This window comes from Oncorhynchus keta, chromosome 19 (genome assembly GCF_023373465.1).
Source record: "Oncorhynchus keta strain PuntledgeMale-10-30-2019 chromosome 19, Oket_V2, whole genome shotgun sequence".
NCBI classification, from domain to species: domain Eukaryota; kingdom Metazoa; phylum Chordata; class Actinopteri; order Salmoniformes; family Salmonidae; genus Oncorhynchus; species Oncorhynchus keta.
In genome coordinates this window covers 35,074,029-35,144,245 of record NC_068439.1, presented here as the reverse complement: position 1 = coordinate 35,144,245, position 70,217 = coordinate 35,074,029, and the positions used below count along the sequence as shown (strand labels likewise).

Genomic DNA, 70,217 nt, shown 5'->3' with positions numbered 1-70,217 from the left:
GCGCACACATTGATGTCAGACATGCATCTACCCAATGCTCTGTTGCTGATGCTGGGATGAATGCAGGAGCAGATATCAGGGATGAATGCAGGAGCAGATATCAGGAGCAGGACAAGACACTTTTTTTTGGACTGATGATTGACATAAGGGAATGTACGTGAGAGGCCCATCTGGCTTACAGTGGTGGTAAGAACTTTAAAGTATTTTTACTTAAGTATCACGTAAGTATCTGTTTTTGGGGGCGGGGGGGTCTGTAAATTACTAGTTCTACTTTCACTCCACTACATTCCTAAAGAAAATATGTACTTGTTTACTCCCATACATTTTACCTGACACCAAAAAGTAGTCATTACATTTTGAATGCTCAGGCAGGAGAGACTTATGATCCAATTCACACACACCTATCAATATAAGACATACCTACAGCCTCTGATCTGGCGGACTCACGAAACACAAATACTACATTCGTAAATGGGTGTTGAAATGTGCCTGTCTGTCCGTAAAGGGGGAAAAAAAAGGGAGGGATTGTGCCATTAGCGTAATATGAGGAATCTGATGTATAGCTTTTACTTTATACTTTTAGTCAAGTCACACAGGATGGTCATATTGCTTCAAGACAGTGTCATAAAGTGTATTATCTGCAAGTGATTTCAAATGGAGAAAAAAAAACACGACTAAAGAATTCATTACAACGAAAACAAAGGACTTAAGAAACAAACGAAATAAATTCTTGGCGGGGAAAGAAAAACATTTGAATAAATGTGGGTTGACACGTGTCATACCCAGCCATGCAATATGTCACAACAGGCGTAAATGTATGCGTCAGGACAGTGTTATGACCATATAACAGATAATATCAACTGTTATGATCGTGTCATGTCGCTGGGTGTGAAGTGTTACCCTATTTAATTACAACAAAAACACATATTAACTGTTGTCCGATTTTCCATTTATTCTTGCAGAATTCTCAACTCTTTGTGAGCTGCTGAGGCTGGAAAACACATGTTACAATTCCTAAAAATACATTATTTACAGTTGAAATGTAAAACCATGATAAAATCATGAAAATACTGGCAATCACTGAGCTCAGAGACCAATGTTACTAGGAGCATACTAGGGGAGTCGAAAAAAGTGAATCTCCATCAGTGGAAATGCAACTAAGTTTTTAAATGAATGAAAACAGAAAGAAATATGTGCAGTGTGTTGTTTGTGTGTATTGGATAATGCTATACTCGTGTGAAAAAGTTGTCAAATGTCAGTGTTTGTGTTTAGAACCATGCCTGGAATCTCCAAACACACAGGATTTCACCTTTCACAACCTAGTGATTATAGACTTTTGGCAGAACACCAATACTGAATCTTGGAAATATGAATCCCATGGAGGTGAAAAACAGCACTGCAGCATGAAACTCATACAACAGTACACAGTAACACTGCAACACTCATCCCCCTATAAGACAGATTCTAGATCCACTTGAGTCACAGACCTAGTTATTAGGCCATGTTTCCAAGTCAGACAGGGCATTTGACACTAGATGAGATTATTGGTTCTCTCAGAGAACAGAAACATGTGCCAGAAACATCTCTGGCATTTGTCAGACAATTCTGTATATTCACAGGTTTCAGTCCACTTCATAACCCCCCCCCCCACACCCACCCACCCAAAAAGATGTCAAAGAAATGTATGTGGCTTGAACTAATCCATCAGTTGTCTGCTACTTAGAATGCAGTCAGTTCCCGTTCATCACTTTGTCCAGATCAAAGTACTGCAAGTTGCCTGCTCAGAAGAGCCATTCCCTTTAGAGTTACTCATTCCATTGACAAAACGCCAGACACTGTTCACCATTTGTGCTTTGGCGGGTTAAAATTAGAGCTGGAGTTTCACTGTCAATCTTGTTTTTATAAGCTCGTTACTGTCAGGCCTAATTTCTTCAACCCCCCCCCAAAAAGGTGAAACCGTTTTCTAGTAAGTCTGGCCCATTGAACGTTACGTTAGCCAGACCCCCATGCTGTTGAAATGGAGCGGCTGTGGTAATTCTTAACTGTTTGAAATGTTGAGATGAGCCACCATGGTGAGTTCTACTAGTCTCTTCACTCTTCTCTTCACTCACTGGTGTACTGCGCTAGATAGACTCGATCTGTCTGCGGACTTTCTCGGAGGCAAGCCGGTCCAGCGAACGTTGCCTAGCGACCACTATGAGCGCAAACAGTATGGTGAGGCCCAACGTGGCTCCTTCAAACTTCCAGAAAAGGTATTCCTCCATCAGGGTAGAGCGGCAGCTACGAGCAGAAGGGAAACAAGCGTATACATGATGGAAAGCTTGACAGAATCGTTATTATCATGTGTAAAAGCAAATCGCAAAAATCTTTATTCAACCTTAAAAATCAGTCTGTGCAGCAGTCTAACATTTGAGTTTGTCTCCTGTAATCTGTTATGAAAAAGCACTTCATAGTGTTTTCTTAAGATAACTTATCTAAAGTCTGGTTAATGACATCCAATTCACACAAGATCTAGGTTCAACCTGTGAAATCAAGAGACAGCTCGGCATCACAAGATCACAACGAAATGGAAATAGAAGTTGTAGGGGTGGGGACTCACCTCTTGTACTCATCTTTATTAGACTTGGTGCAGTTGATCCTCTCCACGTATCCCGTCTGAATACATGCTGCCCACGACTTCTAGAGGGAGGACAGGATGGTTAAGGGCGTCTAGTCTACAAACGGTCGAAAATGATGTATCAGATACAGAAAACAATGTTTTCATGACAGTAACATGTTGGTGGAAGGTGCAAGGGAATTCAATGGGTCTACACTGGATATACAAGCCCAACAGAAAAGTTGGAGAGAGGGTTTGTGTTTAGCTTGGAAGTGTCCTAAACCAGGTTATAATAACAGACCTTTTTTCTCTTTCACTGGGCTAGCTTAAACCTGCCTACTTTAAAATCAGATAAGAGTATCCCAGTATTCTCTATAGCTTACAGTTAAAAGGGCTTGTTGCAGCTTGAAGTCCACTGTCATAAGCAACCATGGACTGTGAGGTAGCATAAAACACGACTACATTAATAGCATACATTGAATATACTGCATTCATGTTTAGAGAGATATTCACATCTCCCAATAATAAACTGTCTATTAACCAGATAACTATTGGCGGAAGAAAGGAAATGTAAGGAGAAGTGTGGGGAGGGAGATGACAAAGAGAGAGATCTCACCGACTGGAAAGTGTTGCACCGGGAGCATTCCACCGCAACCACAAACTCCTCCATCTGCCAACAGGGGGTGGTTACCGGCCTGGCCACTAAAAGACAGGCGAAACACAATGCCTCGAATCAGTGTCTGAAAAGGACTGGGAATAGTTTTGACAGAAATTATGGTGAATGACATGACCAGTGACACTTTTGTTTATACCATTGACACGAGTGAAGTAAACTGGAGCTTCTATCAGCCCCACACACAAACATGTGCTTCTCTGTGAACTGTGTTGCTAACTTGCTCTACAAACGATGTATGAGCAGTCACTGGCATTTATGTTTGCAGCACCACATCAATCCTGTACTCATGTTCTCCAACTCATTCTTATCAAATACTGATAAAAAAAGTATAGCACCTGTGGTCTTCTCCTCACTCAGCAGAGCTGCACCAAACACTCTGAAAGAGACAGTAATGAGGGTTAAGCTCTGAAGCAATGTCGAGCATAAAGGCTTATCAGCAAGAAGGATGACACCAGCACACTCACCTGAGAGACACCAAAACCCAGAAGAGTGCATGCAAGGCCAGGATTCTGGGCCTCAAGCACGACATGGGGATCCTGCAATCGCTCTCCATCCTCCCCATGCAGGTGCGTGTGGTGTGTGCCACAATTACAACCAAGGCCTGAAGCTTGTCATCTGGGAATTATTCTCTATGGTCCAAAATGGCTGAAACCTGTTACACAATCAAACCACTACCATAATAAGAGACTGAAACATTGGGCAACGGGGAATGCCCATGTTCAACAACCAATCATCCATTTAGCCCATTTATAATTAGCAACCACTAACACACTTTAACAAAGAAGCTTATCTAGATGCCACTGTTAATCGCATTAACGTTACATGTTCAATGGAAGCATGATGGTTCAAGTTCAAATGTGTTTTCCTCCCTAGCCTAGGGCTGGACCTCATACGCTGTCTTCCAGTCATTTAAACTACTCCCCCAAACAGATACGCCGTAGGTTGACTGTGGACACCTACCTATGTGGGCAGGGTCTGCTGAACAAAGCATTACGCTAACTAGCTAAACATCTGTAACTGACTTCATGATGAAAAAACGTATCCAGCCATCTCTCTGTTCACTCAGTAGTGAATGAGACAATGCAGCAAACCTTCCGCCAGTCGTCTGGACTTCAACCATTATCTCATCTTTCCATTAGTAATATTAGGTAATTGCTGCATAAACATATTAACAAAGCAGACAATGCGGGTCGCTTTCAGGTTAGTGTTGGTGCTAACGAGCTAGCGAACAGCTGGCAACAGTTCTAAAATCAAGTTATGGAACTTAACTAGCTAACGGTTACCTAGTTAAAAGTTAACTTAAAGAATAGGTTAGTTTGATGTCGTGCCGCTAATCATTTGATTATAGCTAGTAACGTAGTACGATTATAACTTGGTTTAGGCAATAACTAGCAAGCAAGACATACAAAGCAACATGATTAACAGCCAGTAGAGTCGCTAGTCTCGTTAGCCTGGCGGGGGTTTAGGTTTACTAGCTAACATAGCGAGAAGACGGCTAACGTTAGTAGCATAACTTAGTCACCGGAACCCCTTCTAATTAGCATGCTGAAATAATTGACCACACAAATTTAATATGAGATATTATTCGTTGAAAAGCAAACCTTAACAGATGTCTCACAAAGACTTCGTGTGATTTTGTTGTTTTCGTTCAGTCCCTGAATAGCCTTTTAGTGGAGAAGTGCACCGCCATTTTGAGTCATGTTGGAAACGCGAATGAATACGTAAGGGTACGTCATCAAATGCGTTGCATCCTGGTTGACCCGGTGTCATTAGCGACAGCTCCCTCTAGCGCTTGTCTAGAACGCAAACTGGCGAACTTGTAAACACTCCTATGTGTTAAACCTATCTGTTCAGGGGCCGGTCCGCCCAGGTCCACCATGCCCTATTTTGTCTATATTCTACCTGGCTCTGAGAATAGTGCATTGAACTGCTCACAATATACAGAGAACACTGCAGCACTCCACCCCCTCCAATGAAAATCCTTATAATTCAACAAAATCGTAGCTCACTGGCCCCAGGTCCTCCCTATTGCCACATTTGTTGTCTCATATCATGTTGACCTACTACTTTATTTCACTTTTGTTCAAATGTATATTTTGGGCTTATGTGTAATATGGTTCTATAGTATCTAACCTGATATTTGTTCATGTCAGATCAAATCTATGCCTACTTAATTTCCAGTTGACTGTAGCCAATGCATGTCCCCAATACCTGATATATAGGTGGGTACATGAGGGTATTCACTGGCTTCCAGTTGAAGCTCGCATCCGCTACAAGACCATGGTGCTTGCCTACGGAGCTGTGAGGGGAACGGCACCTCAGTACCTCCAGGCTCTGATCAGGCCCTACACCCAAACAAGGGCACTGCGTTCATCCACCTCTGGCCTGCTCGCCTCCCTACCACTGAGGAAGTACAGTTCCCGCTCAGCCCAGTCAAAACTGTTCGCTGCTCTGGCCCCCCCAATGGTGGAACAAACTCCCTCACGACGCCAGGACAGCGGAGTCAATCACCACCTTCCGGAGACACCTGAAACCCCACCTCTTTAAGGAATACCTAGGATAGGATAAAGTAATCCTTCTCACCCTCCCCCCCCTTAAAAGATTTAGATGCACTATTGTAAAGTGGCTGTTCCACTGGATGTCATAAGGTGAATGCACCAATTTGTAAGTCGCTCTGGATAAGAGCGTCTGCTAAATGACTTAAATGTAAATGTAATACAGGTACACTGTGTCCCCAATACTGTTATTACAGTATAGATACTGGTAGACCATGGCTGTGTCTATTCATAAACAATGGTAGATACACACTTCTATCGTACATTAAGATCAACACCATCATCCCGGCAACACTAGACCCACTCCAATTCGCATACCGCCCCAACAGATCCAAAGATGACGCAATCTCAATCGCACTCCACACTACCCTTTCCCAACTGGACAAAATGAACAACTACAGTGGCAAGAAAAAGTATGTGAACCCTTTGGAATGACCTGTATTTCTGCATAAATTGGTCATACAATTATATCTGATCTACATCTAGGTCACAACTATAGATAAACACAGTCTGCTTAAACTAATAACACACAAACAATTACACGTGTTCATGTCTTAATTGAACACACCGTGTAAACATTCACAGTGCAGGGTGGGAAAAGTATGTGAACCCTTGTATTTAATAACTGGTTGACCCTCCTTTGGCAGCAATAACCTCAACCAAACGTTTTCTGTAGTTGCGGATCAGACCTGCACAACAGTCAGGAGGAATTTTGGACCATTCCTCTTTACAAAACTGTTTCAGTTCAGCAATATTTTTGAGATGTCTGGTGTGAACTGCTCTCTTGAGGTCATGCCACAGCATCTCAATCGGGTTGAGGTCTGGACTCTGACTGGGCCACTCCAGAAGGCGTATTTTCTTCTGTTGAAGCCATTCCGTTGTTGATTTACTTCTGTGTTTTGGGTCCTTGTGTCCTGTTACATCACCCAACTTCTGTTGAGCTTCAATTTGCAGACAGATAGCCTAACATTGTCATGCAAAATGTCTTGATAAACTTGGGAATTCATTTTTCAGTCGATGATAGCAAGCTGACCAGGCAATGAGGCAGCCCCAAACCATGATGCTCCCTCCACCATACTTTACAGTAGGGATGAGGTTTTGATGTTGGTGTGCTGTGCCTTTTTTCTCCACACAGTGTTGTGTGTTCCTTCCAAACAATCCAACTGTAGTTTCATCTGTCGACAGAATATTTTGCCAGTAGCGCTGTGGAACATCCAGGTGCACTTTTGCAAACTTCAGGCGTGCAGCAATGTTTTTTTTGGACAGCAGTGGCTTCTTCCGTGGTGTCCTCCCATGAACACCATTATTGTTTAGTGTTTTGCGTATCGTAGACTTGTCAACAGAGATGTTAGCATGTTCCAGAGATTTCTGTAGGTTTTTATCTGACACTGTAGGATTCTTCTTAACCTCATTGAGCATTCTGCACTGTGCTCTTGCAGTCATCTTTGCAGGACAGCCACTCCTAGGGAGAGTAACAACACTGCTGAACTTTCTCCATTTATAGACCATTCGTCTTACCATGGACTAATGAACATCAAGGCTTTTATAGATACTTTTGTAACCCTTTCCAGCTTTATGCAAGTCAACAATTCTTCATCTTAATTCTTGTGAGATCTCTTTTGTTCAAAGCATGGTTCACATCAGGCAATGCTTCTTGTGAATAGCAAGCTCAAATTTTGTGAGTATTTCTTATAGGGCAAGGCAGTTTTAACCAACATCTCCAATCTTATCTCATAGATGGGACTCCAGGTTAGCTGACTCTCGACGAGTCTCCCCCTGATGGCTGACCTGCTGTACACCACAAAGCACACTCTGTTTGTCTATTGTTGACTCAGAAATCCAGGTAATTCCAAAGGGTTCACATACTTTTTCTTTCCACTGTATGTGAGAATGCTGTTCATTGACTACAGTTCAGCGTTCTACACCATAGCGCCCACAAGGCTCATCGCTAAGCTAAGGACCCTGGGACTAAACACCTCCCTCCGCAACTGGATCCTGGACTTCCTAATGGGCCGCCCCCAGGTGGTAAGGGTAGGCAACAACACATCTGCCACGCTGATCCTCAACCCTGAGGGGGCCCCTCAGGGCTGTGTGGTTAGTCCCCTCCTGTACTTCCTGTTCACCCACGACTGTGTGGCCAAGCATGACTCCAACACCATCATTAAGTTTGTTGACGACACAACGGTGGTAGGTCTGATCACCGACAATGATGAGACAGCCTATAGGGAGGAAGTCAGAGACCTCGCTGTGTGGCGCCAGGACAACAACCTCTCCCTCAATGTGAGCAAGACAAAGGAGCTGATTGTGGACTACAGGAAAAGGAGGGCCGAACATGGCCCCATTCACATCGACAGGGCTGTAGTGGAGGGGGTCAAGAGTTTCAAGTTCCTTGGTGACCGGTTGCGTCAAAGCCAGGTATGGCAACTGCTCGGCATCCAACCATAAGACGCTACAGAGGGTAATGCGTACAGCCCAGTACATCGCTGGGGCCTAGCTTCCTGCAATCCAGGACCAGTATACTAGGCAGTGTCAGAGGAAGGACCAAAAAATTGTCAAAGACTAAAGTCACCCAAGTCATGGACTGTTCCCTCTGCTACCGCACGGCAAGCGGTACCAGAGTGCCAAAAGTCTCCTTCACAGCTTCTACCCTCAAGCCATAAGATTGCTGAACAATTAATTAAATGGCCACAGGGACTACAGCTACTTTATTTACTATGCATAGTCACATTACCCCTACCTACATGTACAAATTACCTCGACTAACTTGAACCCCTGCACATTGACTCGGAACCGGTACCCCCTGTATATAGCGTCGTTATTGTTATTTTATTGTGTTACTTTTTTATTACATTGATTGGACTCCAGGTTAGCTGACTCCTGACTCCAATTAGCTTTTGAGAAGTCATTAGCCTAGGGGTACACATACTTTTTCCAACCTACTCTGTGAAAGTTTAAACGATTTATTCAATATAGACAATCATTTTTTTATAATTTGTGTTATTAGTTTAAGCTGTGGCAGACCAGGGGGTTAGGTCAAAATATTTACACAGATCAGACACAGACAGAGTAGGATTAGCTCAGTTTCAAAGGTGTTTATTAAAATAATAATCCAAAAGAAAATAATAGGTCTCCCCCAAGAGACCCTCTCCGGGATACTGTTTTCTGGGCGCTGGGTCTTGCTGTATCCTGTGTGGATCAAAAACTGAACTCTCTCTTGTTACCTCTGGTACTGTCTCCAACTATACAGGAGTCTTTCCTCCCCCAGTCCCTCCCCTTAGTTTATGTAGTAAATCATTTCTTGACTCTATTTTCTTAAAACTGAATTGTTGGTTAATAAGGGCTTGTAAGTGAGCATTTCACGGTAAGGTACCTGTTGTACTCGGCGCATGTGGCAAATACAATTAGATTTTATTTTATTTGTTCTATGGTGAGGTTTATACAGTACCAGTCAAAAGTTTGGACACGCCTACTCATTGGGTTCTCTTTATTTTTACTATTTTCTACATTTTTTAATAAAAGTGAAGACTACAAAACTATGAAATAACACATATGGAACCATATAGTAACCAAAAAAAGTGTTAAACATATCAAAATAGATTTTAGATTTTTCAAAGTAGCCACGCTTTGCCTTGATGACAGCTTTGCACACTCTTGGCATTCTCTCAATGAGCTTCACCTGGAATGCTTTTCCAACAGTCTTGAAGGAGTTCCCACATATGCTGAGCACTTGTTGGCTGCTTTTCCATCACTCTGCGGTCCAATTCATCACAAACCATCTCAATTGGGTTGAGGTCAGGTGATTGTGGAGGCCAGGTCATCTGATGCAGCACTCCATCACTCTCCTTCTTGGTCAAATAGCCCTTACACAGCCTGGAGGTGTGTTGGGTCATTTTATTATTGAAAAACAAATGAGAGTACCACTAACGCAAACCAGATGGGATGGCGTATTGCTGCAGAATGCTTTTGGTAGCCATCATAATTAATTGTGCCTTGAATTCTAAATAAATCACCAACAGCGTAACCAGCAAAGCACGGTGGGAACCACACATACAGAGATCATCCGTTCAACTACTTTGCGTCTCACAAAGACAAAGTGGTTGGAACCAAAAATCAGAAATTTGGACTCCAGACCAAAGGACAGATTTCAACCAGTCTAATGCCCATTGCTCGTGTTTCTTGACCCAATCTTGGCTCTTTGTATTTTTGGTGTCCTTCAGTATTGATTTCTTTACAGCAATTTGACCATCAAGGCCTGATTCACACAGTTTCCCCTGAACAGTTGATGTTGAGATGTGTCTGTTACTTGAACTCTGTGAAGCATTTATTTGATCTGCAATCTGAGGCTGGTAACTCTAATGAATTTATCCTCTGCAGCAGAGCTAACTGGGTATTAATTTTCTGTGGCGGTCTTCATGAGAGCCAGTTTCATCATAGCACTTGATGGTTTTTGCAACTAAACTCAAAGAAACTTTCAAGTTCTTGACATTTTCCAGATTGACTGACCTTCATATCTTAAAGTAATGGTGGACTGTCATTTCTTGTTGCTTATTTGAGCTGTTCTTGCCATAATATGGACTTGGTCTTTTACCAAATAAGGCTATCTTCTGTATACCACCCCTACCTTTTTACAACACAACTGATTGTCTCAAATGCATTAAAGAAGGAAAGAAATTCCAGAAATGAACTTTTAACAAGGCACACCTGGTAATTGAAATGCATTCCAGGTGATTTCCTCATGAAGCTGGTTGAGATAATGGCAAGAGTGTGCAAAGCTGTCATCAACGCAAAGGGTGGCTACTTTGAAGAATCTAAATCTAAAATATACACTGCTCAAAAAAATAAAGGGAACACTTAAACAACACAATGTAACTCCAAGTCAATCACACTTCTGTGAAATCAAACTGTCCACTTAGGAAGCAACACTGATTGACAATAAATTTTACATGCTGTTGTGCAAATGGAATAGACAACAGGGGGAAATTATAGGCAATTATCAAGACACCCCCAATAAAGGAGTGGTTCTGCAGGTGGTGACCACAGACCACTTCTCAGTTCCTATGCTTCCTGGTTGATGTTTTGGTCACTTTTGAATGCTGGCGGTGCTTTCACTCTAGTGGTAGCATGAGACAGAGTCTACAACCCACACAAGTGGCTCAGGTAGCTCATGCGAGCTGTGGCAAGAAGGTTTGCTGTGTCTGTCAGCGTAGTGTTCAGAGCATGGAGGCGCTACCAGGAGACAGGCCAGTACATCAGGAAACGTGGAGGAGGCCTGTAGGAGGGCAACAACCCAGCAGCAGGACCGCTACCTACGCCTTTGTGCAAGGAGGAGCAGGAGGAGCAATGCCAGAGCCCTGCAAAATGACCTCCAGCAGGCCACAAATGTGCATGTGTCTGTTCAAACGGTCAGAAACAGACTCCATGAGGGTGGTATGAGGGCCCGACATCCACAGGTTGGGGTTGTGCTTACAGCCCAACGCCGTGCAGGACTTTTGGCATTTGCCAGAGAACACCAAGATTGGAAAATTCGCCACTGGCGCCCTGTGCTCTTCACAGATGAAAGCAGGTTCACACTGAGCACATGTGACAGATGTGACAGAGTCTGGAGACGCCGTGGAGAACTTTCTGCTGCCTGCAACATCCTCCAGCATGACCGGTTTAGCGGTGGGTCAGTCATGGTGTGGGGTGGCATTTCTTTGGGGGGCTGCACAACCCTCCATGTGCTCGCCAGAGGTAGCCTGACTGCCATTAGGTACCGAGATGAGATCCTCAGACCCCTTGTGAGACCATATGCTGGTGCGGTTGGCCCTGGGTTCCTCCTAATGCAAGACAATGCTAGACCTCATGTGGCTGGAGTGTGTCAGCAGTTCCTGCAAGAGGAAGGCATTGATGCTATGGACTGGCCTGCCCGTTCCCCAGACCTGAATCCCATGGAGCACATCTGGGACATCATGTCTCGCTCCATCCACCAACGCCACGTTGCACCACAGACTGTCCAGGAGTTGGCGGATGCTTTAGTCCAGGTCTGGGAGGAGATCCCTCAGGAGACCATTCGCCACCTCATCAGGAGCATGCCCAGGCGTTGTAGGGAGGTCATACAGGCACGTGGAGGCCACACACACTACTGAGCCTCATTTTGACTTGTTTTAAGGACATTACTTCAAAGTTGGATCAGCCTGTAGTGTGGTTTTCCACTTTAATTTTGAGTGTGACTCCAAATCCAGACCTCCATGGGTTGATCAATATGATTTCCATTGATAATTTTTCCGTGATTTTGTTGTCAGCACATTCAACTATGTAAAGAAAAAAGTATTTAATAAGAATATTTCATTAATTCAGATCTAGGATGTGTTATTTTAGTGTTCCCTTTATTTTTTTGAGCAGTGTATTTTTGATATAATACTTTTTTGTTTACTACATGATTCCGTATGTGTTATTTCATAGTTTTGATGTATTTACTATTATTCTACAATGTAAAAAATAGTACAAATAAAGATAAACCCTTGAATGAGTAGGCGTGTCCAAACTTTTGACTGGTTTATAAACCTTTAATACATTAGCCATAGTTAATTTGTTTTAGAAATGTCAATCTGTGAGAAACTGCAAACATGCACTACAAAAATGGGCTCCCGAGTGGCACAGCAGTCAAAGGCAATGCATCTCAGTGCGAGAGGCATCGCTACAGACCCTGGTTCGATTCCAGGCTGAATCACAACCAGCCGTGATTGGGAGTTTCATAGGGTGGCGCACAATTGGCTGTCGTTCAGATTTGTAGGCCGTCATTGTAAAGAACAATTTGTTCTTAACTGACTTGCGTAGTTAAATAAAGGTTACTTAAAAAAATAATAAATAAATGTAATTACAAATTCGTCACAATGTAATGGGACCCAAAACTACACATCCCACATTCACCAAGTTGTTTTTGTCTGTGATGAAAAAAAATGAAGCATGGGCTTGTAGTTTAATTTTGTTATTTACACTTGTCCCTCTTCGATTAAAGAACATCATATCCCACAATGCCTATCGAAACGACGTGCATAAAGTGGTCCGTCACGGGTTGCAACTTGTTCTCTCCGGGGGCTTGTGTCTCGTTAACTGTACACTAGTTGTGGTCAGTTATGTTTCTTGCAGGCACAGGAAATGGGTGCTGCGGGGCTGGCCAGAGGTCAGGATCTAGTAATGGGTCCTGCAATCCGCGAAAGTTTAGCGAGAAGATAGCACTCCTCACCCAGCGACAAGCTGAGGACACCGCAGCCTTCCAGGAGGTTATGATGGACATCACTTCCACCAGGGTGAGTCAAGAGGACAGGCCTACGAACTTCGTGTTGATAAAACAGGAGACGCCATAAAGCTGTCAAAAATATTCAAACGTCAGTGATGTTGACCACCCGACAGTCAGAGCACTTTGTTTTCACTTTTCAGAGGCGCAATCAATTCCAGGCCATACCAAGCATCGCGTTTAATTTTGCACTATAGAGACTTTCACTGCAAATACGCCGGTTGACAAATCTGTTTAGTCCAAAGTGTCGATATAATTTAAAAACACTCTTACTTAATATAACCTTTAAACATAATATGTGCGTTATATTGATTTATACACCATTTATGCATATCACACCTGTTGATTTGCCATACAGATGCATGGAGTGCAGGCTGCCCACAACCTGCAAGGCTAGAATTACAAATTGCACTCTTTGGGTAGCCTGCGTAATGTGCAGTGGTGTAAAGTACTTAAGTAGACATACTTGCAAGTACTACTTAAGTCGTTTTTTGGGGTTTTCCCTGACACCCAAAAGTAGTTGTTACATTTTGAATGCTTAGCAGGACAGAAAAATGGTCTAATTCCCACACTTAAAAAGAGTACATCCTGGTCATCCCTGCTGCCTCTGATCTGACTGACTCACTAAATACATGCTTTGTATGTAAATGATGTGTAAGCATAGGAGAGTGCCCGTGGCTATCTGTAAACAACAAAAAAATGCAAGAACATGATGAGGTATGGTTTGCTTAATATAAGGAATTTGAAATTATTTATACTTGTACTTTTACTTTTACTTTTGATACTTAAGTATATTTAAAACCAAATACTTTTAGATTTTTACTTCATTTTCTATTAAGGTATCTTTACCTTTACTCAAGTATGACAATTGGGTACTTTTTCCACCACTGGTAATGTGATAATGTTAACACTTATGGGATATGCCCCCACGTTGCTATTTATGGGGGTGTCTATTAGGCTAGGGGTTGCCCTGATTTGTTATTGTGCCCATAGGAAATATAAATACTATTCTATTTTTATGAGAGTGTCGTGTCCCACTACACAGTTGGAGTACTACAACCTCACAGTGCAGTAAGTGTATTAAGAAGTGACAAATATGATACTTTATCGTTTTGGAATGTAATTGCCTTCTGTGTATTTGACTCCAGCTTTTTGCCAGGGGTGTAGGGCTGTCCCTGACGGGGGGAGGGGAGAAGAGTTATTGTATTAGGCCTAAGTAAGTTATGGTATTAAGACTTAACAGGATGTGCTCTTTGGTCTACAGCTCGATGGTGTTCTCAACACCAATATGCTGGTTAACTTTGCTATTATGCACATAGCAACATGGTTGAGGAAAACAGCGCACTGATGTTTCAGAACTGCAGACAGTGACCACTATGCAACGTGGGAGAAAGTGCATTTGTTCTAAACTAATTGTTGTATTAGTGTTGCACCATTGTTCTGGTATAACCATATAGAATTACAGTAGCATGTCTTATTGATGGACTGTGCCATCCCCATGGCCTCCACAATTAGTCCACTCAGACAGGCGCAAATCAAGCAGTTGTCTTGTACACCATGCAATTATAATAATTTTTGTTGTTGTTACTCCTCGACTAAAGAAGTCTCAATCGACCAACAGCCTATCGACCAAACAATCGACCAGTCGACTAAATGGGGTCAACCCTACAGGGGTATAATAAATATGTTTGAAACATGATAGACATACAGTATGTGTAAAGTGCACAAGTTCGAGTTACCCTATTCTGCATTATAGAGTGCACCGTCCTTCTTATAGCTCGGCCACACTTTTCATATCATTAATACCCGAATTCAAAGGCTCTCAAGTCATGTTACCGAACCACCATGCAACACTTTCCTTAAAATACAGTGGCTGTAGGAGATGGTACCCAGATATACTCATGGTTTATTGCACATGGGCTTTTAAAGTATGCAAGGGTCTTTCTCCTGCAGTATCTGATTCCCATGTCCATGCCAAGGGTTGGCAGTCAGAGGGTATTCTTTCTGAGATCGAGCCGACAGTCGCCTTGACTCACTCTTATAGTGTCACTATATACGGAATATACTTTGTCTGAGTTTTACATTCACCAGTAATTCCATTATACAAGTGAGACTATTATAGAACTGACTGTAAATGCAATTTTTTTCTTCTTCTGATAACCAACTAAATTAAAGTAGTTGTCATCTTTATTCACTCCTTCTTTATCCCCCCACTCTTTCCGGGTCTCAGATTCAGGTCCAGAGAGCGCGGCAGGCCAGAAGCCTGGGCACCTATTATGGAGGCTCTCTTCCCAATGTCAACCAGATTGGGAGAAGCATTTCAGATGTACAGGTTAGATTTTACTTACATTTTACTTATGACTACATTACATACTACTTATAACTACTACTTATAACTACATTACATACTACTTATAACTACAGTTACCTACTACTTAAAACTATATTTACATTTATAAGCCTAACTACATACGGGCTATAGCAATGGTTATATGATGCAGGCTACTGAAAGTCAAATGAACTGTTGATCTGTCTGACTCTGTTAGGGTCAGCTCCCCTGTCGTCCAGACAATGGCTGCCCCTCAAGACTTCACCCAATGGCAGAGTGGGCACAAGGAGAGGGGCGGCTTAGTTTTCCGGTCAGGCCAAACAGGAAACATGTATCCTTTATGGTCAGTCAAAGGGCAGCCAGTGGTGGGTCCCTTAAAGTGAAGTGAGGTCACTGCTAGTGTAACGTCTGTATTGCTTCGTGGCTCCCATGCCTTAAAGTTAATACATGGGGGGGCTAAAGCAGAAACAGATGCTTTTAGGGAAAGGGTTTCTAATGGTAAATGCTAAAGTTAGCCATTTGCAACTGTAGTATAGTAAGCACACAAAAATGACGGTTTTCCTCCATGCTCCCCAGATATCTGACGTGCATGGAGGATGACCATAACAGTGGATGTAAAGCAATAGTTCACCACAATATTGCAATAATGTGTTGAACTATTGCTTTACATCTACAGTAGCCTACTTCCTATTGTCTGTATGGCAAGATGACCAAACAACTATTGTTGGTAAAAGCGTGCAGGGTCAAATGCCATACTACTGTCTAAGGTTAAAGGCCCAGTGCAGTCAAAAAAGTGATTTCCCCATATACTGCATTCGCTAAGTATTCAGACCCCTTCACTTTTTCCACATTTTGTTACGTTATTAACACTCGTATTTGCCACATCATCAATTTAAGCCTACTAGAGACCATGTGCCCCCAGGCCTGGAGGGAAGATAAAGCAATTCCACTACCCAAGAATATAATAGTAAAGCCCCCTTTACTGACTCAAATAGCCAACCAATCAGCCTGTTACCAACCCGTAGTACACTTCTGGAAAAAATGGTGTTTGATCAGATACAATGATATTTTACAGTAAACAAATTGACAACAGAATTTCAGCATGCTTATAGGGAAGGACACTCAACAAGCACATCACTTACACTGACTGATGATTGGCTGAGAGAAATTGATGATAAAATGATTGTGGGGGCTGTCTTGTTAGAATTCAATATAGCTTTTGACATGATTGATTTTATTTTTATTTTTTATTTCACCTTTATTTAACCAGGTAGGCTAGTTGAGAACAAGTTCTCATTTGCAACTGCGACCTGGCCAAGAAAGCATGGCAGTATGAACAGACAACACAGAGTTACACATGGAGTAAACAATTAACAAGTCAATAACACAGTAGAAAAAAAGAGTCTATATACATTGTGTGCAAAAGGCATGAGGTAGGCGAATAATTATAATTTTGCAGATTAACACTGGTGTGATAAATGATCAGATGGTCATGTACAGGTAGAGATATTGGTGTGCAAAAGAGCAGAAAAGTAAATAAATAAAAACAGTATGGGGATGAGGTAGGTGAAAATGGGTGGGCTATTTACCAATAGACTATGTACAGCTGCAGCGATCGGTTAGCTGCTCAGATAGCAGATGTTTGAAGTTGGTGAGGGAGATAAAAGTCTCCAACTTCAGCGATTTTTGCAATTCGTTCCAGTCACATGCAGCAGAGAACTGGAACGAAAGGCGGCCAAATGAGGTGTTGGCTTTAGGGATGATCAGTGAGATACACCTGCTGGAGCGCGTGCTGCGGGTGGGTGTTGCCATCGTGACCAGTGAACTGAAATAAGGCAGAGCTTTACCTAGCATGGACTTGTAGATGATCATAGTCTGCTGCTGGAAAAATGTATGTGTTATGGCTTTACACCCCCTGCTATAATGTGGATAAAGAGTTACTTGTCTAACAGAACATAGAGGGTGTTCTTTAATGGAAGCCTATCAAAGATAATCCAGTTAGAATCAGGAATTCCCCAGGGTAACTGTTTAGGCCCCTTGCTTTTTTCAATTGTACTAACGACATGCCACTGACTTTGAGTAAAGCCAGAGTTTCTATGTATGCAGATGACTCAACACTACACACGCCAGCTACTACAGCGACTGAAATGACTGCAACACTCAACATAGAGCTGCAGTTAGTTTCAGAGTGGGTGGCAAGGAATAAATTAGCCCTAAATATTTTAAAAACTAAAAGCATTGTATTTGGAACAAAACTCTATAAACCCTAAACCTTGACTAACCCTTGTAATAAATAATAGAAATTGAGCAATTTTGATGACTAATACGCTTGGAGTAACATTAGATTGTAAACTGTCATGGTCAAAACATATTGATGCAGTAGTAGCTAAGATGAGGAAGTCTGTCTATAATAAAGCGATGCTCTGCCTTCTTAACAACACTATCAGCAAGGCAGGTCCTACAGGCCCTAGTTTTGTCGCACCTGGACTACTGTTCAGTCGTGTGGTCAGGTGCCACAAAGAAGGACTTTGGAAAATTGCAATTGGCTCAGAACAGGGCAGCACGGCTGGCCCTTGGATGGACACCGAGAGCAATTATTAATAATATGCATGTCAATCTCTCCTGGCTGAAAGTGGAGGAGAGATTGACTTCATCACTACTTTTTATGAGAGGTGCATGTTGAATGCACCGAGCTGTCTGTCTAAACTACTGGTACACAGCTCGGACACCCATGCATACCCCACATGCCACAAGAGGTCTCTTCACAGTCCTCACAGTCCAGAACAGACTATGGGAGGCACACAGTACTACATAGAGCCATGACAACATGGGACTCTATTCCACATCAAGTAACTGATGCAAGCAGTAAAATTAGATTTTTTAAAAACAAACACCTTATGCAACAGGGGGGACTGTGAAGCAACACAAACATTGGCGCACACACACACACACACGATAACATACACATGGTTGTAGTACTGTAGATATGTGGTAGTGGTGGAGTAGGGGCCTGAAGGATCACAGTGTGTTGTGAAATCTGTGAAAGTGTTGTAATGTTTTAAAATGGTATAAACTGCCTTAATTTTGCTTGATCCCAGGAAGAGTAGCTGTTGCTTTGGCAGCAGCTAATGGGGATCCATAATAAATACAAGTACAGCCTTATTCTAAAATGTATTAAATATTTGTATTTTTAATAAACACAGTTGACAGTGAGAGGACGTTTATTTTTTTGCTGAGTTTATATACACGTCCTCACTGTCAATTGCGTTTATTTTCAGCTAATTTAACATGTGTAAATATTTGTATGAACATAACAAGATTTAACAACTGAGACATAGACTGAACAAGTTCCACAGACGTGACTAACAGAAATTGAATAATGTGTCCCTGAACAAAGTGGGTGTCAAAATCAAAAGTAACGGTCAGTATCTGGTGTGGCCAGCAGCTACATTAAGTACTACAGTGCATCTCCTCCTCATGGACTGCACCAGATTTGCCAGTTCTCGCTGTGAGACGTTACCCCACTCTTCCACCAAGGCACCTGCAAGTTCCCGGACATCTCTGGGGGGAATGGACCTAGCCCTCACCCTCCGATCCAACAGGTCCCAGATCTGCTCAATGGGATTGAGATCCGGGCTCTTCACTGGCCATGGCAGAACAGTCATTCCTGTCTTGTAAGAAATCACACACAGAACGAGCAGTATGGCTGGTGGCATTGTCATGCTGGAGGGTCATGTCAGGATGAGCCAGCAGGAAGGGTACCACATGAGGGAGGAAGATGTCTTCCCTGTAACGTTGAGATTGCCTGCAATGACGACAAGCTCAGTCCGATGATGCTGTGACACACTGCCCCAGACCATGACGGACCCTCCACCTCCAAATCGATCCCGCTCCAGAGTACAGACCTCTGTGTAATGCTCATTCCTTCTACGATAAACGCGAATCCAACCATCGTCCCTGGTGAGACAACCGAGACTCGTCAGTGAAGAGCACTTTTTGCCAGTCCTGTCTGGTCCAGCGACGGTGGGTTTGTGCCCATAGGCAACGTTGTTGCCGGTGATGTCTGTTGAGGACCTGCCTTACAACAGGCCTACAAGCCCTCAGTCCAGCCTCTCTCAGCCTATTACGGACAGTCTGAGCACTGATGGAGGGATTGTGCATTCCTGGTGTAACTCGGGCAGTTGTTGTTGCCATCCTGTACCTGTCCTGCAGGTGTGATGTTTGGATGTACCGATCCTGTGCAGGTGTTGTTACACGTGGTCTGCACTGCAAGGACGATCAGCTGTCCGTCCCGTCTCCCTGTAGTGCTGTCTTAGGCGTCTTACAGTACGGACATTGCAATTTATTGCCCTGGCCACATCTGCAGTCCTCATGCCTCCTTCCAGCATGCTTAAGGTACGTTTACGCACATGAGCTGGGTCCCTGGGCATCTTCCTTTTGATGTTTTTCAGAGTCAGTAGAAAGGCCTCTTTAGTGTCCTAAGTTTTCATAACTGTGACCTTAATTGCCAACCATCTGCAAGCTGTTAGTGTCTTAATGACTGTTCCACAGGTGCATGTTCATTAATTGTTTATGGTTCATTGAATAAGCATGGGAAACTGTGTTTAAACCCTTTACAATGTAGATCTGTGAAGTTATTTGGATTTTTACGAATTATCTTTGAAAGACAGGGTCCTGAAAAAGGGACGTTTCTTTTGCTGAATTTATAAATTGAAATGATTACAGTGAAATAAATAAATAATGGCGTTAGTGTAAGAGTTTGAAAAGACATGCTGATATTTCAGGCAGTTTTAGTGGGATGGAGTTTTGGCTGCCTGGTGACATCACCAAGCAGTAAATTACTTAATTAACCAATAAGAAAGAGTGTTCCAAACCTCTCTGCCAATAACAGCTAGTTTTCAGGTTTCCCCTCACCACTCAAACCATTCCTAGACAGTCCTATTAGAATTCTTGCTTGAAAAATGTCTGTTTGCCAAGAAGCTATTTTTGTTTCTTTCTGACCATTTTAATTGAAAACAATCTTTAAGGTATGTTACCCAGATGTGATTCAGCCTGGATTTGACCCAGGGACTGTAGTGATGCAGTGCCTTAGACCGCTGCACCACTCGGGAGCCCTTTTAACTGTTGATCCACTTAAGTAGCAGATAGAGGGGATTAATCATGTACACACTGTAGAAGAAATGCCCCGTCAACTTTGTGTACCATTGTTTGCCAACAGTCGGCCTGTGCCTAGGTTTTCCAAGGGCACTCTGTATAGCCTTAACACTCCCTCACAGATTGACAACTCTCCCTACCGCTCAGTTCACCCGTCTCCACAACTTGAACCCAGCTTGAGAAGGTAAGGGTCGGCGCAATCCAAAATGATACATTTTGTAAACTTAATAATAAACATCCTAATACAAATTTCGACTGATTCTGTCACCCAAAAAGGAACTGGTCTATCAGCTCTCCAGTGGACAAAAGCCACTTGATGCACCCTCCCTTAACAGCACTTAATAGGTGAGCAACGTACCCATCGTGTTTCTCTACTGTTCTTCTACACTCTTGCTTTCCCCTCTGAAATGTGTGCTCTCCTCCCCAGAACCAACTCAGACTCGGCCCTGCACACCAGTGTGAGGAACACCCACGCAGGGGACCAGCAGCCTTTAATCTCACAGAACAGGCACAATGGTAAGTCCACAATGCCAGTTGTATTGATGTAGTCATTGTATTGTGTTCAGTGTTTCAGTATTATTCCTTTGGTAATTCTTGCAACTGCCTCTTGAAAGTGAGTTCTTTCCTATATCATGTATTAATCTATTAGATTTTTGCACCTGATGGTTTCCTCTCCGTCACCTCAGGTTTTCCATATCCAGTGCCTCTAATTGAGGAGAATGTAATTGAAGAGGAAAAACCATTAAGGAATACCAAAAAGGTATTATTTCTTGCCAATGTAACCATCCACAATGCTTCATATTTCCTATACGAATGGGTTCAGCATTGCACAACGTGCTCTAGCAGATGGATGACTATTTTTCTCATTGATGTATCCTTGCTAATTGTTTGTCTCATCTTAGCTTCCTGCACTTCCCACTGGAGTCAAATTGCATAAAGTCCCTGGTATAAAGTATGTTCTGCTTTTCCAAATGATTATTGTCTAAAAGAAAGGCAAACCCTGTGCCCTGACTGAACCACCTCCCTTTCTCCAGCATCCTGTCCTCACCAGATCAGCAGTTCAGGGCTCTCAATGTCCCTTCCGCTCTCAATGCAAGTGGCTCCTTGCCCGATCTCTCCAGCCTGCACCTCCCCTCCCCACAGCCAGTAGGTGGGGACTCACACAAACCCACTGCCTGTAGCACTGGCCACCTACCTGGAACTCCCGCTCACCTTGAAGCCAGAGATGATGAATTTCCCATGCCAGGTGTGTTTGTCTGTGTGCTACGTTTTTAGTGTATGTTGGTGTCGGTTTAGGTAGGTTCATATGGTGATTGTGTCCATTTCTTTCCTTGTGTTCTCAGGTTTGTCGTTGTCTCTCCAAGGCTCGTACAGTAACCCATTGCTCCAGTCCTCCCACAGCAACCCAAATATTCAAGCCTCTCTGCGCAGCCACTCCCTTTCCAGCTCTCTAAACTCCACCTCCTTGAACTTGTCACTCAGCAACTCTTCTCTGCAGTCATCCCCTAGCAACCAATCCCTCCAGTCCTTCCTCAGCAGCTCTTCCCTAAGCGGCCTATCCCTGCAATCCGCAACTAGCCACTGTAGCTACAGCAGTGGGATTGGCGGATCTCGCTCTTGCTCCTCCTCTTCCCTATCCTGCTCCCCACGTCCAATTAGCCAGACGCAGGTGCCTTCGTTAAGAAGGCGGACTCCCCTCAGCCCACTGGTTGTTCCCACTGGTGGAGAGTCTCGCTGGCTCCAATCTAAACAGTTTTCACCTGTTGGGTCTCCAAAGTTATCTTCTATAACTCAGGTATATCAAACAAACTGGAATTGAAGTGATGTTTTTGTTAATAAGATGGTTTCATAGAACTCCATATTAAGACATTGTTTGATGTATTGCTCTTATTTCAATTCCAAGGGAGTTCTCCTGAACACCAACCAATTACCACAGGAGTCAAGGCCACCAGGGTATCCTCACTGCCAACCTCAACACGAAGGTACTCCAGCAGCTCAGCAGCATTCTCTGACAGAGGGGCAGCAGCAACCCAGCCAGGGACCGAAAAAAACACCACCACACCAAGAGAAATCCAGGCATCAACAACAACAAGACCAACAACACCCACAGCTACAGCTCCCACAGACACACAACCTCCAACAACTGCAATATCACCATCGACAACAGTACCAGCACCCAAATCAACTATATCAATGCCAGATCCAGCATGTCCAGACAGAAAGTCAGGACCTGGACATAAAACAGCAATATCAAAGAGGGTCAAACCATTGTGAGAACCCACAGCAACAACACCTACATCAATCACAAGAGGAACAGCATCAAAGACAACAGCAAAAACAACAGAAACAAGTGTACCAAAACCTTCCACAGAACCAGCTAGAGAAGCAAAGGCAACAATACCAGCAACACCCACACCAGCAGTACCCACATCAGCAACATGATCAACAACAAGCATACCAAAGACAACCTCAGCAAAACAGAGTACGTCGACGAGATGAGCTGCTACTGCAGCAACATCAGCTCCAGCAGGTTCAACTCTACCAACAGCAGCAGCAGACAAATGGCTACCAGCAACAGCAGCATGAGCAACATCAGTGGAATCTCCAGTGTGCATATCCGCCAGCTCAGAACCTTGACTTGAATGGGCAGAACATGCCAAACCCACAAAAAGTACCAACGATGACTCGTAAGCATCAGACCCAAGCCCAGGGAAGGAGCTGGGCACATCAGAAGGTGCAAAGTCAGAAGGACCAGATTGAGTCGACCAAAATCTTCTCACAGATAAACTCCTTAATGGACAACAATCCAGGCCTCTACAATGTGAGAATATCCCCATCTGTTGCATATTGTGTCTATTTTCACTAGTTTGAGTTTAGTTTGGACAGTGTCCGTGTGTACAGTTTAGGCTATGTTTAGGATCAATAAGAGGCCATCTTATGTTTGGTCTGTCAGAAAGATATGGTAATGTAGGGCTGCACGCTATGGGCAAAAAAAAATATCCAATAACGATTAAAAAATAAATAAATCAAATACTGCGATTTGACATGCGATATCGATCAACACTTGGGTGAACTGGATTATTTTCCTGCTGTAGCAAACGGTCTCAAATGAAGATCCTACATCTGTATAGTGAATCTAAGAGAGAAGAGGAACTGTGCTGCTTGAGTGACGGGGTGGGTTTCTTGTGTGTGTGGGAAGCAGCCGTAAGAGGAGAAAGAAAAACCGAGTAAACTATTAAAAGGACATTACACGCGACTGAGATGCGTTTCAAAATATTGTAATGCGATATGGATGTTGCACATGTCCATATTTCGATGGGAATTCGATCAATTGTGCAGCCCTATTAATGGTACTTACTTCCTTTCTGCTCTCTCAGGACACTTTCATACTGAACCATTTACAGCAGGAGTCCTACATGGGCCTACACCTCACACCACACCAGACTCAGGCACTCTCCCAGCAGGTAGTCTAAGACTTAAAACTGTAAATAATCTAACAGTATTGAAAGGACAACTCCATTTGACCTGTTGATTCACTCACTGTGCATAGTTTCAATCTAATTCTCTAATCTTGTCTGGTTGTCCAGCTCAGTAAGGAGCCTCTCTGGGGAGATTCTGGGCCTCAGGCTGTGGAGGGGAAAGATGGAGGGGTTTACTGTGGGAACCAAGGTCCTCAGATGTCCCTCCACTGCCAGAACCAAACCAGTGCAGACTTTATGACAGGTAGGGCCCACTCTCTCCCCCCTCTTGCACTTTTTTAATTGCTTGCAGCAGTTAGAGATATTGTTTTTGGGGAAGTATTACCTTTTTTTCGACTTACACAGGTCGCTGTCGTTTCATCCAGACAATTGTATGTCCATTGGTTGGTTATTCAATACCAACTAATGGACTTACTGTCTGGATGAAACTACACCCTAAGTAAATAATCCCTGAAATGTTAGACCTGGTAATTGAAAAAAACATAAGTTGCACCACAATTGTAACCTTTTTAAAGCTTATCTTGTCTCTATATATTTTTTTAAAGGGCAAAGATTCAATCCGATGGCGGCTTTTAAAAGCTATTTCTGATTGAGCTGTCATATGCAGCGTTTACTGTGAACGGGAGCGTTGACTTTAAGTCACAATGCCTATAACCCGCAATCGGATTGAATCCCAGCCTCACTCTTTCGCTCTTATCCTCTTTGTCTTTGTTTCCCACTTAACAGACAAAGCAGCCTATGAGGATTTATCTGGTGTTCTGCCCATGCTGGGATTTGATGCAGACGACTTCACCCTGCATAACCCCCTTCAGATCGATCCGCTAGACCTGGAGGAGCTTAACATACTGGCAGATGGAGACATGGTCGAGGACACTGAAAGGACACTGCTCTAACCTACTTAGGTGACCGGGGTAGTTGAATGTATCCAGGAACACTACTTTCAACTAAGATGGCTGTCTTGGTATGGTCTGATGGCAGCAATGTCAGTTGTAGTTTCTGTCCCGGGATCTTTCACTGCTGGACATAATTTGATTGGACATTAATGTTATCTTACATCATCCTCATGTGATTGGCCAGGTCATGGGATTTAACAAGCATGTAACTATACATCGACTGCCTCACATGACTCGTTAGCTGACTGCACTTTTTCTTAGTTGTCATTTAATGCTTGCCTGCAATGGAAAAATGCACCCCAAGAGCTGGCATCCCCTGCACCTTAGTTTAAATGTAGTTGAATAATGAGATTAGATATGTAAAAAAAATATATTTGTATTGATATGGTTTTTTGTAATACAATGATGTACATTCTAATATGAATGGTGTCTTTTCACCCTCTAGTAGTAATGGAACTTTTTTTTTTTTAAACACATCTTAAACTTTGTATTTAATGTGGCCAAGAAACCAGTTATTTACATGTCCTTTTTTAAACATCTTATGACATTGTGTACCATTGTTTTAAAAGATAAATAAATGAGAGCAGGAAATAACTTGCCAGTACATTTCTTTAAGAAAAAGATAATTATGGACAGACCATTACATTACTATTGAAAGGGAGCATTTCCTCAAAATACAAATGAATGTGACCTGTGTATTAGATGCTTGCATAATAATATTTCAGGTACTGGTGTTTTTGCATTAAATTTAGCATTTAGTCATAAAATTAAGGTAACACATTGTTGCCTAATAGACAAATACAGGTAAATAATCAAGGACATTTATTCTCTTGTACTGTGATTACAACCTGAATATGACTTTGAAGCTTGTTTTAAATTAATTCCAAAGGAGAACTATAATCAACACGGCCTTAAAAGTAGTAACATTAATTACAATATCAAATATTTTGTAATCTCATACCGATTTCTAAATTCATTGACATTAAATCAAACATTGCATTTCAGTTCACTTTGGGTGTAGCACATGGACCCTAACTAGGCTTCCCCTTACCCCAACCAATAACTAACATCCAAGGGGTTGGGAAAGAAAGCAACAAATCTTGTTTCTTTAAGCTTCTTCTCTTGAGATTTATTTTCCTTTCTGCTCCAGGTATGAGTCTCCTTCAGGTGCAGATCTTGGATTATTTTAGTTTGACCAATTCCTAAACCATTACAGTACAAACTGACCTCAGATCAGTGTTACGAAGAGAAAAAAAGCCCCTACTCCTTTGTAGCTCTTCTTCTGTCATCAGATATATGCTTGAGTCCATTATTAGTTAGGACCCATGTCAGGTCAGTATATCTAGATAGGCAGTGCCAAACATGGACCACTTCAGTGTAACATGTCATCGTGCAACAATAATATACTGTTTTACACAGAACTGGAGGGACAGTGTACGCCGTTTGAGTTTTACAATGAAAAAAACATCCTTAACTACAGTAACTAGCCTTTTCACAATTTTCTGGATAAATACAGTGCCTTGCGAAAGTATTCGGCCCCCTTGAACTTTGCAACCTTTTGCCACATTTCAGACTTCAAATATAAAGATATAAAACTTTTTTTGTGAAGAATCAACAACAAGTGGAACGACATTTATTGGATATTTCAAACTTTTTTAACAAATCAAAAACTGAAAAATTGGGCGTGCAAAATTATTCAGCCCCTTTACTTTCAGTGCAGCAAACTCTCTCCAGAAGTTCAGTGAGGATCTCTGAATGATCCAATGTTGACCTAAATGACTAATGATGATGATTACACACAGGAAGATTGTATTTAAGTCTCCGTATAATGCACCTGCACTGTGATAGTCTCAGAGGTCCGTTAAAAGTGCAGACCATCATGAAGAACAAGGAACACACCAGGCAGGTCCGAGATACTGTTGTGAAGAAGTTTAAAGCCGGATTTGGATACAAAAAGATTTCCCAGGCTTTAAACATCCTAAGGAGCACTGTGCAAGCGATAATATTGAAATGGAAGGAGTATCAGACCACTGCAAATCTACCAAGACCTGGCCGTCCCTCTAAACTTTCAGCTCATACAAGGAGAAGACTGATCAGAGATGCAGCCAATAGGCCCATGATCACTCTGGATGAACTGCAGAGATCTACAGCTGAGGTGGGAGACTCTGTCCATAGGACAACAATCAGTCGTATATTGCACAAATCTGGCCTTTATGGAAGAGTGGCAAGAAGAAAGCCATTTCTTAAAGTTTGCCACAAGCAACCTGGGAGACACACCAAACATGTGGAAGAAGGTGCTCTGGTCAGATGAAACCAAAATGTAACTTTTTGGCAACAATGCAAAACGTTATGTTTGGCGTAAAAGCAACACAGCTCATCACCCTGAACACACCATCCCCACTGTCAAACATGGTGGTGTCAGCATCATGTTTTGGGCCTGCTTTTCTTCAGCAGGGACAGGGAAGATGGTTAAAATTGATGGGAAGATGGATGGAGCCAAATACAGGACCATTCTGGAAGAAAACCTGATGGAGTCTGCAAAAGACCTGAGACTGGGACGGAGATTTGTCTTCCAACAAGACAATGATCCAAAACATAAAGCAAAATCTACAATGGAATGGTTCAAAAATAAACATATCCAGGTGTTAGAATGGCCAAGTCAAAGTCCAGACCTAAATCCAATTGAGAATCTGTGGAAAGAACTGAAAACTGCTGTTCACAAATGCTCTCCTTCCAACCTCACTGAGCTCGAGCTGTTTTGCAAGGAGGAATGGGAAAAAAATTCAGTCTCTCGATGTGCAAAACTGATAGACATACCCCAAGCGACTTACAGCTGTAATCGCAGCAAAAGGTGGCGCTACAAAGTATTAACTTAAGGGGGCTGAATAATTTTGCACGCCCAATTTTTTAGTTTTTGATTTGTTAAAAAAGTTTGAAATATCCAATAAATGTCGTTCCACTTCATGATTGTGTCCCACTTGTTGTTGATTTTTCACAAAAAAATACAGTTTTATATCTTTATGTTTGAAGCCTGAAATGTGGCAAAAGGTCGCAAAGTTCAAGGGGGCCGAATACTTTCGCAAGGCACTGTATGTTCTCACATGGAATGTTAGGTTTGAGATGGGAGGGAGCCTTTGGCATTTCCAAGCACAACTAAATCAACTCATTCATGGGCTTTCTCTTCCACAAGATGATTCAGCCCATTCCTAAATTATGCAAGTGGTTAAAAATGTGTTTCTGTCAAAGCCTTATTGGCCCGTTGTGCCAACAATGGGTGGCCATATTAGACAGTCATGTACCTCATTTTAATTTTGTATGAATGAGTGACACCTGCCGGACACCAGGGCCCAGTTTTTCACCTATCAGATAGGATTAAATGCATAGAAATATAAGTAACAGAAGTTGTCCCCATTCAAGTAAATGATTCATCCATTCTATTTCTTATGCATTTAATCCTATCCGATAGGCTAAATCCAGCTAACATTTGGGAATAAAATGGGCCCAGAGGTGTCTGCTCATTGGCAAGAAACTGGTTAAAGCAGGACTTAAAAGTACACATATCCTGGCTTGGCCTCAGTTGATTGGCTCATAGACCTGTGGTTGGGGCCTGTTCTTGCGGACACACACACATACCCCGCCAAGCAGGATGATCAGCATGGGAGTGCCCAGCCCCACCGCCATGATGACCAGAACCAGGGGAGAGAACGAGTCCACAGGAGGAGAGCCCAGCCCCACCAACACAGTCCTGAAGTACAAAAAGCAAGAGGAGGAAGAATATTATCAGTGCTGACAATTTCATTATCATTTCAAGTAGTTGGTGATGGTGTGAGATATCAACCTCAGCTGCTTGATAGTTGGTTAATGGAGGGGCTATAAACTGCAATTTAGTGTATAATTCAGTTAAAGTTGCTAAAATGCAACCTATTATAGCTAGGATGAACCAACAGGATGTAAACTGCTACCTACCAGCTGAGGTAGTTGGTGGTGTTGTAGAATGGGTCTCCAGTGATACTGAAGGTCATGTTGAGCCCGGTGGTCTGGCGCTCCCCTCCAAAATACGCCCACACTAGGCCGGAGGGGGGAAGCTGGGCTACGGGGACAGGGGTTGAATGGCGGCAGGGAGTGGCGTCCTCAAAGACAGGCGATGGCCTGCGGTAGGCCACGGGCTTCCATTGGGCGTAGCCAAGAACAGGAGAGGTGGAGTTGACTGGAGAGGACACCCACTGAGATACCTAAAAGAGAGGAAAGACGAGGACACTGTAGCATCTGAAAGCTTCAGTGACAGTCTACAGAGAGACGAAGGTAAAGAACAGTAAATCAACCATAAATTATCAACCACAAAAAAATGTGTTGAAATATAAACATCTAAATACTGTTATTCAGTAACATTTACTCTAGTATAACCACAGATGGAACAATGAGACCGATATTTCACCGGATGTATAAATATGAAGCATCCGCTTGGCGTTTCCACTCACTACCAAATATGGCAGTGAGAGGATGCCCAGTGGACGGCAGGGGGAGAGGATGAAATTTGGCTGACATAATGCACATTTTCTCAACGATGAAACATTTGCTCTCAATACAGTTTTCTGTTCCCAAAACTATAATCTGTTATGAACAGAATGGACTAAGTTTTGTAGACTTCACCCTTTGCTAAAGTCTTTAAAAATGACCTTGTTTAGAAGGAGTACAAAGGTAAATTGAGTTATTGCACATGCGCACTTCACAGAGTAGGTGTTCCCTAACGGAAATATGCAGATGTATACTTGAACGGGCCAATACGATCTCGCTAGCTCGTACTTGCTTGTTTTACCCACATTTGTTCCCAGTTGGAAACGACAGGCTGTGGTCTATTTTAGTTAAGTTATACAAATCTTTGGTACAACTACATGCCTATAACACACAGAGACATCACCTTGAATATGGAGGGTGTGTATTCATCATCTATTGACTGGAGCACGTCCACTCTGCTCATGGCCTGGGTGCCGCCCACAACCTGTAGCTCTAGAGAGAAGCGGGAGCGATTGGACCTCGGGACCACACCGTCCAGCACCACCCTCAGCTGGGAGGAGTTTGCGTTGTGGAGGAGGCTGGGCCAGCCTTGGTCCCGGCCCTTAACATCAAAGGCTGAGAACTAGGATAGGAAGATAGTAGTTGAATACAGACTAGCTAACATGTAATAAAATAAATCATATCGCACTGATCATTAATACTCACTTCAGTAACCAAGTTTAAGTGATAAAATCAAAGTTTGCCGGACATTTTCAGACCTTTAAAAGTGGTCTAATGTAGAGATGAGTCCATGTCCCACTTTATCTGTTGAGTGGATCCAGGCATAGGTCTGAATCTAGTGAAGATAGGCAATGTCTAATTTCATCACACAGGCTTTAGATGATGCAGTTCCACCTACCTTCAGACAGAGCGAACCGTTGCTGAAGCTCTCGCTGGCGCCTCTTCCACAGAGCAGGGCGGTGTGGGCCATGGGGTCAAGTGTCTTGTTCAGGTCATCCCAGGTGAAGTTCTGCAGCTCGTAGGGCTGGAAGAAGCTGGAGGGGGGTAGGTGCTCGGGGACGGCTGTGTCGTTGACATCGTCGTACTCCCACAGCTGACGAGAGACAAATGATGAGTTGGTTTAGTGAGTTACCTATGGCTTTGCCCAGTCTGAAATCAACCCCTTGTTAATAGCCAGGTGTTTGTTAGAGCTATTACCATATTGATAACAACCATCCAAACATGTAAGATCTACAAGAAATGTCTAGAACATGAATTTTGTACCTGGAATATTCAATAACTTGGATTATGGATCAAAACCTAGCATCTCGCTCATCTTTATGGTTTATGCATTTGGATGAGATACCTGTATCAGCCACTTAGAATATCACCTCAACAGACACTTATGAACAGGATGACAATCAATTTATGACTCACCCTGGTAAAGACGAGTGCGTTGCTGTACAGAACACTGCTCTCCGGAGTCAATTTCAGGCTGCCTGTGGTATTTTGTACCAAGAAGGCAGGCCAGTCTACCTCCACCTTGGATGAAGTGGAGTTTGTGTGCACCAGTAGTAATGCTGGCGCCCCCTGGCTGCAGAGGAGGTAGTGCAGTGTGTCGTTCTTGCCCAGCGCCCGCACATGGAGCAAGCCAACACCAGGGGGTAGCGGCGTCAGCGAGGAGTTTAGACCAGGGTTAAGCTCCAGGGATAACTGGATAGAGGTAAGTCACACAGAGACGGTCAATTTTATAATTTTCCCATAGTGACACAGAATGAGATTCTTACAAGCAAACTGAAATTGTAAGCAGAGGTGATTCATACATCATTAACAGATTTGCACAGCATCCTCCTCAGGCCAACAACCCTCAAAAATATTGTCTGGTGACTGGTCCTGACATGGTCAGAGTCCTACTGAGTACTGACCTATGCAAGGAAGTCTAATGAGACAGTTCATAATCAACACTTAATCCATACATTTGTGGAATCAATAATATTTTATTCATATTTGATATGGAGGGATTGCGGCAGGGTAGCCTCGTGGTTAGAGCATTGGACTAGTAACCAGAAGGTTGCAAGTTCAAACCCCCGAGCTGACAAGGTACAAATCTGTCGTTCTGCCCCTGAACAGGCAGTTAAACCCATTGTTCCTAGGCAGTCATTGAAAATAAGAATTTGTTCTTAACTGACTTGCCTAGTTAAATAAAGGTAAAATAAAATAAATAAAAAATTGCCAGCACAGAGTAGGGTTTAGATATGTTTCAGCACTATTTGACCTCAGCATCTTCAGTAGAGGGCTCTTGGGTACCGTTATGGCTCTTTAAATCAAATGTTATTCGTCACATGCGCCAAATACAAAAGGTGTAAACCTTACAATGAAATTCTTACTTATAAGCACTTAACCAAAAATGCTGTTTTTATTTACTAAATAAAATACAATTTAAAAAAAGAATAACGATAAAATAATGAAACGAGGTTATAAACAGGGGGTACAGGTTAGTCGAGGTAATATGTACTGTACGTGTAGGTAGGGGTAAAGTGACGAATAATAAACAGCGAGAAGCAGCATGGTAAAAAAAACTAAAAAAATAGTCCAGGTAGTCATTTGATGAGCGTTCAGCAGATTTTTTGGCTGGGGGTAGAAGCTGTTAAGAAGCCATTTGGACCTAGACTACCATAACAGATTGTGTTTTAATTGCCCACCGCTATCAATCACACCAACAAAACACCCACATACTTTGACTTAACTATTTCCCTGGTTTAAAAATCACACCCACAAGGGGTTGTGTAATCTGTCGCTACGTTATGCATGGTGGCTGGGGTGAAACAATGGATAAATTATGATAGCTAGTTTAATTGATTTTTGATCATCATTCCAATATGGCTCGCGCTACAAAATACAAAAATAAAGTGTATATCCAAAATGCTCGAAATCACCAACTAGCTCAAATATGTTAACATGCTATCTATCTAGCAGTATATCGGGTCAAAATACAGAAAACTGGATCCAAACAGAAGTTAGTTAGCTACAGCTGACGCTATCCCTGAGAAATTAGTTAGCTACCTTTATAGAACTGTATTACTTTACAACATATACTTTACAAGTATAAACAATTTACTATCAAACTCACATTCCGTCGGTAGTTCTCACCATTGCCGATAAAACTAGAAGAACATCGAAGCGTTAAAAGCACAAATAAGACATACAAGTGTATTGTGTACATAATATCCGCCGCCATCTTTCTTTTTCGGGGGAGGAATCACGTGCATAGTTCCTTATTTGATCAGCTGATTGGTCTTCAGCTGACTCGCCAGTATCGATTTCAGGATGCAGCAAATGTCAGCAAACCTTAGCAATTAATGAAACAAGATATTTCATCATAGGCTACATCATTAACACAAATTGTGAGAGAATCTGAGATGAGAGAATCAATCACATCTACACACATCATGGGCGTCATCAAAGTGAATAAAACAAATATAGGACTATGGTCATGTTTCCAATTTTATTGAGGTTGATACAATCACAGGCAACAGCACCAGGCAAAGGGGTAATGGAGGAAAAAAGTTATGGTGGAGTAACAGGATTCAGAACCATAGTCACCAATCCAATTTAATAACCCCAACAATTATTTTGGAGAGAGAAAGCATTCTCATTCATTGAAATGCAGTAATGTGTTATGATCCAATCCATATAATATATAATTTAAAAGAAGTGGACATTGCAGGCTCTAAATCATTTACAATGTCTATTTTTTTTAGTAGTTCATTCAAATGACTTATAGGTAACTTGATTTGGTCACCATCCATTGGCAACTGTTCTTCAACTAAAGTCACACAAAGGAGTTTTAACATACAGAGAAATACCTACAGTGACTAGCTGAGGTAAACCTTGGTCCCAGGAGAACATATTCAGTCATCTTACTTACTGCCATAAATACTGCGCAAACACACACTGACCAAAGCCAACTAGGGTGCCTTAATACCCAATCTAGTGCATTCATATGTAATGCATGCAACAACACTATCCCAGTCTGCTTAGTGTCCATACCAAATGTCATATCTAAGTTAGTGGTTTATAGAACAGTGTTGTCACAGCTCAGATTGCCTATTCCTCCATTACCCTCTTCCTGATCCTTGTCTTCTTCTCCTCTACTCAGCACCCTGTCCTCCTCCTGTCTGCTCGTCTCCCTTCTTCTTGTGTCCGGAGACAATGTCGTCGATGCGCAGCAACAAGATGGCCGTCTGGAGAAAGAGTTAAATGGAGGAATGCTGCACATCCAAACATGTACCTAATGAACACTTATGTAGCGTCTTTTAACATTATATTAAGCAGGCGGTCGCAAGTCTCACCTCTACTGCGGTCTTGTAGGTCTGAGCCTTGACGGCCAGCGGTTCCCAGATGCCCAGGACGGTCATGTCAGCCAGGGTGCCAGTCTCTCCATTCACCCCCCACGATACACTGTCCTCCTGGGTGTGCTTGGCCTGTAGAGGTATGGAGCTCAGTGAAAAGGCCACTAAAATGTACAGTAAATCCTCCATCTCCCTTTTACCAACGCTCTCTCCTTCTTGAGCGTTCTCTCACAAAACACACACCCACTCTCCCATCGGGTCTTACTCCAAGATGGTATGAGGTTCTACCTTTGACTCTCTCTCCGTCGCTCTCTTACCCTGAGGGCGGTGAGCACACGGATGGTGGAGGCGCCACAGTTCTGGATGAGGGTGCGGGGGATGACTTCCAGGGCCTGGGCAAGGGCGCGATAGGGCCATTGCTCTACGCCAGTGATGGCCTTGGATCGCTCCATCAGCCGCTGGGACACTGCCATCTCGGTGGCGCCGCCGCCAGGCAGCAGGCTGGGCTCCAGCAGAACGTTGCGGGTCACCTGCATGGCATCCTGCAGATTACGCTCCACCTCCTGGGAGAGCAGGGAAAATGGTGGAGAGAGAGAGAGATTTCAGAACCAAAGTAAAACCTCAGTCAGTCATCTTTACTCTGATAACGTACAATAAAAAAATACATGTTCTAGGAGGGGAGTAGAGACTCATCTCATGAACATTATTTGACCCCATTATCCATCTCTTTTAGTGATTGTTGTACAATAAAAAGCACATATTATTTTAAATGTTTTATTTTCTCAGTTTCTCACCGCCAGGATTTCCTTGCTGGCTCCTCTCAGCAGGATGGTGCAGGCTTTGGGGTCTTTGCACTCTGTGACGAAAGTGAAGTACTCGTCTCCAATCTTCTTGATCTCAAACAGGCCCGCCCCCAGGCCCACGTCCTCCTCGCGCAGCTCATCCGTACGGCTGGCAATACGTGCGCCACACGCTCTGAGGGGTAACAGGGAAAGACGATGGTTGGTTTAGATAGAGCAGTGGTCGTAAAGAGCATACACCCTAATACGCAATTAAAGTGACCGGCCATTTGCTAGCTATGTACTGTACATAGTAACAAAACGCAGTGAAGACAAGCAAAACAGAGATAAGCGTCTCCAATAACGATGAAGAGTCAAATAATATTTTTGCTTTCATAGTGTATTGGACTTACCTGGCGATCCTGTTGTTGTCTGTCTTTCTGACACGGCGAATAGCCGTGATGTTAGCCTTCATCAGGTAGTGCTGAGCCAAGTCTGAAGAGAGAGGCAAAATATAGTCACGGTAAAAATGTTAGTTGCATCAGACAAGTGCCTTACCAAGAGCATTGCATTTTGAAGCAGTGTGTGTAGTACCTGAGATGCCCTTCTCTGTGAAGATGAGGTCAGGCTTGAGGCGGATGATGTCTTCACAGATCTGCTGGATGTACTCCTCCTCCATCTGCAGGATGCGGGCAAAGTCCTCCTCACGAGTGATCTCAATATCAGTCTGTAGAACAATACACATGGTTTAAAAAATGTTTTATACACACACACAGAACAAAACGCAACATGCAACAATTTCAAAGTTACAGTTCACTTAAGTAAATCAGACAATTGAAATAAATTAGGTTCCGATCTATGGATTTCACAAGACTGGGAATACAGAAACGCATCTATTTGTCACATACACCTAAAAAAAAGTGTGGCTCAGAAAACCAGTCAGAAGCTGGTTTGACCACCATTTGCCTTATGCAGTGCAACTTCTCCTTCACAGTGTTAATCAGGCTGTTGATAACATTTCTACAAAACTGTTTTTGCTTTGTCATTATGGGGTATTGTGTAGATCGATGAGGGGGGGGAAATGTAATCAGTTTTAGAATAAGGCTGTAACGTAACAAAATGTGGAAAAAGTCTAGGGGTCTGCACGGGAAAAAAGCGAAAAAAAACAAACAGTAAACATTTGTTAGTTTTTTTGACAAGTATTTAACCCCATATCTTTGGCATTAAACTGTCTCCATATAGACTTCCATTCCTTTTCCATACCTGGCTTTCTCCCTTCTTGTACTCCAGGGAGCAGTCCAACAGGATAATGCGGGGATCCTTGATCATTCTGCGCATGCGCGGGTGAGTCACGTCCTTGTTAACCATCACACCTCTCAGCACGCATGAGTCCTCGATGATCCCACCGGGAACCTGAACAAACACAGATAATAAAGCAGATGTTGAAGCTGATGCTGATCTGATGCAGAACTTGGGACTGTATGACATTAACAAGAAGTTAAGCTTTATTTTGATGTATTACACTTGTGATTTTATGAAAGTTAAATATTTATAATTCTGTAGTTTGAATTTCGCGTTCTGCAATTTCACCGGACGTTGGCCAGGTGGGACACTACCGTCCCACCTGCCCGTAAGAAGTTAACAGACACTTTGACCTTTACCTTTTCTACTTTGGCGTACTTCTTGATGTCGATCTCCTTGCGTCCGTTCTCCTCCATCTCCACAGTTTTGACGGCGTCCAGTGAGATGCTGCAGGCCATGTCAGACCAGCGGCTCAGGGCCTTGGTGTTGATGGCAGAGTGGATGATCTTCAGCATCATCTTCCTGTCGCTAACGTCCACTGGGGTGCTGGGGGGAGGAGGGGATGGAGGAGAGTGTGTTGTTAAACAACTGATGAGTATGAAAGCAGTTGTCGTCGAAAACATGCAGTTACCAGAAAAAGTACTTGGACCAATATTCTAGACTTCTGTAAATCAAGTACCAATGCCAATCCCAGATTTTCATAACAAGTGAAATTATGCACAGATGTCAAGTTAGAATTCAGCTCTTAAAGAGCCACTGAACACGCTGATTGTTTTTCTGTTGCTCATTAGATAAACAAGATTTCAGTCTGGGAGACATTTGGTTAATGATGTTTGTCCCCCATGATACACTTTAGACGAAGAAGCCCATTTCACTTCCTCAAAATCCCCAGGATGAATTTACAACAACACAATTTATTACAGATTTATTGAGTTTTTGCTGAAGAGGTTATAGTTTCGCAATTTTACATCTAGCTAAGGTGTTTGGTGCAGTATTTCTCAAATTAAAAAAATGTGCAACGTGTTGTGTTGTCTTGTGTAAATGGGCAGGTCTGTCTCACTGTCTATGCTACTGGATACAGAGCAATCACCGCAGTTGTTCACCCCATGTTAGTGGGCAAATGGACATCATCAAATCCAAACCCAACCTTCATTTACCTGTTGTGACGCACCACGCACACACGGCTGTTCCAAACTCTATTTTAAACGACACAAACTTTGACTAAAGTTATCCTATTTACACTTCGTAGTCAATTTTGACACTAGAATAACCGTTTGACTCATATCGATACCACGTAAGCCGTTTTCAAAGAGATTTGTTGCTTTTTAAAGGCAGTAGCTATATAACGATTAAAAGGTTGTGTGTGTGGTTGGGTGGTAGAGGCTGGAAGAGTACCTGATTTCTTTGAGAAGGTTGAGCATATCATCCAGAGCTTGTCTGTAGGCGCTGATGACAACTGTTGGGTGCATTTGCTGCTCCAGGAACTGCTCTGACACGGACAGCATCTCACCCGCTAGAGATGCATAAAATGTATGATGTTTCACATGTTGAGACACAGCAGTAATAAGAGTAAAACATAAGGAATAGGCTGGATTGGACTACTACAATGAGAATATACCTGATGGTGCAGTGTATTCACAGTATTGGGCATGTGGTGACTCACCCAGGATGATGACAGAGGTGGTGCCGTCTCCCACCTCCTCGTCCTGAGTGCGACTTATCTCAATCATGGACTTGGCAGCCGGGTGCTGGACCTGGATCTGAGTATGTGGAAGCAGAGATGGAAGGAGTGACATAGTCTTTGCACCGGGGCACTGAACATTGATATTTTCTGCATGGAAGTAGATGTATGGGAATCATAGCAAGTGTGCCCTTCTCACCTCTCTCAGGATAGCGTTACCATCGTTGGTCATCACGATCCCACCCATGGGGTCCAACAGCATCTACCAAGACAAAGTATCTTATGGTTCCGGATTCAAGTGCTACCATAAAAGTAAATTCCAGACAAAAGTGACATAATAGAAGACCTATAGCTCACCTTCATCATGGCCCTTGGTCCCAGGCATGTTCTGATGACGTCTGCGATCGTCTATAACACACGAAAAAAAAGTTCTATACAGCGCCAACAGGCAATGCATGATGGCGATCCTACATTCCTCATAGAGCTACAGTAGTAGCTATGACAATAACAGTATCACAATATGTTACGATACTAAAGAGTATCGCGATATTGGCATTGTCTCTGCCCTAGTACTGGGCCCCATAGACATAGATTAAACATACAATTATGTTGAAATAACATAGCTAGAAACCAAGTTAATTCTTAAAAAGTTTAAGCCATTGGGGGGATTCTAAGATGACATTTGTTTTAAGATAGTCATACTATGGAACATTTAGTTATTTGATTTTGAACTTTAAGATCCATTTAGGTATCAAAAAATGATTTTATAAAATATAGAATTTGGCCTTTACTACTATAGGCCAGAGAAACACATTGAATAACATTCATAAATGGCAAAAAAAAGACAGTCAAAAAATAAAGAAGAAACAAGGTATTGAAGTATTTATCCTATAGGAGATATAAGAAAGCTCAGGAAATAAATAGTCAAAAGTTGGGACACACCTACTCATTCAAGGGGTTCTCTTTATTTGTACTATTTTCTACATTGTAGAATAATAGTGAAGACATCAAATCTAAGAAACAACACATATGGAATCATGTAGTAACCAAAAAGAGTGTTACATCAAAATATATTTTATATTTCAGATTCTTCAAAGTAGCCACCCTTTTCCATGATTGCAGCTTTGCACACTGGTGGCACTCTCAACCAGCTTCTTGCCTTCAATGCTTTTCCAACAGTCTTGAAGGAGTTCCCACATATGCTGAGCACTTGTTGGCTGCTTTTCCTTCACTCTGCGGTCCAACTCATCCCAAACCATCTCAATTGGGTTGAGGGATTGTGGAGGCCAGGTCATCTGATGCAGCAGTCCATCACTCTCCTTCTTGATCAAATAGCCCTTACACAGCCTGGAGGTGTGTTGGGTCATTGTCCTGTTGAAAAACAAATGATAGTCCCACGAAGCGAAAACCAGATGGGATGAAGTATCACTGCAGAATGCTGTGGTAGCCATGCTGGTTAATCTCTTTGGGCTAGGGGGCAGTATTTTGACGTCCAGATGAAAAGCGTGCCAAAAGTAAACAGCCTGTTACTCAGACCCAGAACCTGTGCATATAATTGGTAGATTTGGATAGAAAACACTCTAAAGTTTCAAAAACTGTTAAAATAATGTCTGTGAGTATAACAGAACTGATATGGCAGGCGAAACCCTGAGGACAAACCATCAACAACAAAAAACAATTCAGCCTACCACTGTTTCCAATGCCTGTTATGCTTATTATGAGGCGAAATCCTCCCAGCCTGCAGTTCCTAGGGCTTCCACTAGATGCCAACAGTCCTTAGAAAGAGTTTCAGGCTAGTTTTGGGAAAAATTAGCGAGAATTTTTTGTTTTTCTAAGTGGCTCCCATTTTGGCTGTAGGGTTTCCATGAACGTGGATGAGAGTGCGTTCTTTGTTGTTTATCTCCGGTAAAGACAATAACGATTCTCCGTCTTACATTTTATCGTTTATTTACATATTAGGGTACCTGAGGTTTGATTATAAACGTTGTTTTACTTGTTTGGAGAAGTTTATTGGTAACTTTTGGGATTCATTTTGTATGCATTTTGAAGGAGGGAACTGGTGGATTATTGACTGAAGCGCGCCAGCTAAACTGAGTTTTTGGGGATATAAAGGAGGACCTTTCTAGGGAGTTTTTCCTAGCCACCGTGCTTCTACACCTGCATTGCTTGCTGTTTGGGGTTTTAGGCTGGGTTTCTGTACAGCACTTTGAGATATCAGCTGATGTACGAAGGGCTATATAAATCAAATTTGATTGATTGATTGATTGACATTATTGCACAAAAAGGAACATTTGTGATGTAGCTGGGACCTTGTGGAGTTCCAACAGAAGAAGATCTTCAAAAGTAAGGCATTTATTATATCGCTATTCCTGAATTTCATGGCACAGCTGCCTGGTTGAAATATGTTTTTCATGCTTTTGTATGCAGGGCGCTGTCCTCAGATAATCGCATGGTGTGCTTTCGCCGTAAAGCCTTTTTGAAATTTGACACAGCGGCTGGATTAACAAGAAGTTAAGCTTTATTTTGATGGATGACACTTGTATTTTCATGAATATTAAATATTTCTATCATTTGAATTTCTGGCTCTGCAATTTCACCGGATGTTGGCCAGGTGGGACGCTATGTGTCTGTTCTTTGAACTCTGAAGCATTCATTTAGGCTGCAATCTGAGTTGCAGTTAATTGACCATTTCAGGGGCTGATAACTCTAATGAACTTATCCTCTGCAGCAGAGGTAACTCTGGGTCTTCCTTTCCTGTGGTGGTCCTCACGACAGCCAGTTTCATCATAGTGCTGGATGGTTTTTGTGACTACACTTGAAGAAACGTTCAAAGTTAGACATTTTCCAGATTGACTGACCTTCATGTCTTAAAGTAATGATGGACTGTCATTTATCTTTGTTTATTTGAGCTGTTCTAGCCATAATATGAAATTGGTATTTTACCAAATGGGACTATCTTCTGCATACCACCCCTACCTTGTCACAACACAACTGACTGGCTCAAACGCATTAAGAAAGAAAGACATTTCACAAATGAACTTTTAACAAGGCACATCTGTTAATTGAAATGCATTCCAGGTGACTACCTCATGAAGCTTCCAAAGGTGGGGGAGTGGCAATCTTCACCAAGGATCCCCTTCAGTGCTCGGTTGTCTCCACCAAGTCTGTCCCCAAACAATATGATTTGCTGATATTAAGCATTAAACTTTCAAATAGCTCTTTGTTGACTGTTGTTGAGTGCTATCATCCTCCATCAGCACCAGCCTGTACTAGAGGTCGAGGCCGATTTCAAGTTTTCATAACAATCGGAAATCTGTATTTTTGGGCGCCTTTTTTTTTTATTTTTTTTTTTACACCTTTATTTAATTTTTATTTAACTAGGCAAGTCCGTTAAGAACACATTCTTATTTTCAATGACGGCCTAGGAGGCAGGACGACAGATTTTTTACCTTGTCAGCTCATCCAATCTTGCAACCTTACAGTTAACTAGTCCAATGCTCTAACACCTGATTACATTGCACTCCACGAAGAGCCTGCCTGTTAGCGAATGCAGTAAGCTAAGGTAAGTTGCTAGCTAGCATTAAACTTATCTTATAAAAAACAATCAATCAATGACTGTCATTGCTCCAATGTGTACTTAACTATAAACATCAATGCCTTTCTTAAAATCAATACACAAGTATATATTTTTAAACCTGCATATTTAGCTAAAAGAAATCCAGGTTAGCAGGCAATATTAACCAGGTGAAATTGTGTCATTTCTCTTGCGTTCATTGCATGCAGAGTCAGGGTATATGCAACAGTTTGGGCCACCTGGCTCTTTGCGAACTAATTTTCCAGAATTTTACGTAATTATGACAACATTGAAGGTTGTGCAATGTAACAGGAATATTTAGACTCATGGATGCCACCCGTTACATCAAATACGGAAAGGAATAAACATTTTGTTTTCGAGGTGATAGTTTCCGGATTAGTCAAAGGTATATGGTTTAGAGAGAAATAGTCGACGCGTTATAATTCCTGTAATAACTTGCGGCTGAACTTGAAAGGGGTTCCTTCATTATTTTACCGTTCATGTCTTCCATAGAGAATGTCTCGATCTACTTCAAATAAGGTCTGTGTTTCGTGCAGGCTTGAACTGCCTCGGCGTTTTGATACCCGTGTAAATATCACTAGGATAAGGTAACGTTTGTCAACATATTTTCATAAATCCACTCTACAAAAAAAATGATCTTCGCTTATATTTAGCCAATATTGATCAGAGTTACCTTGTCCTATGTATATCTACACAGTTATAAAATTGGCACGGTGGTGTAAGCCTACACGAAACACAGACTTTATTTTAAGTGAATCTAAAAATATCCTATGGAATAAATGAAGGAACCGCTTTTCAGATTTTGCTAGGTGTCATGGGAATTATGACTTGCACTTTGGTTGTCAATTCTTACCATGCCCATTATTAAAATAGGATTTCCTGCATATAGAAATGAAAGTTTTTGTTTTCAACATTCATCACAGGTAACTTAAACTCTATTTTTATTCAAACAGTTGAGAGTATGTCTCCTAAGCAGACTCTTCAGTATCATTGTCACTTCAGAGCTGTGTGTGTGTGTGTGTGTGTATTTATGTATTATATTAAGTTAAAATAAGTGTTCATTGTTCATTCAGTATTGTTGCAATTGTCATTATTACAAACGTGTGTGTATGTATGATATATATATGTAAAACATTTTCTTCTACTAATAAATCAGCCGATTAATCGGTATCGGCTTTTTTGTCCTCCAATAAATCGGCAATGGTATCGGCGTTGAAAAATTATAATCTGTCGACCTCTAGCCTGTACCCTACCTGGCCTCAGCACTCTTCTGGCCCCTTACACTAAGTCTGAATTTGTCCTGTTAGGTGACCTAAACTGGGACATGCTTAAACCACTTGACCTAAAGCAATGGGACTCCCTACATATTTCTCAGATTATCACCAATCCCACAAGGTATGACTCCAAACACCCAGAAAAGGCTACTCTCCTCGATGTTATCCTCACGAATAATCGTGATATGTATCAGTCTGGTGTTTTCTGTAATGACCTTAGTGATCACTGTTTAACCTCTTGCTCCTACCTGACACGCAGGCATCCCATCTAGACATCTGGAAATGCAAATGCGCTACGCTAAATGCTAATAGTACTAGTTAAAACTCAAGACGTTCATTAAAATACGCATGCAGGGTATTGAATTAAAGCTACACTCGTTGTGAATCCAGGCAACAAGTCAGATTTTTAAAATGCTTTTCGGCGAAAGCATGAGAAGCTATTATCTGATAGCATGATAACACCCCAAAAGACCCGCAGGGGGACGTAAACAAAATAATTAGCATAGTCGTCGCTACACAAACCGCACAAATAAAATATAAAACATTCATTACCTTTGACCATCTTCTTTGTTGGCACTCCTAGATGTCCCATAATCACTATTGGGTCTTTTTTCCGATTAAATCGGTCCATATATAGCCTAGATATCGATCTATGAAGACTGTGTGATAAACGGAAAAAAATAGCGTCTTATAACGTAACGTCATTTTTTTTAATTAAAAAGTCGACGATAAACTTTCACAAAACACTTCGAAATACTTTTGTAATGCAACTTTAGGTATTAGTACACGTTAATAAGCGACCAAATTGATCACGAGGCGATGTATATTCTTTAGCTGTCCGTCTGGAAATAATGTCCGGGTAAATCTCAACCAAAATATCCGGTCGGAGACCGGAAGAACTGCGCTGCCTTGCGTCTGTTTGACCAAGAAACAAATAGTAGGCAAATGACAAGACTGTTGACATCGTGTGGAAGCTGTAGGTATTGCAACCTCAGCCCCATTAAATGTGGTTCACCTTTATCAATGGGTTCAAGTCGCGCATGGACATATTTTTTCATTTTCAGTGATCAGATGTTCCTGCACTTTTCGATGAAACGCACGCTCTGTTATAGTCACAGCCGTGATTTAACCAGTTTTATAAACGTCTGAGTGTTTTCTATCCACACATACTAATCATATGCATATACTATATTCCTGGCATGAGCAGCAGGGCGCTGAAATTTGCTCGATTTTTAACAGAATGTTCGAAAAAGTAGGGGGTAGGAGTAACAGGTTAAAAGCCTGTGTTCATAATAGCTGCTCAGTGAAACGACCTGTCCTGATTTGTCATAGACACTTGCCAAAAAACTTCAATGAGCAAGCCTTCCTTCATGAACTGGCCTCTGTAAAATGATATAGATTCAGCTTGATCCCCTCTGTCGAAGACGCTTGGATCTTCTTTTTTGACATTTTCAGTGGTATTGTTAACAAACAAGCACCCATAAAGAAAATTAGAATGAAAAACAGGTTCAGCCCCTGGTTCGACCGTGAAAGACCGTTACTCCACCTCAAGAATTGCATTTGGCGAAAGGCTCAGCACACGCATACTGAAGCTGACTGGCTATCGTTCAGGAAAATGAGAAATAAGTGCACGCAGGCTATCCGGAAGGCCAAAGTTAAGTTACTTTAAGGAGGAGTTCTCTCTCGGTGGGTCCAACCCCAAAAAGTTCTGGAAAACGGTTAAAGACCTGGAGAATAAACCCTCCTCCTCACAGCTGCCCATGTCCCTTAATGTTGATGATGTGTTGGTTACTGACAAGAAGCATAGACTGAGCTCTTTAAAAATCACCACTTCATTAAGTCAGGATTCCTATTTGACTCAGTCATGCCTCCTTGCCCATCCAACATTTCCTCATCTCCCACCCCTTCTAATGCGACTATCCCAGATGCTCCTCCCTCTTTTCCCCCTGCCCCGCTACAAAGTTTCTCCATGCAGGCAGTCACTGAGTCCGAGGTACTAAAGGAGCTCCTTAAACTTGACACCAAAAAACCTTCTGGGTCAGATGGTTTAGACCCTTCTTTAAGGTTGCTACCCCTATCGTCGCCAAGCCTGTCTCTGTATTTATTTCTAATCCCAGGCCCCCGTCCCCGCAGGAGGCCTTTTGGTAGGCCATCATTGTAAATAAGAATTTGTTCTTAACTGACTTGCCTAGTTAAATACAGTTTAAATAAAAAATGCTGGTTGAGAGAATGCCAAGTGTGTGCAAAGCTGTCAAGGCAAAGGGTGGTTACTTGGAAGAAACTCAAATATAAAATTGTGTTGCTTAACACTTTTTTGATTACTACATGATTTCATGTGTGTTATTTCCTTGTTTTGATTTCTTCACTATTATTCTACAATATAGAAAAATAGTACAAATTAAGAAAAACCCTGGAATGAGTAGTTGTGTCTAAACTTTTGACTGGTACTGTAAATATTCCAAACACACGCTGCGACAGTTGGGGGTTGCGATAGATCCCAAGCTAATACAACCACTCCCATCAAAAAATATTTGAAAAGCAATGAGGCTGGTGCAACAGATCAGAACATTTAGCTTAACATTGTAACTATTAGGCTATTTCATCACATTATAGGTGCAGCAATACGCACACGGCAGTAGGCTATAAGTGCGAATGTTCCAAAATGCAATCAATTAGTGGGAAAAAGTGACCGGAAATGCAATTATGCATGTAACGCTTTATTATAAAAGGTGCATTTTTATGGTGAACATCATCTTCCCCAAACTCGCGCCGCCCATGTATTTATGCCAGTTAGGGTCTACCCCGGATTAATGTGCATCATTTTAAGAAGTTATTTGGACACTTAAGTTGTGATACATACTGTACCTTATGAAAACATATAGGCCATACTGCACACGCTGGGCATCATTCACAAGTGATCGTAATAATCACTTGTGAATGATGCCCAGCGTGTGCAGTATGGCCTATATGTTTTCACAAGGTACAGTACATCATTAACAAGTGATAGGCTAATATTGTCACCCATCAGACTATTCTTAATTTAATGTGTTTTTTACATATACAAAAAAAAAATGTGAAATTAGTTTTGATATAATGGACCATTATCATGCATCTGTCTCAGAACAGGGGCATGTAAAATAAAAATAAATAAAAAGTAAGCTATGCACTTAAATAGTGAATGGAGGATGCTTTTCCAGTGGTTCATTTTCATGACAGCCAGGTAGGCTATACACCTGTTGTAAAGCAAAGCAATGTACTTATTATTAGGAAAGTTGATAAATAAATATAGTAGACCTAGTGTATAGAAAGCTGATTGGATCCTTTCTAATAGAGGCCGTCATAACTATTTTCTCACATAATTGCATAGCCTATTTGAAATGTTACGCAACATGAGCTCTCATGAAGTGTGATTTGATTTTCTAAAACATTTGCATTAATGTCAGAGTGATTAGAGGGAGTACCAGGCAGTTAGCAAATTCGGTAGGCAACTAATGACCTTCAGCAGCATCAGAGCTTGGAGAAGCCTGACTAAACGGTCATGTGGAATTTGACTGCGGTCATGACTCGTGACCGCCAGTGTGGCGGTAATACAGTCACCATTACAGCCCTAAGTGGAAGACACCAAAGAATGATAACTCACCTTGGCTGCACTGATATTTCCTGTCTGAACCTTCCGTCCAGACTCCCTCTTCATATTCTGGCCTGTAGTGGAACATGGAAACCAAGTTAAAAGTCTGTATGTTTTTTTTGTACTGCAAAACCACAGCAGACCAAAACATAATTTCCGCAAATAGTCTAGTTAACTGTGGGATCCAACCAGTCTACGTCTGTTCTGCACCTTTTGATTTCTATGTACAAATTAAGATCCCACATCTGTAGATAACGAGCTACCTGCCTACAGTACGCCATACAGTAGCTAGCTAGACGTATCATGTGTGGATTAGGGATGTGTCATATTTTGGAAGGCTGATCTTTTATACTGTACAGTTAACGTTACTAAGTTACATACATACATAAACTACATCAACCAAGCCAGCTTCATTCATCTGACATGTTAGCTACGGACATGCCTGGAAGCTTCAACGACTAGGTTAAAATGCCATTGATTTGAGTCTCTTTCTTTGCGCTTCACTAATATGTTGCCGAACAGATGGGCTCCCCTCCCATATTTTTTACCCTCATTTGGTCAAACGCTAACTAGCTACGGTTCCTGTATGTTGTAACTAGTTAGCTATTGTAATATGTAACGTTACTGCAAAATGTATTCTTGAGAATGGACATTTGAGTTGAGTACTTGGTTATCTAACTAGTTAACGGTTGTGTAAATTGCACTATAGCCAGCCAGAGGTTTGTTGTAATATTATCTTACGTTACAGCCAATAGTCATACAAAGAGCCAGTTCGCTAACGGTAGCTAGTTAACACTAGTGTCAGCTGTCGACAAGGAAGCAGAAGCACATGCTTTGTTGCTGGCTAGAAACAGACGATAACTATGTAGCCTGTATTGGCCCCTTTGTCGGGATATTACAAACGACAGAAACATCAAAATGAGTAACATTTCCAAAGAAATCTACGTTAAGATGTAACCTTTCTCGTTGCTTATGGGTTTTCTATTTACTTACTCAGCACGAGAACCTGTTGGCCCATCATTTTTGACAGCGTGTGGGACAACCGTCTGGAACCTTCTGGGCTGCCGGAGAGTAAAACTCTCGACATCGGGGGGCTGATTACTCCCAGTATCTTAACCAATAAACTTCGAGGAAAAAATGATGTACAGTGGATTCCACCAATTAGGGAGACGGGATAAACGTAAAAAGGATTAAATGGTAGGTGGGTATGTACAGGGCATCATTGTGAGACACACCCTGTACATTCATTGCCCTGTACAAAACCAAGCAAATCCATATACAGTAATCCAACATTGGCTAGACCCTTTCTGAAATGCAAGGATACCCGACAAGCCCCCGATAAGACTCGAACAGTCGGACTATTAGCGAGAAGAAAGTCAAAGACACATCGAAGTCAGTAATTTTATTAAATGGTTTCAGCATCTTTTAAGTGAAAAAAATCAAAAGACAAACATTTCTTAGCGGATCAAACATAAACTAAGGATAATGGGTCCTCTGAGTGCCAAACTCTTGCAACAAATAAAATGTACATCAATAAATCAAAAGGCTCTGTCAAAAAAGAGACAATTAAGATTGCAAATATGTTCACACATTATGTACAGTACACAGAAAGTGAATTACTGTATTGCCTATACTATATAATAAATATGATAAATAACACACATCTATCTGGCCTTCATAGTCAAATCCAAACATTGTACATTCCTTTCAGAAGTTACTTGCTCTAAAAACAAATCTGGGGAAAATGGCATATAATGATAGAAACATAAATAAAAAACAGAATATTCAAAAACATAAAATGAAAACATTTGTTTTCAAGGAGACCGTGGTGGCTACTTGCCATTTTTGCCACTAATCTGAATATTGCCTTTGCAGTATTTCCAAAATTGTTAATTTGATATTTGCATGGGGGGAAAAAAGGAGAATGGGTGGGGATGTTTTGGGTTTTGTATGCAGTCAGTAGGCAGATAGGTGGTGAGCGGTTGGTTGGTTGTTGGTGCTGTGTGGAATGACACCAACTCTGTAGTTCAAGTACACATAAAAAGACCAGTGGGTACCTTTTGGAACTAGTTAATATGAAGCTATTTCAGACTATTTTACACAAGCAAGGTTAGCTGACCACCTCCTTGCTCCTGCTTTGTGAAATGCCAATGCAAAAGAGTGCTCAATATTAGCTGCCAATCTAGGGGTGTTGATGGGTTATCATTGGTGGAATGGATGGTATGGCTTATAGTGGTGAAGAAGAACTATAGTTCTGACATACAGGTGGTAAGTCAAGACCTAGAAACAAATAGGTGTTATTACAGTGTCATTATACAACGTCCATTCATTTCATGGTATTTGATGCATGACAAACCTGCACCAAACTGCTCCTTGGTGAGTTGATGCCGTTGATATTCATTTTGATTTTGTCCTTTAATGAAAGTAAATTGGGAAGGTTCGGTTCAGTCTCATGCCAAGACAATCAGCCTCATCTCCCTTCCAAGTCACTTGACATTAGAGGTTCGCAGTCCTCAATCTTTGTTCTCTCTTCCTCTGTAGAAATGTTATTTCTCCTCCTGAACAATTACAAGGGGCTCTGTTCCTAGAGAGTCAATTGTGTTACTTTCAAAACTATTGTTTCAAGGAACAAAATTATTGTGGGTAGATGTAGGTTTTTGGAGTGTCATTTCATCAGAAATAAAGAATCTTAGCAGAAGTTGTGAGTATCCACAACCGTAATTCCAGGGGTCTCAAGCTACATTTTCCATAATTACACCCCTGCCATCGCCTTACTTCTGTTCACAGGTCTTCTCTCACTCCGCTGACAACAGGAACGTGCGAGGATTCTCTCTTCAAGTACTTGATGAAGTCCTTCACTTCATGGGCTCCCTGGAATTAGAGGAAAACATTGTAAGCTCCCTTTGTAACCAAACATAAAATCTTTCATACATCAATACATGCAGTTTCCCCTAGGATTTTTTTCAGCAGTGGTGGCAAAGGTAGCAGGAGAAGTAGTTTCGCAAGCCATTGCTTCTAGTCATTGCGCTAACGCTAGTTAGCAACTTCCTTCAAACTGCACGCATAGACATAAAAATTGTACCTATGAGTTAATTTCCCTCTGGGTAAGTAGAAAACGTCTATCTGACACTATCCCTTTATAAGCACATCTTGGCAGAAATATATACACTACATGACCAAACGTATGTGGACCCCTGCTTGTTGAACATCTCATTCCAAAATCATCAGCATTAATACGGAATTGGTCCCCCTTTGTTGCTATAACAGCCTCCACTATTATTGGAAGTCTTTCCACTAGATGTTGGAACATTGCTGCAAGGACTTGCTTCTATTCAGTTACAAGAGCATTCGTGAGGTCGGGCACTAATTTTCGGCAATTAGGCCTGGCTCACAGTCGGGTGTTCCAATTCATCCCAAAGGTGTTAGAGATGGGGTAGTGTGTGCTGAAACCAAGAACAGATGATTTTTACACACTATGCGCTTCAGCACTCGGCTGTCCCGTTCTGTGAGCTTGTGTGGCCTATCACTTTGCAGCTGAGCTGTTGTTGCTCCTAGATGTTTCCACTTCACAACAAAATCACTTACAGTTGATCGGGGCAGCTCTAGCAGGGCAGAAGTTTAACGAACTGACTTGTTGGAAAGGTGGCATCATATGACGGTGCACGTTGAAAATCACTGAGTAAGGCCATTCTACTGCCAATGTTTGTCTATGGAGATTGCATGTCTGTGGCTGAAATAGCCGAATTCACTCATTTGAAGGGTTGTCCACATACTTTTGTATATCATCTCTATATATTATTTTTTTGGAGTGGCAGGTTGCTGCTAACTGAATATAGAGGAAACACTGGTATATGACTAGTTTGTGTCTGCTTGTGTAAAATGGTATTAACAGTGTAAGGGCACTTCACCTCATATCGCTTGGGCTGGTCCTTCTTGCCTGCCTGAGCAAAGTAGATGGTGGGAAACCTACAGAACAATAAAAGCGAGAGAGAGAGAAACACAATGAATGAATGACCAGAAACATGGGAAAAATAAATGGAAAGATAAGTGAGTCCTGATAGAAGGGAAAGGACAACCAGGTGATGAAATGTGACGTCTCACCCTTGCACATCAAAGCCTTGTGGAACATCATTGGCTGTGGCGTCCATCTTGGCAATTACAATATTAGGATCAGAGTAGAGCTGAGAAGAAAACAGGAGAATCAACCAATGACTAGGGTTGCATGCACACAATAATGTGGCTAGTCCGACTAATATAATAGTTTGATTGAAACCTTTATATGCTTCACAAGAAGAACGATTTCCCTAATAATCCTTTTTACATGGACACATCTGAAATCAGGCCCCCTGATCGGATTTTGATAAACTCACAAAATCTGCAATCAAAATAAACGTTCTACCACAGTGTTATTTTTGGGAAGTATATTTTATTCTGAGTTCGGATATATAAAGTTTGCATGTGAAAACTTTTTCTAAGACACAGAAATTTGGTTGTTCCAAACGTACTTCTTTCACGCTAAAGAGGGAGGCTTGCGCTACCGGTGCAGATTAAATACACCGCTGGAATGCCGATTAAGGTGTTTACATGTTCAAATAATTAGAAAGATTGCTCAGAAAACCAGGTGTTTTAATCGGCGTATGCTTACTTCGATTTTGACCTGACGCCGATGAAGATAAGCAGAGTAAGGTGTTTACATGACTTTTGCATGATCTGCCTACTGCCAGAATCGGTTTAATATTGAATTATTACTGTGCATATAAACGTACTCAGTGAGAACAAAGGGCGTAACTTGGATTTAGCTCTTTCCTTAATTTGACATATTACAATTTTCAATGGCCCACAAATGAGGCCATAATCGTGAACTGGGGCAGTAAATAAAAAAAATGAAAATTTTGTTCCAGAATTTAACCGTTTTAAATCATTTAAATGTGGCATTGGTGAGTCTGTATGAGTGCGTGTGTAGTCTTGCTCACCTGTTCTGCCAACTCCTTGTACTTGGGCTCCAGGCTCTTACAGTGACCACACCAGGGGGCATAGAACTCAATCAGCACGTCCTTCTCCGGGTCATTCACAATCTCCTCAAATGACTCCGCTACCACTACCTGCGAGAGGGCGCACACACAAACCCAGAGAAAATAATTCAAATTAAACTATTTGTCACATGCGCCTAATACAACAGGTGTCGACCGTTTCTGTGAAATGCTTACTTACAGTTGATGTCGGAAGTTTACATACACTTAGGTTGGAGTCATTAAAACTCGTTTTTCAACCAAACATTTCTGGTTAACAAACTATCTACTTTGTGAATGACACAAGTCATTTTCCCAACAATTGTTTACAGACAGATTATTTCACTTATCATTCACTGTATCACAATTCTAGTAGGTCAGAAGTTTACATACACTAAGTTGACTGTGCCTTTAAACAGCTTGGAAAATTCCAGAAAATGATGGCATGGCTTTAGAAGCTATAGGCTAATCGATGTCATTTGAGTCAATTGGAGGTGTACCTGTGGATGTGTATTTCAAGGCCTACCTTCAAACTCAGTGCCTCTTTACTTGACATCATGGGAAAATCAAAAGAAATCAGCCAAGACCTCAGAAAACATTTGGAGACCTCCACAAGTCTGGTTCATCCTTGGGAGCAATTTCCAAACGCCTGAAGGTACCACGTTCATCTGTATAAACAATAGTTCGCAAGAATAAACACCATGGGACCACACAGCCGTCATACCGCTCAGGAAGGAGACGTGTTCTGTCTCCTAGAGATGAACGTACTTTGGTGCAAAAAGTGCAAATCAATTATAGAACAAAAGCAAAGGACCTGGTGAAGATGCTGGAGGAAACAGGTACAAAAGTATCTATATCCACAGTAAAACGAGTCCTATATCGACATAAAATGAAAGGCCGCTCAGCAAGGAAAAAGCCACTGCTCCAAAACCGCCAGACTAAGGTTTGCAATTGCACATGGGGACAAAGATCATACTTTTTGGAGAAATGTCCTCTGGTCTGATGAAACAAAAATAGAACTGTTTGGCCATAATGGCCATCCTTATGTTTGGAGGAAAAAGGGGGAGGCTTGCTGAAAAACACCATCCCAACCGTGAAGCACGGGAGTGGCAGCATCATGTTGTGGAGGTGCTTTGCTGCAGGAGGGACTGGTGCACTTCACAAAATAGATGGCATCATGAGGGTGGAAAATTATGTGGATATATTGAAGCAACATCTCAAGACATCAGTTAAAGTTTGGTCGCAAATGGGTCTTCCAAATGGACAATGACTCCAAGCATACTTCCAAAGTTGTGGCAAAATGGCTTAAGGACAACAAAGTCAAGGTATTGCAGTGGCCATCACAAAGCCCTGACCTCAATCCCATAGAAAATGTGTGGGCAGAACTGAAAAAGCGTGTGCGAGCAAGGAGGCCTACAGACCTGACTCAGTTACACCAGCTCTGTCAGGAAAAATGGGCCAAAATTCACCGAATTTATTGTGGAAAGCTTGTGGAAGGCTACCCGAAATGTTTGACCCAAGTTAAACAATTTAAAGGCAATGTTACCAAATACTAATTGAGTGTATGTAAACTTCTGACCCACTGGGAATGTGATGAAAGAAATAAAAGCTGAAATAAATCACTCTACTATTATTCTGACATTTCACATTCTTAAAATAAAGTGGTGATCCTAACTGACCTAAGACAGGGAATTTTTACTAGGATTAAAATGTCAGGAATTGTGAAAAACTGAGTTTAAATGTATTTGACTAAGAGGCATGTAAACTTGCGACTTCAGCCGTACATGTGTGAATTGGCTAGAGAATGAACAAAATCAGAAACACAAATGTACTGTGATTGAGTATTGAATAATAACGTAGAAATACACACACACACCTTGACGGGGCCTTTGTTTTTCTCAGGGATGGGCTCCGACTTGATATAACGTTTTAGTCGTCCAGCAAAGTAATCCTCCAGGAATCTTTCCAGGGACTTCCCATCTCGCCTGTTAAATAGAATAATTATTTATTGTTGAACCAATGGCATTATCCAACCCACATCGCCCTCTTTGATAAGGGTTCATGTTAGATGATGGTTCGAGTTTGGGTAAGGATGAGAGATTGTCTGTGGATAGGGGTCTGATATTTCTTCACAACCATGTTCTCATGGTTAAAATTAGGGTAGTAGGGTTATATGTGGTAGGGCTCAGAAGTTAGGACTTAGTTGAGGTTCTATGCCTGTAACTCACGTGAACTCCTCCCTCATGGTGTACTTGAATCCCTGTTGTGTTCTGATGGTCACGAAGGGTAGATCTCCTCCGTCCGACGCCCCCAGACCAAACTCCTCCTCCAGCTCATCCACAAAGTCCCTGCGATTGGCCACGGCAAAACTCAGGCCCTGGGACGCAAACTGAGAACCCACCTTCATCACCCTGAGGAGAGAGAATGAAAGACATTAAACAATAATAATGGTAAGTGACTTAATATACCACCTTGTATACAATATTTGGGGCTCAGATAATACATGTATTGTTTGAAGGATGAGATCTAAATCAAAATAAATAATCTAAGCGAATATACATACATGATGTTAAGTTCATGTTTTAAGTATCCCTATATTTCTATTATTTATACACCTGCGCAGGAGTCTCACTGGAGATGGACCTGGCCTGAGTGTGATGGCAACTATGTACTGTGGTAATACGGTGAAGTAAACGTTGTTAAACTGGAACCTAGTCACTGTGTCATTTTGAGTTAACACATAAGAGATACAGTACCAGTCAAAAGTTTGGACACACCTACTCATTCAAGGGTTTTTCTTTATTTGCAAAAACCATCAAGCGCTATGATGAAAATTGCTGTGGGGATGTTTTTCAGTGGCAGGGACTGGGAGACGAGTCAGGATCGAAGCAAAGATGAACGGAGCAAAATACAGAGAGATCTGCTCCAGAGCACTCAAGAGCTCAGACTGGGGCGAAGGTTCACCTTCCAACAGGACAACGATCCTAAGCATACAGTCAAGACAACGCAGGAGTGGCATCAGGACAAGTCCTTGATTTGTCCAGCCAGAGCCCGGACTTGAATCCGATCGGACATCTCTGGAGAGACCTGAACATAGCTGTGCAGAAACACTCCCCATCCAACCTGAGCTTGAGAGGATCTAGAGAAGAGAATGGGAGAAACTCCCCAAATACAGGTGGGCCAAGCTTGTAGCGTCATACCCAAGAAGACTCAAGGATGTAATCACTGCCAAAGGTCCTTCAACAAAGTACTGAGTAAAGGGTCTGAATACTTATGTAAATGGTATATTGCGTTTTTTTTATAAATTAGCAAAAATGTACCAAATAGGATTTCAGTAACAAATGAAAAACAGAACTGAAATAAAATAATGTTTAGTTTAATTGTGGGTTATCTAATTTGAGTGTTTTAAAGCAGTGGTTCTCAACAGGTTTTGCCTCAAAAACCAAAATTGAACCAGGTAGTCGGGACCCAATATTCACATTGCAATTGTTTTAACGAAATGCAATCTGTATTGACAATAAATGTAGTAATTATATGACAATATTCCCACCCTTTCATTATAAATAATTCCATTCAACATATTCTTGATGAAGAATATCGGTAAACTCACTGGTTTGAGCCCGACCGCAAAAATCAACCAAATCGGCAAAATAGCACTGCTAGTAGCTCTCTATATAAAAAAAAAAGCAGATTTTTTTTGGGGGGGGTGAGTCTTTATATTTTTTTTACTTCGACACCCGTGACCCATCAATTGAGACTCACTGGTTTAAAGTGTTATGGTACTAACCTGTTCCTCCAATAGTTGGTGCCTTTGGGGTTCTGCAGGTAGTCCAAATCATAGTACGCAGTCAACAAGTCCTGCCCCTTCAGCTTATCTCTGTTCTCATTGGTCAGATGGGGGCACATTCCAAAACTGACCAAAAACAGTAAAAAGGGAGACCAACAATGTTAGACAGTCAAGTAGAGGTAGAGGTTAAGAGCGTTCGGCCAGTAACCGAAGGGTCGCTGGTTCGAATCCTCAAGCCAACTAGGTGAAAAATTTCTCAATGTGCCCTTGAGCAAGGCAATTAACCCTAATTGCTCCTGTAAGTCGCTCTGGAGAAAAGCATCAGCTAAATAACTAACCTGTAAAAAATAAAAATGTAAATGAAAAGACGAATAGGGATATGATAGGGAGAAAGTGTTAGAAAGAGATGCAGAAAAAAAGAGACATTAAAGTAACACAGACATTAGAGTAGATAAAGAGTAGACAGAGGGGAGCAGTTGTCTTACATGTTGTCTCTGATGAAGCGCCGCAGTGTGTGGGTGGTGATCGTCTCAGTGAAGCGCAGCACGCTCTCCTCAAACTTACTGCTCAGTCTTGGGGGTCTGAAGAGCAGAACACGCCTGGAGAGACACGGGGAAAATAATGTAGTCGTTTGGTCACACCATAGCAGTGTTTCTCAATCCATTCCTGGATGTACACAATTTTGCTCTAGCCCAGCACTAAGAAACCTAATTGAAATCTACAGGGTTATCTTGATCACTCACTTCTTCCCATTCTCTCCATATCCCTCCCTCCCTCTACCCTATCCTCCCTCTCCCTTGCTCTCACTCAGTGTCCACCCCGTGTTTGAGGCCCAGGGTCATGTCGATGGTGTGGGCGAAGCGGAAGTGCTCCCTCATGACGCTGGCCGCCTTCAGAAACTCTACCAGCTGACCACTGTCAGGCCCAGAAAAAAATCCTGAGGGAAGAGAGAAGTATGGAGAGAAAGTACATTAGCCCTCTCCAACACATCGAGTGTGTTGGCTTCCACCATGTTGTATTCACCTCTCACAAGCTTTTCAGAGCAGTGGACATGAAATCATTTATAACCAATGTGAAAAGTACAGATTCAGGGAGCCATTTAAAGGGGCAGCGCAGGGGGCTCCTGAGTGGCGCAGCGGTCTAAGGCACTGCATCGCAGTGCTAGAGGCGTCACTACAGACCCTGGTTCGATCCAGGGCTGTATCACAACCCTGGAGTCCCATAGCGCGGCGCACAATTGGCCCAGCTTGGTTCGGGTTAGGGAAGGGTTTGCCCACGGGGGGTTTTACTTGGCTCAATGCGCTCTAGCGACTACTTGTGGCAGGCAATGGACATTACTCGACCTTCGCCTCCCGAGCCCATTGGGGAGTTGCAGCCATGGGAGAAAAAGGTGCAGTAAAACACGTGATTTTCCTTTGTTTTATAAACACATTTCCACACTATGAGGTAGATTATTATCCACACTATTATATACATGGCAGCCAATTCTAACCAGGGTTAAACGAGGTAAATGGAATGGAATTCCCTTTTTATGCACTTCTCTCTATATGCGTATTCTGAACTTGAATGTAAGCATGAGAATAGCATGCTATTCACCTACTATTTGTTCGGGGTGGAGATCTAAGTAATGAAGGATTGTACAGATACACCGTATTCTGACCTGGACTTTATTCCCTCATAATTCCACCACCGTTACACGCGAGGAAACCATGAATAAGGTTCAGCGAATTTACCGGTTCTACTTTCATTTTCCCCCGATAGAAATAACAGCATTCTCCATGCACTGTAATTCCTAAATGGATAAGAGCTACAGATAAGAGCTAGGTAAATGAGTAATCCATTTGGAGAAGATTGTAAATACACATGTTTTAGATTATTTTTTCCTTATGATCCCTAGAGACGAATATGAAACCAGTCATACGGAAGCATATGACTGGTTTCATTTGACAATTTGTATCATGTTTAATATTAGCCACTGTCGGCAGCCACCATCAGTATTAAACACATACATTTAGAACTGCCACTTTCGTGTTTGTTTTCTTCAATTTGTAGCTGACATTTTGCATCATCTCATTCTGTTTCTCTTTCTTACCGTTTACCTTTCTTTCACGCCTGTGTAGTTGTTCCTGAGGGTCGCTAGCATTAGGGGATCATATTAGGCTCATGTTGAGCAATAATTTGGGACATGTAGCATATTTAAATCATTATGGAACTCCGACCACACACAGCAGGTTAAACCAGGAGCACGGTTCACAACGAACTGGACCGTTGTCATACAGTTCCATTAGTAAGGGTAGATTTATAGGACTATTGTTCTATAAATCATTTTTAAAATACATTCTAAATGACAATTATTCAAATCTAAAAGATAAAATTCAACGTGAGCAACCTTAGATCATTGGAACAGGTTGAACTTGAAATCATTCTCACAATAAAATGGCTACGCTATGAAACCACACACTTGCAGAGACTTTGATATTACTGGCAGCAATTGATATGGTGTAAACAATGTGCTCTCCAAACGGCCGTTAACTGTGAGGGCCAAGATGCCCATTCATGGACTTTGGTTCGCTATACAAGTCGGGGGATGCTATTCGCGAGGATATATTGTTGTCTCACGATTCCCGAGCATAAAACATAGGCGATGTTGAGTGTGCTGCCTGGCTATATTGACAAAAAAAATGGATTCCATATGGGATTCAAATGGTGAGCTTTTGCAGAGATGGGGCTCCATCTATCACAGGATGGCAGGCAGGCCTCTGCCCTCTAGTTATGAATGTGTCTGTCATATGGGAGGCATTTTATGATACACTGAAAGCAACTGGCGGCAAAAGAGCTTGGCACAGAACTCGATACGGTATACCCCGCAGGTAACTTCAAATGTAAACTACATCAAAACACATCCACTGTGCGCACGCCTGTTCGCAAAACTATGTGGAGATATGGGATCAGAGCATGACAATGTTCGATCACACACCGAGGCTTGGTGGTTATCGAGGGGGGAGTGTTGGAAAGATTTTTCACATTGAGAGAGGAACTGTTGTCATTCAGAATGAACTTGGTTGATTTTCTGAAGAAAATAACAGGACAGCATCAGTAAGTGTCTCACACGAATGTCCCACACAATCCGTTTGACTGTGTTCCTGGCTCAGTTGACATGCCAGTAAATGAAATCGAACAGCTGATCAAGCTTTTCATGTGACCAAATGGATTCACGGGTCACTGCAGAGGAGTTTTGGTTCCTGATTCAAAGGGAATACCCTGCCGTCTCCCTCTGAGCATTAATGCCGCGTTAAAATCAACTGGGAACTTGGAACTCTGGAATCAATGTCTTCTGACTTCAGTGCGTTCAAGACAACTGGGAACTCCGGAAAGAAACGAGCTCCGACTGGGAAAAATAGTTTTCAACGGTCATCCAACTCGAGAACTCAGGCCTCTTTCTAGAGCTCCAATTTCCAAGTGGACCTCATATTTTTCAGAGTTCTCAGTTGTCTTGAAAGCACCATAAAACTCATTGTAGGCTACCCTTTGCCAGCTCATATCTGTGTGATGCTGGATTCTGTGTTCTCGTCTGCATTTAAAACCAAATATCGATCCAAGTTGGATGTGACAGCAGAGATGAGGTGCGCACTGTCGACCATGAACCCTGACTTTGACAAGCTCCGACGCGACATGCATCAAGTACACCCATCTCATTAGTGGTGTTGAGATAAGAGACATTATGTCAGACTAATTTGCAATTGACTGCCATCGCCCCAAATAAAGTAAAAATCTGTTCATTACATCATTTCACACGTTTGGGTAGAGAGAATTTTCTGATATCAAAATGGGGTCTTGGGACAATTTTTTTTGTAAACCCCCGATCCAGGCTGTATCGCACCCGGCCGTGTTTGGGAGACCCATCATTGGCCCAGCGTCATCCAGGTTTGGCCGGAGTAGGCCGTCATTATAAATAAGAATTTGTTCTTATCTGACTTGCCTTGTTAAATAAAGTTTTTTAAATGTATTTTTTATCTACAAGATCAGAGTATTTTTAAATCTACCAGTTGGTGCTGAAATGGAGACGAATATGCATATTAGATCTGGGCTATATATTGAATGAATTCGATTCATTTGAATTGATGTTCCGTGCAATATTCCAAATGCCTCTATCGCAATAATATTTTTTGTATTTTTATGAGTTTATGTCCGCTTGTTCTCATGTCTTTTTGGTCTCGTGCGCCTTCCCATTTACACCAGAGCTCTGAATATAATGACGAGATGCCTGTTGTTCCAAAGGAGGGAAGGCAGGAGACAAGCTTCAGGACAAAAGAAAACAGAGAAATGCTTTGGGCTTATTTTGGACAGATTTTAGCGAGAGGTTCTCGCTACATCTCTTCCTCTCTGTTTACTTACACACACACACACACACACACAAAGTTGAGAGATCACTTCTTCCTTTCTGAAAAGCGGTTTCAACTCGCTATTTGCATTTGAGGTTTGGTCCAACAGAATGGGTCATATGGAGAAACACATTGAGACATTATTTTATTGTAATAGAGGAGAAGTTAACCTGTCGAACGATACCCTTTTTAATGTCTCAACTACTCAAATTGCGCACAAAGCAGACATTACTAAAAACAGGCGTAACAAGAAATATTGATTCTGGAAAATGAATGCTCAAATATTGCGGCAGCATTTTTGCCAAAGATTGTTATACTAGCTGTCTAGTCTGTGTTTTATAATTGTGCAATAAGCATAAAACACAATTATATAAGAATTGGCAACTTGTTCTCATTCTTAGAAATAAGGTAGGCCACTCGATTTCAACATCTTAAAAAAGTGGACAGGCTAGCATACTGTTCAAACAATTGGAGAAGGGTGTGTTTAGACTAATTTCATAGGCCCTGAATTCGTTACATTATTGCAGTGTTTGAAATTAAGTGTATTTTATCTTTTAAAAAAGTGTACAACAAAGCTTTTTGCATTGTTGGTTAAGGGCTTGTATATAAGCATTACTGTAAGGTCTCTACATCTGTTGTATTCGGCGCATGTGACAAATAACACTTGATCAGATTTATATGGAGATTTTTTTTTAGTGGAGATTTATATCGTGACATGCTCATAAGTTTGGGGAAAGAAATTCAGATATGATTTTTAAGCCATATTGCCCAGCTCTAATGCATATACACCGAGTACACAAAACATTAAGAACACCCGCTCTTAACATGAAAAACTGACCAGTTAAATCCAGGTAACTATCCTCTTCTAGAGGACGACTTACCCACTACACTGGCGTCAAAGTGGTTGACAAAGGCCTCGAGATCTGCTTCCCTGCGCAGGGTAACAGAGTTGGGTCCAGCCTGCTTCTTCATGAAGTGGACAATGCCATCTGTGTGTATGCAGACAAATTCATTAGTAGGCCTAACATGATTAGTGTACTCTAACAACATTCAAACCACACACCTGCGGAGCGTGGCCCATCATAGGACGAGGCATCTTCTCCGTTTCTGAAGATCTTGAGCGTGGGGTACCCTGTGACCCCAAAACGCCCACATGTGTCTGGGCTCGCTGTGCAGTCCACCTGAGGGGTGAGAGATTGAGATGATAGGGAAGGAGGGAGGTAGAGAGAGAAAGAGGGAATGCAAGAGGAGAGAGAAAGGGATAGAAACATATGATAGAAAGCTACATTTGTGAGAAAAGTAGGGAGAAAGATAATGAAATGGAGATGAGAGGCAATATAAAGTAGGGCTGAGCAATATATCGATTAATTCTAATTTATGTTTTTGCACGATATTCCAAATGCCTGTATTTTGTTAAAGATTTTATGTCTGCTTGTTCTCATGTTGTATTTTTGGTCTCGTCTCATTCGCCCCTCTGTACTGTGTGAACCTTCTCATTTACACCAGAGATCAGTATATAATGACAAGATGCACGTCTCCGCCCTAAAAATGGGAGTAGTTGTCCCAAAGGCGGGAAGGCAGGCGACAAGCTTAGGTCCAAAATAAGCCCATGGAAACGCATTGGCCTTATTTTGGACAGATTTTATCGAGAGTGAAACCTATCGCTTCGTCTCTTCCTCTACGGTTTACACACACACACACACCAAGCCCATCCCCCTGCCCCTCACTCCAACCAAGATGAGATCACATCTTCCTCTATGTCAAGCGGTTTCAACTCGCTATTTACATTTGAGTTTTGGTCCAACAGAATGGGTCATATGGACACTAAAACACATTGTGACATTACTGTAATAGAGGAGAAGTTAACTTCTCTAACGATACCCTTTTTATGTCTCAAATACTCAAATTGCACACAGAACAGACATTACTAAAACGAGAGTATCAATGAACATTGATTCTGGAAAATGAATGCTCAGTTTGTTGTGCGCGACAATGGGGGTACCCGCATACCTCTAGCAGCATTTTGCCAAAGACTGTTATACTAGCTGTCTCGTCTTTGTTTTATAGCATAAAACACAATTATATAAGGAATTGACCTGTCGTTCTCAATCTGAGAAATAAGGTAGGCCACTTGATCAGCACCTGAACAAAGTGGACAGGCTAACATGCTGTTCAAACAGTTGGGAGACGGACAGAAGGGTGTTCAACCTTGTTAGCTAGCAAAAAGATCCAAGTTGGCTAAACTTGAAATATAAAGATTAGCTGGCTAAATCACTAGCACATGGGCTTGAGAGATTGTTGATGAGACCCGTGTGAATTTTCTAAAGCCTAATGCCTGCTACAAGAAGTTTGTCATTAAAAGTGTTAGGTTCTAAATAAAGAGTAAAACACTCACGGAGGCTTAGTAAATCTTAAACCAAGTGTATTCACCCATGGGGTCATACAGCTGCACAAGACAAAGAACATATTCACACAAGCACAGGTATTGAACCCTTTCTCCTATGCTGAGCCCCTCCTCACACATCTGAACAGCCAATTGTTGTTCTGTTGCTATCTAGAACATTAGTGATATATGTTCTTCCTCACTTCATCTAACCTGACCTCTGCCCAAATTCCTCACTCCTCCCCCAACTCACGGCTGTCATGTTGACCTGTACCAGACTCTCTCTTCTCCTCTCATAGGATCCCTTATGGCTAACAATAACATATCCTGACAGAATGTAAACGTTATACATAGCCCTCTCTCCCTCAGTGACATGAATAAGTCAGAAGGCAGAACCAACAAGTCAGAACCCATCAGTAGTGAATGTGCATTATGCATGGTTCTAGTTAAACTTGTAACAAAAAAAGGGCATTTTTCAGTAAAATACACATGACAGCCTGCTTGGAATTTGCCAAAAGGCCCATAAACACTCAGACCATAAGAAACAAGATTCTCTGGTCTGATGAAACCAAGATGGAACTCTTTTGCCTGAATGCCAAGCGTCACGCCTGGAGGAAACCTGGCACCATCCCTACGGTGAAGAATGGTGGTGGCAGCATCATGCTGTAGGGATGTTTTTCAGCGGTAGGGACTCGGGAACTAGTCAGGATCAAGGAAAAGATGAACAGAGCAAAGTACAGAGAGATCCTTGATGAAAACCTGCTCCAGAGCACTCAGGACCTCAGACTGGGGCGAAGGTTCACCTTCCAACAGGACAATGATCCTAAGCACACAGCCAAGACGATGCAGGAGTGGCTTCAGGACAAGTCTTTGAATGTCTTTGAGTGGCCCAACCAGAGCCCAGACTTGAACCCTATCGGACATCTCTGGAGGGACCTGAAAATAGCTGTGCAGCAATGCTTCCCATCCAACCTGACAGCGCTTGAGGATCTGCAGAGAAGAATGGGAGAAACTCCCCAAATACAGGTGTGCCAAGTTTGTAGCGCCATACCAAAGATGACAATGCTGTAATCGCTGCCAAAAGTGCTTCAACAAAGTACTGAGTAAAGGGTCTGAATACTTATGTAAATGTGATATTTCCGGTTTACATTTTTTTAAACAAATTAGCTAACATTTCTAAAAAACTGTTTTTGCTTTGTCATTATGCGGTATTGTGTGTGGATTGATGAGGGGGGAACGATTGAATAAGTCTGTAATGGAACCAAGATGTGGAGAAAAAAAATCAAGGTCTGAATACTTCCCGAAGGGATTGTATATCATGAATTGCCCATAAGTTTGAAAGAAAGGTGTTGTGATTTTCAGGCCATATCGCCCAACCCTAACAAAGTACATTAGCCGTTTCCCCTCAAATTGTCACGGATCCCCCCCATACCGTTGCCGATTCCATGCACCGGTTCCGGAGGTCTACAGTACGTCACCGGCCTCTAGGCGTCACTGAACTGTCTCCTTACGCACACCTGGCTCCATTTCCCCTGATTAGTAATTGTATAAATTGTGCCCATTGTTCACCATCGTCTTGGTCAGTTATTATTCCCATGTCCGTTGGTCTTGCGAGTACCATTACACATTTTGTAGTAGTCAGCAGGATAAGTGTACTCTAAATGTGTGTCTAGGTCATTAGGCCCCATTAGACATGCACCTGTCTGGGGAGTGGGCATGTCTGTTTATTTTTGTACCATTGCTATGGCTCTGTTTCTATGCCCTAATATGAAACCAAACTCAAATTAGTGCAAGGCAAAAAGACAATGGTGGATGAAACATTAACATAAAGAGGAGTTACGATGTGTGTGGCGTATGAATGAAACCTGTATAAAAAAAGTGTGTGCCAAGGCTGGAAAGGGAGTTCCTTCATGAACAAGCTCGGCTTATATTACTTTGTAATAAAGTCTTATTGAACTCACAGGCTCTGCTATTCCGTGTATGGTCATTACGGGTCTCGTCCCGTGTATTTATTAGAGGTTTAACCTCGCTCTTTTTTGGGGGTTACATCCCTGTCTTAGTGGTTCCAAACTTCTTCCATTTAAGAAATGGTATAGAGGGAAATAGTCCTATAATTCTTACAACCTAAAACTTCTTACCTGGAAATATTGAAGACTCATGTTCAAAGGAACCACCAGCTTTCATATGTTCTCATGTTCTGAGCAAGGAACTGAAACGTTAGCTTTCTTACATAGCACATATTGCACTTTTACTTTCTTCTCCAACACTTTGTTTTTGCATTATTTAAACCAAATTGAACACGTTTCATTATTTACTTGAGGCTAAATTGATTCTATTGATGTATTATATTAAGTTAAAATAAGTGTTCATTCAGTATTGTTTAATTGTCATTATTACAAATAAATAAACGGTAAAAAAAAAAAGGAATTTAAAAATATTTTTTATTTTTTTAATAAATTGGCCGATTGATCGGCATCGTCTTTTTTGGTCCTCCAATAAATCGGTATCGGCGTTGAAAATCATAATCGGTCGACCTCTAATTAAAACCCCCATTTACGTATTCCTGTGCCTGTTTCCAATCATTTATACAATGTGACCCATATCCCATGGGTTATGGGCAATTCCACAGTTAGAGTGATGCTGAGACTCAGATTTTGTACTTTAAAATGTATGCCAAACAAAAACAATTATTTGCGAAGTTAAATAAACCATACAAATCTATGCACAAGGTACACTTAACTTCCACAGAGAATTTTGACACCGTAACCGTTTCAGCGCGTACTGCATTCAGCCCACCACAGGAGTCGCTAGTGCGCGATGAGACAAGGATATCCCTGCCGGCAAAACCCTCCCTAACCCGGACGACGCTGGGCCAATTGAGCGCCGCCCCATGGGCCTCTCAGTTGCGGCCGGCTGCGACAGAGCCTGGGCTCGAACCCAGAATCTCCAGTGGCACAGCTAGCACTACGATGCAGTGCCTTTTTGCAGCGCCACTCGGGAGGCACTACAAAAACACTTGACGAACAGGTCAGATGCAAATTTGGTAACAGAATGATGGTTTGTGCTGTCATTCTGTAAACAAAGTTTACACTATGCCGGTGCAGTGAGAGTGGGCCATGCAGGGCATGCAACTACCAATTAACATTGTGTAACCCTGGATAACGGCAAGAGTTCAAACACCTGGTCATTTTGTTATGCATTATTATGCATTCATAAGTACCTTAGCAAGTGGAACTGTCCCCTTCAGTCGAGTGGCTGCGGTCTCAAAATCTGGGGCTAGTTTCTTACAATGTCCACACCTGAAGAGCAAATAAACATACAGCAGATTAAGGTAGATATAACACAAGGAACAGAATCAGAATCAAGAAACAGGCAATGCAATTAATAACATAGTTATGTGTGGGTAGAAATGTGTTATACCTGTAAAAGGCATAAGCAAATTGGGTTTAAAAGAAATCTTCCTCACCAAGGTAAGCCAATTTTGAAGAATAATATCAATAGCTCAGCCTCAAATACAGTGACGTGTATTCATGGGTGCCAAGGGAAGCCAGGCTTCCCCCAAAAAAAAAAGTTTTAAAAAAAATAAAAAGACATAAAATCATTTATCTATCGTCTCTCTGTGTTTCATAATTTTCCTTAAATTTGCAAGAGGCTGAATGTATCGCACAGGAGAAAGCATCCGAGCGATTGAAACAGCACCACTCTGTCTCTCTATGTGTAGGCCATCTGATTATGTCTGGTCCAAACAAGTATGACATTGTTGCCGCCTGTAGCATTAAAGGCAAGGGAAGTGTTAGAGGTTCACCTAGGGGTCATGATAGGGGTTGTACCAAATGTTTGATGTATTATAATAATTGATTATGCTTATGTTGTATTAATAGAAGGGGGGGGGGGTTATAAGACCCCGCCCTCCTTACATTTATAGGGTCATAGACTACAGATTAACAATATATTCATTATAGAGGTTTAGTATTGTTCCATAGTTGTTTTCTGGTCTTTGCCTTTTATAAAAGAGACCTCTCTGAGAAATGTGTGACTGTGAAGACAGAAATCTGCAGGGGAGTGTAAAAGATAAGAGATTAGTCAGACATTCCACTATAAATCAACGTGAACATTTACTGCTAAGCTTTTACATAGTTACATAAATAAGAGTTTGTGTTGAGTAGGCATGGTTTTGGTCTCATGAGTAAAAGATAATGACGTAGGCAGTGACATCACTAGGGCTGGACTTCGGGTTTAATAAAATAACATGGGACCTTTTCTTTGATGCAGTCAACTTCTGGTCTGCAATTGCATTAATAAAGGTTTTGAATGATTTCATTAAAGATAGTCATAATGCTAATTTCACAAATGAGCCAATGATTGACAAGGAACAAGGAAACAAACCCCAACAGAAGCCATCAAGCATCTGGCCTCCCCTTGACAAAAAAAGAGGCATCAAGCATCTGGCCTCCCCTTGACAAAAAAAAGAGGACACATTTGCCAATCAGCATTGAGCTAAACTGAGCGAGCTCAACTTAAAATTGGCAATTTTTCTAAATTAGCCATGGATGGAGATAGGGATTTGGACTTGTGGTTTTACTTAATTCTGTACTGGCCAATGCTTATAAATGGTGATTCTGATCCAACCAAGAAGTCATACATTGTTGTTCCCCTGGAATGAGAGGACGAAAGTTCAATATAGCTAAATGTATAAGGTTCATGTTAACTAGGCTAGCTAACGTTGCCCATGAATGGAAGTTAGGCTAGCGAGCAAGCATTTTAGACAGGTAGCCTAGTAGGAAAACAAAAAAAAATAAGTGTGTACTGTATGACAAAGTGATCACGTTTAGCCAACATGAAAAAGGAGGATGGCATTAGCAGATCTCTACAAATCGAACGCACACAGAAATCAGAACCATAGACAGCCACATCATATTTAGCGAATGTTGAATAGAGACTAAATCGTTTTTGGTATCTTTTAGATGTCACTGTATTAGACTAAGCATAGATGATATGTTGAAGTTGAAACGGGGCTCTAATAGTGGGGGGCAGCTCCTGTTTTCTTTGCGGTAACTGTGTGGTTCTAAATCAATAACGTTAGTTGTTTGGTTGTCCGAAAATGTCGGAAACATTAACTTGCTCGACAATGCTGTAGGTCATATGACTGACTGTATGATACTCTACATGCAATATGCTTTGTAGACTTCACTGGACAGAGGTTGCTATCCGGTTTTGTGATAAAACAAAAGGTGTGGTTGAATGTATTTTGCCACTGTCTTCTTGTCTCGGAACTAACCAGGTTTATGGAGCAAACAAACGCAATTGTCACAACAGGTTGTAATTTTTTTTTTTTTTTTTTTGGGGGGCTCGACCTCCCAGTGATTTTACCCACGGCCACTGCTCAAATAGTGTTTGCAAATATGGCCAACTGCAAGCTAGTTGCCAACAGTTTGGCAGATGATGGCCGATTCAGAGAATATAACTACTGTAGCTAGCTAACATTAGCTGATGGCTGACTAACGTAACATATCTTGGACAGTTGCCTAGCCGACAAATCACTATCATTAGATATTTGACTAAAATGACATTACATGTGTAGAAATTACAATGGATTGACATAAAATAATGTTTCATTTGTATTCTCTCTCACCATGGAGCGTAGAATTTCACTAGCATGGTCTCGTGCTCCGCTGCCAGGTAATCGAAATCTGCGTCCCCTAACTCGAGCACATCACCCCGTGCGACTACCGCTCCAGAAAATATGAGAACCGATAACAAGAAAGGAGGGATGACCGACAAAAAGGAAGCCATATTTCTAAATACTTCAAGTGAACAAAATAACAAAATCTTCTATTTAAATACAGAAACATAAAATGGCACCTATGCTGTAAAGAAGACCCTCACTGTCACCTGCTGGCTCCTCTCCGGAAAAACGCGATAGAGTAGACAGAGTAGACAATTGAGAGGTGGGATATAAACAGAATATGCCGGGAAATGACCTTGTCATTGGTCGAGGACATACATTGATGCCATGTAAGTAGTACATTGGTCCACTTCAACGTCAATCATAGTACATCCCTAGCCTACCATACAGGACAGTAGCTAATCATCAAGGCGTTTGCTTTCTTCAGAGAGGTGTCCGGGGTATAATCCCAGATCAATGCTACAATGCTACACTTGTGATTTTTGAGGAGGGATACCGATCTCAAAACAGATGGTATATGACATGGCCATGGAAATATCACGTTCAAATATCAAACAAATAATTATTTCACTATAAATTATAGAAAAATCATGTGAAGGGCACATCACACATATTGTTCTGATTACAGGATCGTGGATGTGAGGAGGGGTCCTAATTTCTGTGTGCAGACATGTTGTCAAAGGTTTTGGTGGGGTGATCAAGGGGTTATTGTATTGGGGCCTATGGTGACATGGTGGGGGTTTATGTGATTGGTTAGTATTTTCTGAAGTATCTGTTCTATATCTGAGAGATATAGTAAGAAATATCAGGAATTTGTATTTAGTTTTTTTTAATCGCTTTGGTACTATTTTCACAAGTATGTGGTAAAATTTCACAACTCTTAGTACCAAACTCAATACAGATCATCAAAAAGGCTATTTTTTTTCAATACGTTAAGCACATTTTCAATTGACTAATTACACACAAAATCAGTTACTTTTTCACCAAACCTAAGTGTTTCATCTAGAAATACCTTTCATATAAAGTAATTGCCTTTCACAATGCAATGCTCACAATATGTATTCATATGATTATCTTCTCATTTGTTTAAATACATTTGACCATCACTTAATCCAGCTGCTTTTAATGGTTAATTACTTAACCGTTTGGCAAACCTATAGATTTTAAACTAGTTTGCTTACTATATGGATAGAGAACTACATAAATAAAATGTGTTTGTAAAGTATAAACATCTAAGTTATAGGTATGATACATGATCACAGTTATTGCTAATTGATTTCACATCGTGGTCATCACAATTGGTCACCATATAAAAAGGGTGTGTGTGAACACTTGCAATTTCTTTCAACATGGAGCAGGATAGACAGCAAGGGAGAGGAAGACATCAAAGAGCTCGTGGACAAGGGACCGTCAGAGAGGTGGGCATGGGCCCCATCAAAGAGGTCAAAGAGATGGGCATGGGCCCAGTCAAAGAGGTGGGCATCAGAGAAAGGGTGGCAGACGGCAGGGAACTGTTGTGTCTAATGAAGCCTAATGAAGTCCGCACCATCATTGTTGACCATGTGCCGAGTGCTGTAGCGCGTAAAAAAATGTCCGTCCTTGGTTGCAACACTCACTACTGAGTTCCAAACTGCCTCTGGAAGCAACATCAGCACAATAATTTTTTGTCGGGAGCTTCACGAAATGGGTTTCCATGGCCGAGCAGCCGCACACAAGGCTAAGATCACCATGCGCAATGCCAAGCGTCAGTTGAAGTGGCGTAAAGCTCGCCAACATTGTACTCTGGAGCAGTGGAAACGCGTTCTCTGGGTGATGAATCATGCTTCAACTTCTGGCAGTCCGACTGACGAATCTGAGTTTGGCGGATGCCAGGAGAACACTACCTGCCGAATGCATAGAGGCAACTTTAGAGTTTGATGGGGGAGAAGTAATGGCCTGGGGCTGTTTTTCGTGTTTCTATCTAGACCCCTTAGTTCCAGTGAAGGGAAATGTTAACGCTACAGCATACAGTTTGAGTAAGGCCCTTCCCTGTTTCAGCATAACATTGGGCCATGCACAAAGCGAGGTGCAAACATAAATGGTTTGTTGAGGTCTATGTTGAAGAACTTGATGGTCCTGCACAGAGCCCTGACCTCAACCCAATCAAACACCTTTGGGATGAATTGGAACTCCTACTGCGAGCCAGGCCTAATCGCCCAACATAAGTGCCTGACTTCACTAATGCTGTTGTGGCTAAATGGAAGCAAATCCCAGCAGAAATGTTCCAACATCTAGTGGAAAGCCATCCCAGAAGAGTGAAGGCTGTTATAGCAGCAAAGGGGGGACTGACTCCATATTAATACCCATGATTTTGGAGTGATATGTTCAATGAGCAGGTGTGAAAATGTAAGCGACACAACACATGCGAAAGGTCCTTAACCGTAACACTCGTGGGAGTTGGCCTATATGGATAGGGCTAAACTGAAATGTTTCTTATAGAAGAAATAGAAAATGCATAAGCATGGTCACAATTCAGCTATCATAGCAGTGCCGTTGAAGAACAAGAGCATGCACGCTTGTTATTTTGTTTGGAATATAACCCTGCATCCCCAACCATCACACAACTATTGTTTTTTTACACAATCCAAAAACGTCTCAACATAAATTTCATTCTCGGTCAGTTGGGCATCATTTGAAAGCTTGTTCTATTGCCAACATAACTAGACTGGGTAAGTTATAAAATACGATCTTATAGTGTTAGGCTTTCACAAGGCAATTCTGACCAAACCGTTTAATTTTGGTGCGCAAAGAAAGGAGTCATGAGCGCATTCAGGTGTTGGTTCTGCAGCATATTTTCTTCACAATAGACAAACGTGCCCTTCTGTAACTGTACATAAAACATAGTATTCAAAAACGTTGACACTTTAT

General features: G+C 41.8%; 6 protein-coding genes across 9 annotated transcripts in view; 2 read left to right on the top strand and 4 right to left on the bottom strand.

Annotated features, from left to right (window-relative positions):
• The window catches only part of si:ch211-191i18.4 (uncharacterized protein LOC799350 homolog), a 1,937-nt gene extending 1,706 nt beyond the window's left edge, over nt 1-231 (top strand). The window contains exon 3 of the mRNA XM_035792636.2: nt 1-231. This exon is cut by the window's left edge and continues 655 nt beyond it. The gene's annotated coding sequence lies outside the window, so the exon portion shown is untranslated.
• Nucleotides 232-927: 696 nt separating this feature from the next.
• On the bottom strand, nt 928-5,041 carry LOC118398125 (protein JTB-like). Of its 2 annotated transcripts, none has more exons than XM_035793169.2 (6): nt 4,874-5,041; nt 3,737-3,924; nt 3,608-3,648; nt 3,213-3,298; nt 2,600-2,679; nt 928-2,280 (listed from the first exon to the last, which is right to left on the bottom strand). In XM_035793169.2, exons 2-6 carry the CDS (start codon nt 3,832-3,834, stop codon nt 2,124-2,126), a joined length of 462 nt encoding a protein of 153 aa, XP_035649062.1. In that variant the 5' UTR covers nt 3,835-3,924; nt 4,874-5,041; the 3' UTR covers nt 928-2,123. The 2 variants fall into 2 exon arrangements, with proteins under 2 accessions (XP_035649062.1, XP_035649061.1); XM_035793168.2 differs by having other exon boundaries at nt 2,600-2,676.
• A 7,818-nt stretch (nt 5,042-12,859) lies between these two features.
• On the top strand, nt 12,860-25,552 carry LOC118398124 (CREB-regulated transcription coactivator 2-like). Its single transcript, XM_035793167.1, has 14 exons — nt 12,860-13,116; nt 15,334-15,435; nt 15,650-15,763; nt 20,709-20,770; nt 20,863-20,931; nt 21,014-21,102; nt 21,273-21,346; nt 21,489-21,538; nt 21,621-21,832; nt 21,930-22,381; nt 22,490-23,407; nt 23,964-24,050; nt 24,174-24,309; nt 24,792-25,552. Exons 1-14 carry the CDS (start codon nt 12,943-12,945, stop codon nt 24,956-24,958), a joined length of 2,706 nt encoding a protein of 901 aa, XP_035649060.1. The 5' UTR covers nt 12,860-12,942; the 3' UTR covers nt 24,959-25,552.
• Nucleotides 25,553-26,553: 1,001 nt separating this feature from the next.
• Nucleotides 26,554-32,748, bottom strand: LOC118398122 (glycosylated lysosomal membrane protein). Of its 2 annotated transcripts, none has more exons than XM_052470344.1 (6): nt 32,603-32,701; nt 30,890-31,165; nt 30,372-30,566; nt 29,877-30,095; nt 28,925-29,190; nt 26,554-28,703 (listed from the first exon to the last, which is right to left on the bottom strand). In XM_052470344.1, exons 1-6 carry the CDS (start codon nt 32,603-32,605, stop codon nt 28,532-28,534), a joined length of 1,131 nt encoding a protein of 376 aa, XP_052326304.1. In that variant the 5' UTR covers nt 32,606-32,701; the 3' UTR covers nt 26,554-28,531. The 2 variants fall into 2 exon arrangements, with proteins under 2 accessions (XP_052326304.1, XP_035649059.1); XM_035793166.2 differs by having other exon boundaries at nt 26,555-28,703; nt 32,583-32,748.
• Nucleotides 32,749-32,943: 195 nt separating this feature from the next.
• On the bottom strand, nt 32,944-47,214 carry LOC118398120 (T-complex protein 1 subunit gamma-like). The gene is made up of 14 exons (XM_035793164.2): nt 47,057-47,214; nt 46,076-46,137; nt 37,924-37,974; nt 37,766-37,828; nt 37,549-37,645; nt 37,281-37,398; nt 36,245-36,431; nt 35,847-35,996; nt 35,178-35,310; nt 34,997-35,078; nt 34,599-34,779; nt 34,122-34,367; nt 33,805-33,936; nt 32,944-33,696 (listed from the first exon to the last, which is right to left on the bottom strand). The coding sequence occupies exons 1-14, from the start codon at nt 47,148-47,150 to the stop codon at nt 33,604-33,606; spliced, it is 1,689 nt and encodes a 562-aa protein (XP_035649057.1). The 5' UTR covers nt 47,151-47,214; the 3' UTR covers nt 32,944-33,603.
• Nucleotides 47,215-47,450: 236 nt separating this feature from the next.
• LOC118398121 (protein disulfide-isomerase A3-like) lies at nt 47,451-67,573 on the bottom strand. Of its 2 annotated transcripts, XM_035793165.2 has the most exons (14): nt 67,257-67,573; nt 64,845-64,923; nt 60,305-60,422; nt 60,123-60,230; nt 55,667-55,796; nt 55,345-55,458; nt 54,860-54,985; nt 53,301-53,483; nt 52,949-53,057; nt 51,037-51,165; nt 50,165-50,244; nt 49,972-50,029; nt 48,839-48,934; nt 47,451-48,647 (listed from the first exon to the last, which is right to left on the bottom strand). In XM_035793165.2, exons 1-13 carry the CDS (start codon nt 67,415-67,417, stop codon nt 48,845-48,847), a joined length of 1,485 nt encoding a protein of 494 aa, XP_035649058.1. In that variant the 5' UTR covers nt 67,418-67,573; the 3' UTR covers nt 47,451-48,647; nt 48,839-48,844. The 2 variants fall into 2 exon arrangements, with proteins under 2 accessions (XP_035649058.1, XP_052326303.1); XM_052470343.1 differs by having other exon boundaries at nt 47,451-48,934; nt 67,257-67,571.
• Nucleotides 67,574-70,217: the final 2,644 nt, after the last annotated feature.

Bases quoted from the DNA above. Each gene is read 5' to 3' on its own strand.
- LOC118398125 (XM_035793169.2), bottom strand. From the start codon at position 3,834: ATGGGGAGGATGGAGAGCGATTGCAGGATCCCCATGTCGTGCTTGAGG. The intron at 3,299-3,607 runs GTGCTATACTTT...CCTGTCTTTTAG, and splicing joins GAGTGAGGAGAAGACCACAG to TGGCCAGGCCGGTAACCACC. The intron at 2,680-3,212 runs GTGAGATCTCTC...TCCTCCCTCTAG, and splicing joins GGTGCAACACTTTCCAGTCG to AAGTCGTGGGCAGCATGTAT.
- LOC118398124 (XM_035793167.1), top strand. From the start codon at position 12,943: ATGTTTCTTGCAGGCACAGGAAATGGGTGCTGCGGGGCTGGCCAGAGG. The intron at 15,436-15,649 runs GTTAGATTTTAC...TGACTCTGTTAG, and splicing joins GAAGCATTTCAGATGTACAG to GGTCAGCTCCCCTGTCGTCC. The intron at 21,103-21,272 runs GTAAGTCCACAA...CCGTCACCTCAG, and splicing joins CTCACAGAACAGGCACAATG to GTTTTCCATATCCAGTGCCT.
- LOC118398122 (XM_035793166.2), bottom strand. From the start codon at position 32,690: ATGGCGGCGGATATTATGTACACAATACACTTGTATGTCTTATTTGTG. The intron at 30,567-30,889 runs GTGAGTCATAAA...GTCTCTCGTCAG, and splicing joins ACGCACTCGTCTTTACCAGG to CTGTGGGAGTACGACGATGT. The intron at 30,096-30,371 runs GTAGGTGGAACT...TTCCTATCCTAG, and splicing joins ACGGTTCGCTCTGTCTGAAG to TTCTCAGCCTTTGATGTTAA.
- LOC118398120 (XM_035793164.2), bottom strand. From the start codon at position 47,150: ATGTCGAGAGTTTTACTCTCCGGCAGCCCAGAAGGTTCCAGACGGTTG. The intron at 37,646-37,765 runs GTGAGAAGGGCA...CCACATACTCAG, and splicing joins GTAACGCTATCCTGAGAGAG to ATCCAGGTCCAGCACCCGGC. The intron at 35,079-35,177 runs GTACTACACACA...CTCTCTCTTCAG, and splicing joins CACAGAGAAGGGCATCTCAG to ACTTGGCTCAGCACTACCTG.
- LOC118398121 (XM_035793165.2), bottom strand. From the start codon at position 67,417: ATGGCTTCCTTTTTGTCGGTCATCCCTCCTTTCTTGTTATCGGTTCTC. The intron at 60,423-64,844 runs GTACTTATGAAT...CTCACCCCTCAG, and splicing joins GGACAGTTCCACTTGCTAAG to GTGGACTGCACAGCGAGCCC. The intron at 53,058-53,300 runs GTGAGTTACAGG...TCTATTTAACAG, and splicing joins ACCATGAGGGAGGAGTTCAC to GCGAGATGGGAAGTCCCTGG.